Source organism: Bidens hawaiensis, unplaced genomic scaffold, assembly GCF_021521415.1.
Source record: "Bidens hawaiensis isolate Kalapana, Puna unplaced genomic scaffold, B.hawaiensis_p1.1 tig00021328_1, whole genome shotgun sequence".
In the NCBI taxonomy this organism is placed as follows: Eukaryota; Viridiplantae; Streptophyta; class Magnoliopsida; order Asterales; family Asteraceae; genus Bidens; species Bidens hawaiensis.
Genome location: NW_027493298.1, coordinates 11,448 through 83,536, shown reverse-complemented (window position 1 = coordinate 83,536; position 72,089 = coordinate 11,448). Strand labels below are relative to the sequence as shown.

General features: G+C 35.2%; 5 protein-coding genes, 1 non-coding gene and 1 pseudogene across 7 annotated transcripts; 1 reads left to right on the top strand and 6 right to left on the bottom strand.

The window, feature by feature from the left end:
* Nucleotides 1–1,519: 1,519 nt before the first annotated feature.
* LOC143563184 (telomere repeat-binding protein 3-like) lies at nt 1,520–6,869 on the bottom strand. The gene is made up of 8 exons (XM_077050786.1): nt 6,771–6,869; nt 6,004–6,144; nt 5,240–5,924; nt 4,931–5,151; nt 4,617–4,849; nt 2,477–2,734; nt 2,325–2,388; nt 1,520–1,849 (listed from the first exon to the last, which is right to left on the bottom strand). Exons 2-8 carry the CDS (start codon nt 6,085–6,087, stop codon nt 1,685–1,687), a joined length of 1,710 nt encoding a protein of 569 aa, XP_076906901.1. The 5' UTR covers nt 6,088–6,144; nt 6,771–6,869; the 3' UTR covers nt 1,520–1,684.
* Nucleotides 6,870–31,294: 24,425 nt separating this feature from the next.
* LOC143563156 (expansin-A6-like) lies at nt 31,295–32,704 on the top strand. Its single transcript, XM_077050762.1, has 3 exons — nt 31,295–31,484; nt 31,575–31,893; nt 32,088–32,704. Exons 1-3 carry the CDS (start codon nt 31,319–31,321, stop codon nt 32,395–32,397), a joined length of 795 nt encoding a protein of 264 aa, XP_076906877.1. The 5' UTR covers nt 31,295–31,318; the 3' UTR covers nt 32,398–32,704.
* Nucleotides 32,705–42,257: 9,553 nt separating this feature from the next.
* Nucleotides 42,258–42,348, bottom strand: TRNAK-UUU (transfer RNA lysine (anticodon UUU)). The gene has a single exon. It is a non-coding gene; the product is annotated as a tRNA-Lys (tRNA).
* Nucleotides 42,349–44,451: 2,103 nt separating this feature from the next.
* LOC143563183 (receptor-like cytoplasmic kinase 176) lies at nt 44,452–46,084 on the bottom strand. Its single transcript, XM_077050785.1, has 5 exons — nt 45,671–46,084; nt 45,174–45,454; nt 44,961–45,096; nt 44,726–44,868; nt 44,452–44,635 (listed from the first exon to the last, which is right to left on the bottom strand). Exons 1-5 carry the CDS (start codon nt 45,720–45,722, stop codon nt 44,504–44,506), a joined length of 744 nt encoding a protein of 247 aa, XP_076906900.1. The 5' UTR covers nt 45,723–46,084; the 3' UTR covers nt 44,452–44,503.
* A 15,105-nt stretch (nt 46,085–61,189) lies between these two features.
* LOC143563181 (cytochrome P450 76C1-like) lies at nt 61,190–63,392 on the bottom strand (annotated as a pseudogene). Its single transcript, XR_013140616.1, has 2 exons — nt 62,362–63,392; nt 61,190–61,918 (listed from the first exon to the last, which is right to left on the bottom strand). The product of XR_013140616.1 is annotated as a cytochrome P450 76C1-like (transcript).
* Nucleotides 63,393–65,151: 1,759 nt separating this feature from the next.
* LOC143563182 (actin-like) lies at nt 65,152–66,951 on the bottom strand. Its single transcript, XM_077050784.1, has 3 exons — nt 66,702–66,951; nt 65,618–66,625; nt 65,152–65,408 (listed from the first exon to the last, which is right to left on the bottom strand). Exons 1-3 carry the CDS (start codon nt 66,756–66,758, stop codon nt 65,343–65,345), a joined length of 1,131 nt encoding a protein of 376 aa, XP_076906899.1. The 5' UTR covers nt 66,759–66,951; the 3' UTR covers nt 65,152–65,342.
* Nucleotides 66,952–70,559: 3,608 nt separating this feature from the next.
* Nucleotides 70,560–71,009, bottom strand: LOC143563175 (uncharacterized). Its single transcript, XM_077050779.1, has one exon. The coding sequence runs from the start codon at nt 71,007–71,009 to the stop codon at nt 70,560–70,562; it is 450 nt and encodes a 149-aa protein (XP_076906894.1).
* Nucleotides 71,010–72,089: the final 1,080 nt, after the last annotated feature.

Genomic DNA, 72,089 nt, shown 5'->3' with positions numbered 1-72,089 from the left:
ATATTAATTTTAGTATATCCCTACTTTATAGGATTTTTATAGTAAATATTTGGTGAGATTAATTTTTAATTTAATTAGATGTTATAACTCGTTTAAGAAATATCTGGGTTTGATAAGACCCATACCCGTGAATTCGGGTCAAATGCATAAGAAGCCTCCATTTAAAGATCAAGCAAATTTGGTGACTCCAAAAAAAGAGGGAGCGACCATATCATGACGTATGATTTTTATGGTTTTGTTTATATAGTATAGATAGATATGTGTTCTTAGTTAGTGCTTTGTGTCTCATTTTGTATTAAAAGTTGTCCTTTTCTATTATAGCATTTTTAGAATTTCTTCTTCTTGATATTTTTTACAGTACAAAAATACTACTGCATGAGCATGTGATAGTAGTATTTATTTGGGAGGGTGTGACAGTTATCTAATAGAGTGTTTGAACATCATTTTATATTGAATTGAACATCAAACATTTTAGACTGTTGAATTTTATTTTAAAATTGTGTTTTTAGATTCAAATTTATATATTAAGTTATCTTACAAAAAATTTACTTAAAGCAATGTGGTTGGTGTATCGGATAACGATCATAACGTTGATATTCTTAGTTTCTTATATGTTCTTAGTGATACATAAGACATGATGTATTTGTTTGTTGTTCAACTAGGTGTTGTCATATAATTGGTGTTATACCGGGAGCACTAAATAGTTAGCGTTCTAGTCTACGACGAATTTATATATGTATCAACATGATCATCACAAATAACAATACAAGTAATAACTATATTAATTTGTACTAGCTTTTATCCCTCGTATTACGAAGTTGTTTTACATTATTTGTTTATAATGTTTATATACTTTTTTGGATTTTAATTTTACTCATTGTAAGGAAATTAATAATTTACTTATTATTTAATGATGAAAAAGTTTCACAAATAAATGAGATATTATAACCGGTTTAAAAGCTATTTGCGTTTGGTGAGATCCATGACCCGTTTATTTTTTTTACTGTAAAACTGTTTCTTAATTATAAATAATATCTTTTTAAAAAATGTATCAATTTTTAGTATATCTCTATTTTATAGGATTTTCATATCAAATATTTGATGAGATTAATTTTTTATTTAATCAGATGTTATAACCAGTTTAAAGGCTATCTAGATTTAGTGCGACCTATACCCGTGAATTCGGATCAAATGCATGATAAACCTCCATTTACAAATAAAACAATCTGGTAGCTTGAAAAAATATATGAAGCTTTTAAAGGTTCCGTTTATATATATTTAAGATTAGTATATAGTTGAAAAACTAAATAAATAAGTTTAAGTTCTAATTTTCTTCTTAAAAGTTGATCGCATATTAACAACAATGTATACATATTACGTAAATAAATCATTATCAATGGTTGCAATTATTTAATACCCATTCCATTAAAGTTGTATAAACCCTCATCCTATTATTCCTATCATCCAAAATATGATAGTTTTAATAATATAAACCAAAAACAACTCTCCACAAGAATCATGCATCAAACTTAAATGAAATGAAAAACATTAAAAGATAACATTATTCCAGCCCTGAATAATTTACAAACCCACCAAGTTAATCACAATTACTAAAACATTAACATGTTACATCACCTTAAAACAAACATTTCTACCTAGTATTTTTCGACATCATCATTATAATTTACATCTGCATCTCCGAGGTCTTCTGATGCTTCTTCGCATGTTGATGCTGAGACCAGTAGGCGTGTGCAGCCAGCACTCGGTCCAGAAGATCCTGGGGCACCGCCTCTCCCCTTCTTTGTTGGGGCGCAATGCTTGCTGTGTGAACAAGCGTTTTCCATTTATCCTGAAATTAAAATTTTATTCATAATTAAGTGTGGATTATAAAGCTACGTGGGATAAACGAATTCAAGATTCTCAAGAATATTATGCTATCCTACACAATTTATTATGAATGACTCGATTTGGGTTATATATTATTTAAAACAGGTTAAACAGGTAAGTGAAAAAATTACTTAAAAAGCTGAAGTCCATGTTTTAATGTATATAATGTCCAAATCAACTTATTCAAAAGATGAAAATTTGAATTCGAATAATAAAAAACCGTTTGTTAATAAAAGTTGAAAGTTAAGTTGAAATTTTAATTCAAATAATAAAAGACAGTTTATTAAAAAAAATTGAAAGTTAAGATTAAATTTTAGTTCCTATAGCAAAACATTGCTTATTAACAAAATTAAAACTTTTGGTCAATAAAATGTTTCAGGTCAACCCAACCCATTACTGATTACACAACCGGCCAGTAGTATGTTGTTATCTTTTACCTTCAAGTCAACATAAGTGCGATGGTCAGCATCACCAAACGCTCGCATTTTAACATCACGCCATCTGCATAATATTATCACAAAGAACCGTTAGAACATAAGAATCAATACTTACCATACAATAAGCATTCCGATCATAATAATATTCACACCTTCCAGCTCCAAGCGTTTCAACTGCTTCAACAAGCGCCTCTACTTCGGATACAGAAAACGGTCTCCTAATTCTCCTTTGTGAAAACTCATATCTTTTAGTCGGGTTTTCACTCAAAGGGACTACGGCAAGTGCCTCAGCATCCATTGCCGGAGCAAGAACAAAAGCTTTGGAATCTTCTTTTGTACCTTCAGCTTCAAAAGTTGTACATGCTTCATTCTTCTCGGCACGGTTTTCAATATCAGAAATAGAAGGATCCCTAACAGTAAGACAAGTAATTAATTAAAATTCCATTCTTCTCTAGATTTTAAATTCAAATTAGGCACTCAAAATGGTTGAACTAGGGGTGTTCTTCGGGTTATTTATTCGGGTTTCGGTTTGTTCGGGTCGGGTTGTTCGGGTTTGAGCTCAAAACAAATTGACCCAAGAACCGACCCAAATAAGTTCGGTTTGTTCGGGTTTCGGGTTAAACGGGTCGGGTTAATTCGGGTCGGGTTTCGGGTTTAACAAATTAAAAAAATTATCCACCTTTAACAATATAAAAAAACCATATTCTAAGCCGTTATATGATGTATATATGTGTATATATGTGTGAACCCTCGGGTGGGCAAAAGTGAAATTGCACTAATTTTGACGTTATTTTACTAATCTCGTGAAAATAACGTTAAAAGTGACGGACGGTTAATCAGGCATCATGTAGTGGCGTTGATAGCCGAAAGACAAGGGTACATGCACCGATCAGCCGGTGTCCCGATGATTGAGTGCTATGTGCCTTATGTCCAAGGCTTGATGCAAAACTACTATCGAGCCGGGGGTCTCACCGAAAGCAGCCTCTCTATCCTTATAGGGTAGAGGTAAGGCTGTCTACATCTTACCCTCCTCAGACCCTACCATAGCTTTGCTATTGGTAGGATATACTGAGTACGATGATGACGATGATGATGATGATATTCTAAGCCGTTATAAAACCGTAATATACAACCATATTTAATAATAACTTATAATATTTAGCAAAACATGAAATTTATCATACAAGCATGCATTAGACGAGATGGAGTGTTGTAGCATGTGGATCAATACTTGTGTAGATTGAAAAAACATGCCAATACATATTGGTTTAAATACTATACTATTTAAGTTTTTGAATTGAAGATACATTCTCAACATGCTTTATGGTAATTAATACATGGGATCTAATGTGATAGATCCAATATTAATTGGAGTATTGAGAACAGCCGAACAAGAATACATATGGTCACTACGTTACTTCACCGCTAAACTACCCTATAAAAATAAGGATACATACATCGATGTATCATACTTCGGGTTATTCGGGTCAACCCGAATAAGGGTATTTCAACCCAAATACCAACCCGAATATTTTATCTCGGGTTCGGGTTAAGAGTTTAATCGGTTCGGGTGAACTCGGATAGGGTTATCGGAGTCTCGGGCCGCTTCGATTCGGGTTCCTTATTTGGGTACGGATAAAAAACACACCCCTAGGTTGAACCACCCATGTTGACACTGTTACAAAAAGGTCAACATTTTGACTAGGCCTGTAAACGAACTTAATGAACACGAACAGAACACATTCATGTTCATTCATTAAATTTAACCAAACAAACGATCAAAAACGAACATTTAAATGAACAGGGTTTCCATGTTCATGTTCGTTCATTAAAAAAATGAGTGTGTTCATGTTCGTTTATGTTCATTTGTTAATAGTATAAACGAATGGTCACAAACGTAAACGAACAAACATAACTGAACATATATGAAAGAAAGATATAAATGAGCAAACAGCAATTAAAAGGAAGCATGTACATAAATCTTTTGGGCCTAAACATTTATTAAGACTAGACTAAATTGTAAGGTGCCTAAGTTTTTGAACTTATACAAACATAAATAATGAAAATATATGAACGAACGTGAATGAGATTTCACAAACATAAATAAATAAACGAGACATGTGTTCATGTTCATTCGTTTAACTAAATGAACAAAACATTTTGTTATTGTTCGTTTGTTTTTTAAATAAGCAAACTTCCTGCCAAACGGTTCACGAACAGTTCACTGAACGTTCGGTTTGTTTACAGGCCTAATTTTGATGTAGTAACATAAAAATAAGTAGTGAGTTGTACCTAAAAAGTTGTTGTTGCATGGTGCATGATGGAGTTTCTTGTTGAACAAGAAACGAAGAACCTTCATACAAACTCGGCTCCAACATAAATCCTAAACTTTCAAGGTTACAATTTGGCGAAATCCCAGATTGTTGGAGTGTCCGGTTATCATCTCTAACTCTATTACCTTCAACAAGTACCCCTACATGTAATTGACCATGTAAAATAGCGGTGACAGCCTCCATCACACTCCTCTGTGAAACATAATTACCAAATCAGTTTAACCAAACATCAAACGCGTATAAGTCATAATTCCAGTTATTTAAAAGTTACACCTTCAGTAACCCAACAGTTGCGGTTTCAGGCACCTCAACATACAAGTCGGGCACTTTAAACGACTTTATGCTAAACTTCACTAGATTAGATACCCTCTCATTGCGCGCCTTCTTAATACATGAATTTCTTGGCCTTTGATGAAACAACGTCTTCTTTCTTTTACATACAACATCTGCTTGAAATCGTTTTCTTTTATGGTAAAAAGATATAACTCTACCACCTTAAAAGATCAATAAAATGTATTACAAACATATAACTTCAATTCCATACATATGTATTTATAGTGTTTACTAAATTACTCCACTTACTACTGTTTTCATAATCTTTGAGCTTTCGGGCGACTTTCCAGTATCTAGAAGGCCCCATTTTCCTCATTCTTTTGCATACAGCACGCGATCGTGACCCAAACACGCTTAGTCTGGTGTTACTGCGGTTAATGTTAATATACCTAGAATACTTTTCATCATCATCACTAATATTAATATTCACATTCCCCCTATACGTTGGATCTTTACAAAAGGATAGATGTACACTGTTAGATGACTTGTTTGGCACACGGGTATTCACACATGGCTCCAAACGATCATTCAAAGTCCTTACTGAAGTCAACCCTACACTTTGTATATCTACGGCTTTACCAAAGTCAACATTACATACGTTACCAGATTTGTCTTCAATGGCTTCCATTATCAAACTAGAGTTGACTTTTGTTTTAAAGTCAGTGTTTGTAACCATAGAAGCATGATTCGAACCAGAATCGTTCTCGGAATGTTTTAAAAGAGGGGGTTTGACTTTAGTGGTTTTGACTTTGACTTCAAGTAGGTCATTTTTTACTTCGTTAAGACTGCTAATTTGTCCCTTTTCTTTTGGATCAGTACTAGAAGTAGAGCTTTCACTCTCCTGTTCCTGTAATAACTTGTCGGCTGCATCTGCTAATAACTCAAAACCACAAATTTCACCGTCTTCGGTTGATTTATCACGTGAAATCCTCCTCTAAAGAAACAAATAACACGCATTAATAACAAATTAACATTTTTTTAAAATGAAAAGGAATTCAAGTTTGTACTTATACCCTTAAGGATCTAGGAGCTTTAGGTATGACAGACTTCAGTAAATCATGAAATCCTCCATCGCGCGGTCTCTTATTCGCCACCATATCTTAAGCATGCATACTAAATCCGAGATCATCAACCGAATGAACCAGTAACCGTTCCTGTTATGTTATTAAATAAAAGTTTCAGTCTTTCAGAACCAAGTAACCATATGATTACTTGAAAAGAAATGTTGTACGGATCCGATCATGAATTCGTAAGCAACAAACATATATAATATTACCATTAATGAACTATGCATATGATGTCTATTTAAAAGGAGGAAAAAGTTACTAATTAAAGGCAGACACTAATGTGACATGAAGTATCCTAAAAGTGGTGATCTGATATTGAACTATAATTTATAAAATGAAACTTGCTAAACCAGAAGCTAAATCACATGATCTGGAACAATTACTACAAAATTAAAAGAATTTAATAACCAAGCTACATGAATTAATAATATCTGAAACAATATACTCAATGGAAACAAAAGTTCATAATTATACTCAATTAAATTAATTAAATAGTAAATTATTAACAGCACGATTACATCGCACAAATTAAACGTGATCGGACAATAATTGTGCAAATTATACGAGTTCGATCCGATCTCGGAACGAAAACGGGAGGTTTAGCTTAAACCTCACGAAGATCGGAACAAAACACCGATTTGCAAGCGAAAAAAAATGAATAATAATAATAATAATAATAAAAATAATAATAATCGAGATCGGAGTCAAATTACCGGTGCGAAACAAATCGTATGTAACACGAAACCGAATAGATGATTAATTTGAAGGCGAGTAGAACCTGAAGAGAGAATAATTGTGATGTAAAATTGAAAACTATGTGCAGAAAATGTAGAAGAATTTGATATGGATTTGGATGGGAATGTAGTTAAACCCCAGTAGTAGTTGTATGTATATTTTAGGGATGTGGCTTTGTAGTCGTCATCCATAGATTCCCAGGAAGAGTCTGTTTTTAGTCAAAAGGGTAAAAAGGTAAATTTCACGGATTTGGATTGGAACCAAAATGGGAACAACAAAATCTTATCCGACACCCTTAACCGAACCAAAACCGTCATAACTTACTTAACCGATAACTGATATAACTGGCAGGTCGGCTTGATTAATACTTGAAAACAAGTGCCCCCCCCCCTCACACCACACATGTCTATACGGATCGTATAGGCCTATACAGGCCGTATAGGGTACAAATGACTGACATAGTACAAAAAATAAATAGTTTTTTGCAGCCTATACGACTGTATAGACCTATACGAGCCGTAGAGGTATTAAATGGCTCGTATTGCTCCCTGACAAACCATAAACCTATACGGTCGTATAGGGCTATATGACTGTATAGAAAATATAAAAAATTCAAATTGTCTTTTGATGACTGTTAATCGCTGCTGGAAAACGAATATACGACCCGCATAGTGATATACAACCTGTATAAACTATTGTGTATGGACGTACAAACAAATATTATGTATATATACAGATTCAATTATTTATGTAAAACCTTTAGTTTGTTTGGTTGGAGGTTAAAACGATAAATATTTTACAAAAAACAATTTATAAAAAATGTTCGTATACTTGCTAAAACAACAATTACTTGATAAAAATGCTTGTAATATATTAATTATTAAAGAAATTGCCTGTAATATTTATAAATAATGTCTCATACATTGCTTATAGGCCTATACTTTTCGTATTTGGCCTTTGCAAATGAGAATGGCAAAATAATTGTCATATCAATATCACAATATGTGTTTTTTGCAACATCTGCACGACTGCACATAATGTGAATTTATTTAGGGGACTTCAGCCCATGTATAAGTCAAAAAGATAGTTGCACTACAGCCCAGTTGTAGATCACTAAAGCCCATGTTCTGCGGGCCATATTTTGTAACAATTAGCTTGAACATAATTATATTGATACTTTCTAAACATAATAAGAGAAGTAAAGAGTTTGAGAGAATCAAAATGTTAAATTTTTTAATTTGGTTTATGCTTATTTCACGAATTCTAGATGAAGTTTGTTTTTTGAGATTATTATATTCATGTAAGACCATGTATAGCCATAAAGCTTCACTACCAGGGGTTATGCGTCACGTGGCGCCCAGTCAGAGTTATGGTTTTGTACAAAAACAGGCTGTAGTCATAACTCACCACATCCAGGGGTTATGCGCCACGTGGCGTCCAGTCACTTTTACACTTTATTTTTTTTTTTAATTTTTAATAAGAATAATCAAATAACAATAATATTTTATTAAATAAATATTACAAGAAAATAAAAAAAAACTATTCGTCATTGTTGTTGTCGTCGTCGTCTTCGCCCTCTTCATCGTGTTCGCCCTCGTCCTCGTCGTCCTCATCGTCTTCGCCATCGTCGTCGTTGTCTTCATCATCGTCTTCATTGTTGCCCTCGTTTTGATCATTGTTTTCACCTGGCAGAGGCCGATACATCCAAAGATGTTGGACCAAATCCTCCTTTAGTGCGTTATGTATCTCTCTTGACCGCACGGAATCCGAATTTTCGAGTCGTTGCTCCATACTTGCCGGAGTCCGTGGTGGATCCGGGTCCGGTATGAAAGTTGGACATATTGCTCTTCCCTCGTCCTCGATGATCATGTTATGCATTATGATACACGCATACATAGCACATCTCATTCTTTCTAAATACCACAGACGACAAGGATTTTTAACATAATGCCATCGTTGTTAAAGAACACCAAAACACCTCTCGATATCCTTTCTCGCAGACTCTTTCACTTTCTTAAAATACTGTCTTTTTTCATCCATCGGTTCTCTGAATGTTTTAACAATTATCGCGAACTCTGGATATATTCCATCACCCAGATAGTACCCATGATCGTAGAAGTTATCGTTAGCCCAAAATGAAGCGACGGGAACGGTCCCAGATATGTAACTCTCCATCATAGGAGACTGCTCTAAGACGGTTATGTCATTGTTGGAACCGGGAACACCAAAGAATGCCGACCAAATCCAAAGGTCGTATGAAGCGATCGCTTGAAGGCTGACCGTTGGTCCCTTTTGGTCACCTCGTGTGAATTGACCTCGCCATGCAGTTGGACAATTAGCCCATTCCCAATGCATGCAATCTACACTTCCTATCATGCCAGGGAAACCATGCACCCTTGTATGTGCCTCGTAAAGACGCTGTAGATCGTTAACGTTGGGCTCTCTCAGATAATGTGGTCCATATAGTTTAAATATTCCTATATTTTACAAAATTTTTATAAAATAAATGATCACAGTAAACAAGTGATAAACTATTTAAAAAAAAAACAAAACGTACCGTAACAAAAATACTCCAAGGTGTCCCGAGTTGTTTTTTCGGCCATCTTTAAATACTCGTCGTTGATGCCGGTCGTGTTTCCGTAGGCGAGCACGCGCACGGCTGACGTAACCTTCTGAATAGCCGTGAATCCTAGCGTCCCTCGAGCGTCAGACTTTTGCTTAAAGTAATCAAACTCACGCTCCAAATCATTGGTGATGCGCATAAATAAATTTTTAGACATCCGAAAACGACGCCTAAAGGTCTTCGGGTTCTTGTATCTAGGCGTGTCGCAGAAGTAATCCGCCATCAACTGGTTGTTGGCTTCGGCACAATCTCGTTCGATATATGCTCTTGTTGAAACGGGGGGGTGAAGAGCTAATCGCACCCGTAACGGAACTCATATACTGTGTCGCGAGCATAATCGCACTCATAACCGTCTGTTCCTCCTCCACGTCCTGGGCTTCTTGGTCGGGCCCGAAAAACTGTTTATATATAGATGGAGGATCCATATATAGTGAATTTGGTGTAAAGGAATTATAGAGTTGTAGAGTTGAAAGGAATTTTTATAAATTTGATAAGTTTTAATTGGGAATTAGTTGGTTTAATATATAAAGAAATTAATTTTTTTTTATTTAATCACCAACGGTAACATTCAACGGTCCATTTTTTGATTTTTGTGCCATCACTCGCGTTTTATACACAACGTAGCAAAAAAAAAATCTTATAACGCAGGGGGGCGGTGTACCCCCCGCGTTTTGGTCCTAAACGCTACACAAAACTCACCCACTACGGGTGGTCTAAAGCAGAAGGATTGCGATTGAACTATTTTGACTTAAGTCGAGTTTTAAATTTCTTTATATATTTTAAAGTCAACAAAATAATACTCCATTATAATTAAGTGTATAAATTGCTTCTTAAAAGGTCATCTAATTTGTATCCTAATGTGTACATTATTTAAAAATATCATCTCAAGTATTTTATAGATTCGTCAATGTACTCCTATAACTTTAGGAGTCTCAAAGTAATAATAACTTAATAAGCAATGCTTGACGTAAGCAATTCTTTACCTTCATATTATATTTTCAAAATATAAAGGTTGAGAAAAATTAAAGAGATAGATGGTATATTGATATTCTCCTTTTTTTCATTTTATTATCCATAAAAAATTAAAGGCAGTTGTAACAATAGTGAAAAAAGAGTGAATACCCGTCAACACGGTAACCCGAAACATACTATATCTAGCAAGTATGCGACTTTTGTACTTAATTCTATAGCAATGACTAACCAAAAGTATGTTTACTTCGATTAAAACACAACTTTAAATAAGAAAAAGAACTGAAATAATTATCTGTATCTACATGTATAATGTTATTGTGAGAAACATAACTTTAAATTGTGTTTGTCTATTAGAGGAGTTGTAACTTTTTGGTTCAATCGTTATGTTAATACCATTATCGATTATATTATAATGTGTTGAGCAAAAGTAAATTACTTCTTATGCTACCAAGCATATCATTTCATTAAGGACACACTACCTAGGCGTAGCGCTTCCTTGGAGTTAGTATTTAGAGTGCACATAGCCGCCACCACAACACGATTCACGTATTATGTATAATCGTAGGATGATTCTTGTTTCATGGAGCATCTAAAGAACTATACATTATTTCCTAGAAACCAAGTATGAAATTATACATGAAAAATGCTTGCAAAATGGCATATTCATGTTGGGTTTTGGATATGTTTTGTGTATATAGTGAAAAACGTTTAATAATAATTAATAAAAACAAACTAATATTTGTTATTATAATGTATACCGAAAATGTGTTTATAATAATAATAATAATAAATACAAAAATTATTGGTTTCATATATAGCTAGTTTAGCTATTGGATAAGTGATGGAGAACATCTTTAATTTTATATTTCGATATATTAAACTAGAAAGACGAAAAAGAATATGTAAATAAAATAACACAAATTTGGATAAGGTTGTAACTTTTGCAACAAGTATTTTGTTGTCGCATTGGGTTTGAATAATGAGTTTATTAAAAACATTACTCTATATACGTAGTTTATGACTTTATGAAGTCTAACTTTTTAAATATAATTAGGCTGAGGGGTGCGGAGCGCGAGAAAGGGCGCAAGAGGCGAGACGCTCGCGCCCCGGGGCGCGAGGACCACACCACCGAGGCGCGAGAGGGGCGCGAGAGGGGCGCGAAAGGGGCGCGAGCGCGGAAAAAGAGGCAGGCGCGGGTGGGGTAGCGGCTGGGGGGAGCGTGAAAGAGGTCTGGGAATGCGTGAAAAGAGCCGTTGGGCTCGTTTTTTATTAAAAAAAAAAATTTATTTACTCTATATAATAACATACATTGCAACCAATATCAAACCAAACCAACACCCGATTTTTTCTCTATATTCAACCTATATCAAACCCAAACCAACACCAATATCACATACCAATATCACATACCACACCCAAAACCCAAAATCACCCCATCTTCCAAACCTTTTTTTAAAAACATGGCTGGAAATTGGTACCCAAACCTAGATTCAGATTACAGTTACGAGGATTTATGGTCGGCACCGGACCAAGCGATGTTTTATTCGGGGTCGCAACAACCATCCGGCTTTCAACCATCCAACATACAACCGTCTCCTAACTTTGTAGTTCCGGAGACACAAGAACCAGAAGGTGAAGCTGCGGGACAAAGAAGACGCGTCCACCGGAAAAAACAAATTGCAACGGACGGGTCGGGTTCGGCTTCGACCGGAAGGACGAAACGGAAAATCACTCCGTGGTCATCGGATGAGAAGGAAGCCCTGTGTCGGGCTTGGATAGTCACTTCTGAGGATCGGCGTTGCGGTAATTGTTTTAACGTTTTTAAAAATGATTTTTAATAAAAAAGTTAAATGACTTACAAATTTATTTATGCATTTTGCAGCGGACTACCAAAAGAGCAAGGTCTTTTGGACAAAGGTTAGGGAGACGTTCTATTCGCTCGTTGGGAGTACAGAGCGGACCGCCGATATGATTTCGGGTCGGTGGACCGAAATCAGAAAATTTGTCGACTTGTTTACTAATCTGTTCAACAGGAACGCCGGTCGTATGAGACCAAGTGGCAGTGACGATTTGGCGGTTTATAATTTCACTGTCGAAGAGTGGAGGCAGGAGTGCCTGCGGAGGTATGGGACGGTGAAGACGTGGGACGATGTAAAGGTGTGGGAGAGGTTGAGAAGGTGTTCTAAGTGGGTTGAGCTGGTGGCGCCGGACGTTGATGCGGAAGTAGGGCCGAAACGGACTAAAACTAGTTCGTCTGGAGCGTACAGCACTTCCGCCGGGTCGGATTGCCGGGTTGGATTCGACCTAAACGTTGCGGGGGAGGAAACGTCTTCACCGCCGAGAAGGCGGCCATTGGGAAGGGACGCCAGAGGCAAAAAACCGGCTGAGAGGGAAGCCGTAAACATCAACGATCTTGTTGAATCCCTCAATAAATTCAACAAAACCATGGAGGTGGTCTCTAATGACAAAAAGGAAAAAAAAGAATGAGAGATTTGGAATTCCTTACAAGAGACTTCAGTAACCTAAATCCGGTCGACCAAATGCTGATGGAAAAACAAAAGGAACGTATCCGGAAGAGGTTGATCGAAGAAGACCAAGCCGAAGAATAAGAATAATGTTTTTTTTTAGTACTTTAATTTTTTTTTAGATATTAATGTGTTTTTTTAATTAATGTGTGTTTTTTTAAATAATTTATGAGTTTTTTTAATAATACGTTTTTTTAATACATTTATAAAAAAATAAAAATAAAAACCACTCGCGCCCCCTCTCGCGCCCCTCCACACCATGCCCCGGGGCGCGAGCACCACTACCAACACCCATCTTATCAAGTTTCTCTCTCTGCCACACGTCACAATATTATTGACTGGCGCCCCCACTCGCGCCCCCTCTCGCGCCCCCCACACCCCTCAGCCTTAGTGTGCTTAATAAAATAGAAGACTGTCGATTACATGACGTGAAAGAATATGGTACCATCCGTATAAGAGTGGTTGGCACTTGGCATATTATATTGTCATGAGTCTTACTCAAGCCAAGTACAAGCAAGACCTACTTGGCTACTTCGGTTCGACTAAGCTAGTGAACAACCGTATTCAAGACTAACGTGAGGTCGAAGACTCACTCAAAAATAAACCGAATATAACTAGTTAGATAGCGGTAAAAAGGTATCGAACACAGGGAGTTTGTGGAAATAATGTTACCAAGTAGTTTTGTTATTTATCTAAATTAAACTAAATGCAAAAAGTAAAGTCAAAGATTTGGTTGTTTGGTTTTGATAACAAAAGGAAATAAGCAATAAACGAGTATTAATCAATATGCGAAAATATGCCTTCCCTCGGTTTCAGGTTTCCATGAATGTTACAGTTGATGTTTAAACTGAGTTCGTGTTTATGTAAACGAATGCGATAAATGAAGATCAAGTACTTGGATTATACAACGCAAGGTGATCAATCAAAAACCAAGTAGTTTATCCAACCCTAAATCCCTCCCGATAAATCTCGATTACTTAAAGAACCAAGAACTGACGGTTTAGAACACAAAATCGATAAACTAATAATCTATCAATCAATACATCAACACCATAATAATTTAATCAATAGGATCAAACTAATATCTCAGAAATTTCATAAACATTCAACCAAACAAACATAAGAAACCTTACGATCAGAGGGAAAACACAAAGGAATTTAGCCACACATGTTTCGGTTTATCATCCCTTCGATTATCGTTTGCATAAGAATCAAAATTGAGTTTCTAATGATTACCACACTTGATATTGATTGATTGTCTCTCCAAATCGCCTTTAGGTGTTTCTTAGATGAAAAGATAAGATAATAATGTGAAAAGCCGTCCAAAATATAAGAAAATAGGGCAGTTACAACTTGCAGCGACACCTCCACCGTAAGCTAAGGTGGCCACCGTAGCTTACGGTGGCTTTAAAATTCCTGACGGTGGCTGAAAACTGCCTTACGGCCTATAAATCTCCAACCCCACCGTAGCTTACGGTGGGTACCGTAAGCTACGGTGGTCTTCACCACCAATTTCTTGTTTTCTTGATATTTTCTTCGTTCCAAGTTTGTTTCCGCCACCGTTTTCACCTACGTTCTCGTAATTCCATCATCTAGCTTTTCATACTTGCCATTACACGAGTAAACGTAGTTATCTAATTCAACAAGATAAACCAATTAAACACATGAATATTAACGGACTTAAACCACTTAAGGGTTGTCCCATGGACCACCCGTCACATTCCCACACTTACACGTTGCTTGCCCTTAAGCAACATCTCAAAACAACTTCCGATTACATTCAACTTGTTTCCACCAATCTTACCACAATTCCGGTTTAGTTAAGGTCCCAAGTCATACCCTATTCCCTTATTTTTATTTGTTGCACTAGTTCACTTGATGTTCCATTTAAACCGAAGATTTCTAACCAAACCTAACATGCTTTCGATTTTACCTATACATAACACATTTACACAATAACCTTTTTATTGGTGATCATCCATACATTTCATATTACATCAATCATCCTCACATACGCTTGTACAATCATCAAATCTCCACCTATGTAAATGCTTATTGACATGAATACAAATCAAGAGGTCTTAAAACGGGTTGTAATGGGGCCAAGTGTAAGGGTATGGAAGGGAATATTGAAAGTAGCTCAAGCGATCCGATCCAACCTATTACAAACAATCTAAGAAAATTAAAAATAAAATAAACAACTATAATCATCACTAACTTCTCTTCTTTTTTTTCTTTCTTTTTTTTCAATAAATATATAATACTTTGAACATTGCATACATAAACATTGCAATTCTAATACAAACTTTTTTTTTTGAACTAATATAATACTTGAACATTACATACTAGCATGATAAACATAATGCTTCACATCTCTAACTGATAAATACTAAAACAATTACATAGAAACCTATTAAGTCGGATCGTTTCGCAAAATAACACCGGGGTTGATCAAATAAAAGAATATGCCCAATAAGGTTTTCTAAAGGAACCCAATCCCCCGCCCCTCACATGACCATCCTCATATGTATAATGTATGAGGCCCCAACCCCCCAAAACCCACACTCTCGCTCATCTAGACGAGGCTTAACCTAAGTGCCTCTATCACTTTTGCACTCATGCCAAGCTAAGATCTCGAAGTGCACTAATTGTACAAGTTCTATCGGAGAATATCAACCGTCTCACCAAACAATACTTTCTCAATTCTCAAGTGTAAATGAACGTATGCAAGTTATTACACCGAAAGCATGCTAACCTTGATTAGAAAACTACATAATCTCCTTTTTTTAAAAACAACTAGGCACATGTTATTTAGGGAATTGAGACCATGAAAAGGGACCAAAACTTTACCCCGCCTTCTTACCACTTTCCTATTCTTTTAAACACATTTTTTTTAAATTTTTCTGATTTTTTTTTTATTTTTTTTTAATTTAATTTTTTCTGATTTTTGATTTTTGATTTTTTTTTTAAATTTTTTCTGAACAAACAAAAACAAAGGAAAAATTTTCCTCATCCCCACACTTGGGATACATTGTCCCCAATGGACGGTTTTAAGAAAAATAAAACAAACCACTTGTTAAACACCACCTTCATTCCAACACATTCCCATAATACTTAATCAAAAGTATTTTGTCCACCACCCGTCCACCCAAAATCACATAAAGACACAAAATAATTATACAAAACTATACAAAATGATGTTCACCTGGTAACACGAGATTCCATCAGAAGAAGGGCGGTCGGGCCGCCCCGAAAATTGACGTTATCACATTGTTGAACTCATCAAATCCAAATGCATCTTGATCATCACCACCTTTCTCACCTCGTTGTTGCGAGGTGCTTTGACTTGAACCTTGATTGGGATCCACCCACCTGGAATGATGCAATGGTGGTGTAGGGTATGACACACTACCATCTTACGGTGGCAAAGTGGTGTAATCCACATATGGCGGGTCGGCCAAAACCGGCTGTCCCGCATGCTACGCGTCATGCATCCGTCGCTGACGATCATCAAGGTATTGGCGGTTCATGTTATCCTCAAAGGCATATGCATGGGTGCGGTTCCACAACTCTTGTCGATCATAATTCTGCTTTAATGCCCTTTCCATGCTCGCACCCATGAAGGTTTGTTGATCAAAAATGGTTTGGGAATATTCGGGCCAATTCCCAAATGTGGGCGGTCTTTGTCTTTCTACCACCTCTTGCATTGTTCCTTGATAAGCCTAACTCGAATCATACGGCCTTTGTGCATAGTCAAATGCACTTCCCACATAACCCGATTGCATTCCCGGTTGACTTACATCCCCACTCGGTCCCCCTTGATCCACATTCATATGAGTTACATTTGGATCATCATGATATGCCTCATCACCACTCATCTCATCTTCACTTTCCGAGTCATCTGCTTCACCCGCATTTAATGGTCTTGCATCTTCCTTCAAAACCCTCCATCTATTTCCGTCACTCTTCAACTTGTGGTACCGTTCGGAAGTTGAATATACCCAACCGGAACCCAAATGTGAAATGTCAAATGGCTTGAATTTCTTATAAGAACCCCTATCACCCACTCGAATAGCACCATATTTCTTCAACAATGGCGTTATTAACCGACAATGTGGTATGATCTTCCGGTCCACACTATTCCGGCTTATCCATACGTTACTCATTACCAAAAATCGATATGAAATCATCGGTGAGCCATGTAGCAATGTGTATAATATTTGAACTTCGGGATATCGTAACTCAACCCTATCACCCGACGCGGAATGACGTTATTGATGCTTATTGTTAACATCAATTTTGCTTCCATCTTTAAATTTTTTCGGTACAATTTCCCAACGTATGTCCCGGGAAAAAACAAATCATCCAACATTGTGTTCCACATCGGGTGCTTCTCGGGTGCAAAATACAAATCGTCCAAATCCGGGAACCTATACTGGTTATGCGGTTTACTATCGAATTTTGCCACCCGTCTCAAACTGTCAAACGACATTTCCACTTGAACCCCATTCACAGTACCAATTAACTTGTGCTTTGATGGATGGTTACTTGTAACCTGTCATAAGGTAGCCATCCATTCTTGTATTTCTGAATCGAACAAGTTAGTTGATTCCTTGTCATAACATTTCAGAGCCGCTTCCCAACCCAACTCTCTGAATTTAGCGGTAACCCCAAATGGACCAAATTCTTCTTCTCTTACTTCTTTTTCGCAAATAAACGCATCAGTTCGCTGTCTCAACGCGTTCATTTGATCATGGAAGAGCTCCGCTTGCCATTCTTGAGGTTGATCTGCCAAAGACCCTGATCTCCAAATTGGCTTTTCCCTTATTTGCTCATCTTCCTCCTCACTTTCCGGGTAATCCCTTTGAAGAATTAACCTTCTTCTTTTCGGTTGGTCAGCTGGGTTACTAGAAGACCCAACCGGTTCCTTTCCTTAAACCCATTCTAAACACAACAACAAAACAACAAAAGAGCAAGTTAATCACTTTTCAACCTTGAACATCCCCACACTTGCTTAACATTATGATTGAAGATGTTACTTAAACATATTATTCACTTTTCAAACAATTTCACAAAATTTTGACATTATGTCCACTAAATGACCAATAATATGCCCATAATTATGTTTCAAATCATACTAATCATCTTCAACCATAACCCATTCAAACTCATTATTCAACAATTCAAGCAACTGTGGGTGTAACAACAATTAAGAACAACTTACAATTTCCTTGCAATACACCATCAAGAATGATAATAGATTACATACCTTGTTGTTAGAGATGATGAAGATGAACAAAGCTTCAAAGTATACTAAAACCCACAAAATTTTCGGACTTAATTTTCCAAAATCGACCAGCAAATCGAGAGAATCTCTCAAATACAATGGTATAATTGAAACCCTTGTGAGATTCTAGCCAATTTAGACCCAAAAATCACTTGATTTGGTTGAGATATGAGAAAGTTATGAAGGTATGAGGTAAGAGTTAGGGTTTTAATGTTTTGGGGAAGAAGAAGATGAGTTTGGTGAAATATGTGGTGAAAGAGATGTGTGGTGAATGTTAAATGTGAAATTAAAATATATATTTTTATTTATTTATTTATTTATTTTTATAAAAACCTGGTCCCGCTCGCAGCTCAAGGCTTCACCGTAAGCTACGGTGTCCACCGTAGCCTACGGAGGCCTTGATTCACAAAATCTCACCGTACAACAGTTAGTGGCCAGCATAAGGTCTTTTCTCCCCACCGTAGCCTACGGTAGGTACCGTAGGTTACGGTGGACCTGTATGTTTTATCATTTTTCAATTTTTTTTTATTATTTTTTTATTTTTTTTACACTCACAAAAACCAACAATAATAAAAACAGTAATAAAAACTTATTTACCAAAATTAAAATTAAAATAAAAATTACCCCCTACCCCCCCCCCCCCATGAAAAACCCGAGTTGTCCTCAACACGGTATAAAAATCGTAAAGACTTCCCCACACTTGATTTGGACAACTCCAAAGCGAGGAAGGTAATTTTTAAAACCAATTTTAAATAAAAACTAAATTAACCTAAACTAAAAATATACAACATACCTTGGCCCTTTAATTCGTTTCCTCATCCGGTGAGCGTAACAAGAAACTCACCCGATCTACATTGAGCATATTGATATCCTTTCCTTCCAAGTAAGGTTTAAGTCTTTGACCGTTCACCACTTGTTTCGTTTGCTCTTGGACATCTTCTATCTCCACATCACCAAATTGACCCACTTTTGTGATGACATATGGGACCATCCTTTTGCTCTTTAACTTACCCGGAAACAACTTCAACCTTGAATTGTACAACCACACCTTTTGACCCACTTCAAAAGTTCGTTTTCTCAACTTTGCATCATGAACCTTTTTTAGTTTGTCTTTGTATGCGGAAGCACATTCATACGCTTCATCCCGGATTTCCTCAATCTCATTCAACTTCAACTTTCTCAGTTCGCCCGCTTCCTTATAATCCACGTTAACATTCTTGATCGCCCAAAGTGCCTTATGTGCCAATTCCATTGATAAATGACACCCTTTCCCATAAACTAACCGATAAGGAGTTGTGCCAATAGGAGTTTTGTAAGCGGTCGGATACGCCCACAATGCATCATTCAACTTAGAAGACCAATCCTTCCTATCGACCCGCACCGTCTTCATCAATATTTTTTTGATTTGGCGATTGAACACTTCAACTTGTCCACTTGTTTGTGGATGATAAGGAGTGGCAATTCGGTGATTCACATTGTACCTTTTTAGAAGCTTCCCAAAATTGAAATTCTTGAAATGTGACCCACCATCACTAATAATAACCCGCGGGATACCAAACCGAGCAAAGATGTTTGATTGAACGAATTTGCAAACTACCGAATGATCATTCGTTCTTGTTGCTATCGCTTCTACCCACTTGTACACATAGTCAACCACAACCAAGATATATAAAAATCCATTCGAGTTTGGAAACGGGCCCATAAAGTCAATTCCCCATACATCGAAAATCTCTAATACCAAAATCGGTTGCAATGGCATTTCATCCCGTTTCGAGACACTACCCAACTTTTGACAATTCAAACAATGTCGGGCATACTCACTTGAATCTTTAAAAATGGTGGGCCAATAAAACCCACATTGGAGCACCCGATAACCCGTCTTTTGACCACTAAAATGACCTCCACACGCCGATGCATGTGCATGAGTCAAAACTTCCCACACTTCAGAATCGGGAATACACATCCTTATCATTTGATCCGAACTAATCTTGAACAAATCCGGTTCATCCCAAATATATTGTTTCACTTGGGCCATAGACCGTTGTCTTCTTTTCTTCACCCAATGACTTGGAATTGACCCCGTTGCTAGATAATTCACAAAATGGGCATACCATGGTGTAGTCGATACGGCTAACAGTTGTTCATCGGGAAACCGTTCGTTTATTTCCATCGGGTTATCGACACCCTCCAATGGAATTCGGGATAGGTGATCCGCCATGACATTTTCACACCCCTTTTTATCCCGAACCTCTAGATCAAACTCTTGCAAAAGCAACACCCATCTAATTAACCGTGCTTTTGCATCCTTCTTTTCCATCAAATATCGAACCGCACTATGGTCCGAATAAACAATCACTTTATTCCCCAAATATACGAGCGAAACTTATCCAAAGCATACACCACCGCTAGCAATTCTTTTTCGGTGGTTGTATAATTAGGTTGCGCTTCGAATAAAGTTTTACTCGCATAATAAATTACCACCGGCTTTTTATCAACTCGTTGACCCGATACCGCTCCAATAGTAGTATCACTAGCATCACACATGATCTCGAACGGCTTTGACCAATCCGGTGGTTGTAGAATGGGAGCTTTCACCAACTGTTCCTTCAAAACATCAAAAGCTTGCACACACTCATTAGTAAAATCAAAAGGAGCATCTTTTAATAATAAATTACATAAAGGTTTTGTGATAACACTAAAGCCTTTAATAAATCTCCTATAAAAACCCACATGCCCCAAAAATGACCTTACCCCTTTAATGTTTTTAGGTGGTGGTAAAGATGATATTACCCGGACTTTTGCCTTATCCACTTCCATTCCCCTTTCTGAAATTACGTGACCCAACACGATACCCTCTTGCACCATGAAGTGACTTTTCTCCCAACTTAGAACTAAATTTGTCTCAACACACCTTTTTAAAACTTTTTCTAATTCATTGAGACAATTTTCATAAGTTGGGCCAAAAATGGAAAAGTCATCCATAAATACCTCGAGTGATTCCCCGACCATATCCGAAAAAATACTCATCATACAACGTTGGAATGTGGCCGGGGCATTACACAAACCGAATGGCATTCGCCGAAAAGCAAAAGTGCCATACGGACAAGTGAAAGTGGTCTTGTGTTGGTCATTCGGGTGAATGGCAATTTGGTTATAACCCGAGTACCCATCCAAAAAGCAGTAATACTTTTAACCCTATAATTTTTCAATAATTTGGTAAATAAATGGTAATGGAAAATGATCTTTAGATGTAGCGGCGTTTAATTTACGATAATCAATGCAAACTCGACACCCGGTGACCGGTCGGGTGGCGATTTGTTCACCGCTTTCATCTTTAATTACCTGTATACCTGCTTTTTTCGGTACCACATGTGTAGGACTTACCCATGCGCTATCTAAGATAGGATAGATGATTCCTGCATCCAACCACTTGATTACCTCTTTCTTCACAACTTCTCTCAAATTGGGATTCAACCTTCTTTGAGTCTCTCGGGTTGGTTTTGCCTCCTCATTGGTGATGATGTTGTGCATAACTATAGATGGATTAATGCCTTTTATATCTGCAATTGTCCAACCTATGGCAGCCTTGTTCGCCTTCAACACCTTCAACAATTGTTGTTCTTGGGCCTCTTCCAAATTGGATGCAATAATGACCGATAATGTGTCATTATCCCCCAAAAACGCATACTTCAAGTGGCTTGGCAAATCCTTCAATTCCAACTTTGGTGGACTTTCCAATGACGGTTTAATACCCGAATCTATCACAGCCGGTAGACTTTCAATTTGATGAGTCCATGGTGATCGTCCTTCTTTAACCGCCAACACGTCTTGATTTTTCTCTTCCATCCTCAATGCACAAAGATGTACTTGTTCAGAAAAATCACAAACACATGCTTCCAAAGCATCGTCCTCATAATCGTGCGATTCACACGTGTCAACAATATCTGCCATGAAACACTCATCACCACATAAAGCATTAGATCCGTTAGTGAACACATTTAATCTCATTTTTCTATTTCCTAAAGCCATATCAACTGTGCCCGATCGACAGTCAATAATAGCATGAGCGGTGTTTAAAAACGGTCAACCCAATATAACATTTTGTTGTTGGGTCGAATCAATCGATGAGTAATCTAAGACCAAAAAGTCAACCGGATAGTAAAATTCTTCAACTTTTACTATCACGTCCCGCACAATTCCTCGGGGGAGTTTATGGGACAAATCGGCTAACACAACCGTTGTCTCAACTCGTTTTAAATGACCAAAATCATATTGGTCGTATAAACCCCCCGGAAGAATACTTACCCCGACCCCAAGATCTAGTAACGCTTTAGACATTTGAAAGTCGCCTACTTGAATGTTAATTAAGGGTGTTCCTGGATCTTGAAGCTTAGGAGGAAGATCTCCTTTTAAAACCGCACTTACCCGCTCAGTTAAATCCACTCGTAAAGGCACTTTTTGTTGCCTCTTTTGAGTGCACAATTCTTTCAAAAATGTTGCATAAGCGGGTACTTGCTTTATTGCCTCGAGTAAAGGTAAATTTACCTTTACTTGTTTAAAAACTTCCCCCATCTCTTCTTTTTGAGGACCCTTTCTTGAAATTATATTTTTCTTACCCGGGTCAAGTAAAGCCGAAGGAAATGGAACCACCTTTGGTTCTACTTCCTTATCTTTATCTTTTAAATTTAAAGTTTGACCCGGATTTTGTAACGGTTTTTCAAAAGTGACATGTTTAGTGGGTTTATTAATTTGAATTTCATCATCACTTTCATTACCCGTAATATCCTCAACTTCCCTATCAATCACATCCGATGATAAATCTTTTTTGTATTCTTTACCACTTCTTAAAATACTCACGTGGTTAATAGGAACATTACGAGAAGAGTTATGAGAAGGATTTACCTTTGTGTCGCTTGGCAATTGACATTTATTCTTCTTCAAGTCCGACACTTCAGTTGCAAGTTGACCCATTTGTGTGGTCAACGCTTGGATGGCCTTGTCTCTAACTTCATGCTTTTGCATTCTCACTTCATCAAGTTGATTTCTTCGTTGCATGTCTTGTTACATCAACTTCAACATTCCATAACCTCATTTCCACTCGATGAACTTTGACCCGTTGACCCACCTTGAGCGCCTTGACCGCCACCCCCTTAACCTTGAAATCCTTGATTATTCCCTCCATGATAATTACCTTGGTTATTCTATTGTTGACGAGGGACATAATTACTTTGACTTCCTTGAAAATTCGGGTTAGATTGAGTGGCCAGATTTCCATAACGAAAATTCGGGTGATTTCTTAACCCGGGGTGGTAGGTGTTGGAGTTCATGTTGTAATTTCTACCACCTCCCCCTTGAAGTGCATTTACCTCTTCTACCGGCGCTTGACCTACCGTACATACCTCCGTTGCATGACCCAATTCGTTACAATTTGTATGAACATTGATGACTTGGTTAGTGGTTTGTACATTTCCTTCTTCCACGGCTTGCACTTGCGGTCTACCAATTACCGGTCTCGCTCTTCTACCGGTTTGAGCCTTTCTTTTTGAAGTAACCGCCATTTGTTCCAAATACGCCCAATCGTCTTGTTCATAATTGGTACCAAATGTACCATTAGTGATCGACCGCAAATCCCGTTCATCCTCCATACTCAAACCCTCATGAAACGCAATCAACAACTCCCATAAAGCAATACCGTGATGAGGACAATTCTTGATCATCATATTGAATCTCTCAAATGCTTCATGGAAAATTTCCCCCGATTTTCGTTGGAAGGTTCTCAGACTTCTTCTCGCATCATTGGTCTTTTGGGCCGTGTAAAACTCTTCTAAAAATCTTTGTTGCATCTCGGCCCAAGTATAAACAGACGTGGAAGGCAAAGTGTAAAACCATCTCTTTGTCTTGTCTTCCAATGAAAACTGAAACAAAACCAACTTCACATCATCCGATGTAAAACCTTAACCCCCAATTGTGTTGCAAATGGAGTCATATGCCTCCAAGTGAAAGTAAGGTTCCTCCGTTGCTAGACCTTTATACTTCGGGAGACTTTGAAGGGAATTGGTTCTTACTTCAAATGTCCTCCCTTGATTATTGAGAGGGATAACCACCGGTGTAACAACGTGAAAATTTCGAGCTCAAAGTATCAACTTTCCAAAGTCTAGGAACTAAAATTGCCAAAATCTAAACTTGAGGGTTAAAAATAAAAAAAATAGTTTTTCTGACCCATCGCGCTACGCGATGAGTCAGAAGAAACTCCCATCGCGGATGTCTGACAACGAGACACGTGGTGCGCCACGTGTCCATACGTGGCACAACGGTCGCCACGTGTCCCGACACGTGGCCACACGTGGCGCAACGTCCGCCACGTGTCAACACATGGCACAACGTCTGCCACGTGGCAGACCTAGGGTGTGACTCACCTGGGCTACATCGCGGTACGCGATGGGTACCAAGAAGCCCATCGCGTACAGCGATGGGACATTAAATTTCGTCTATAAATAGCGGCCAAGGGATGCTCATTTTCACTCATCCAAACACAGTTCTCACCTCTCTCTACTCTCTCACTAGAAATCCAATAATCATATAAACGATTTCCTCGATAAGCGTGCCTCGAATATCACGTTTGTGTAATCGACGTTTCCTTTAGAAGTTGTGCCACCCTCCACTCACATACCAAGAAGGTGTTGTTGAAATGGCAATGAGTCTCGATACGCGTGTCAACAAGTATTGAAGTTTGGTGTATTCTTTTGACGATCGAGAAGTAAAGCAGCGTCGGAGTGCTGCTCAAGTCCCTAGGATTTCTAAACGCCAACGAGGTTAGGCGTAATAATGAATTCAATATAATTGAATATTATATTCAAGGCTTAAGCCTTAAGTCGAGGTTATACTCGATGCCTCGATAAAAGAAAAGAAAACATAACAAAGAAATGAATGAAATATTGAATGTTGAATATGTGATAACATATATATGTGTGTAAGTATATATGTATATATTCTTTGTTATGAAAATATTATTTAAAGAATAAAGAGTATTCTTAAATAATAAAGAAAAAGATTACGTTTCTTAGAGAAGAAACGTCGGGTTTTGAATATAAACTAAAGGTTTATAATTTACTTTTTAACAAGAGGTTTTTAAGTAAATAAGAATTGAACTAAAGGTTCAATCGAGGATTTAGATATAAGACTAAAGGTCTTAAGCCGGATCGTGTATCCGACTAACAAATATTTATACTCGTAACTATAGGTTCGAGATAAAGAAAGAGAAAGACTCTTGGACGGTGAGTGAAGCCGATTCTAAAGAGATAAGGTGAATACGCCCCCAAACTTTTAAACTTGTTTTCAAAAGAGTCAACTTGTTATATGAAATTGTTTACAAGGAACTATGTGTTCCTAAAACCGTTATAACTATGGGTATAAACCTAGCCCTCGGGCTGTGGTATACATATGTCTGGATCCTTACATAGGTGGTACTATGCGATGTATGGGCATGATCGCACCACCCTTGGTCGTAGGACGCTCTCCTGCAGGGAGTACGACCGTTGTGTCTATTTACGGGTACTTAATGAAGTCGAACGATGCGGTGTTTGTGAGGTGACCTAGTGTAGAGGCTCTAGTTTATAATGTGTTATTTGACTTTGTTATTCCTAAGCCACGTTGGGCCGAGGCAGGCGTAGTCTAGAGGGGTAATAAAGTAAAAGAGTTATTTTGCGTCAGCGTGTTCACCAGCATTCGTTGCTGACGTATTTTCTTACATTTTGCAGGTGAACAAGTTTAGCACTTGGAGTGTCGAAGTGCTACTAATGTCCGATGGCTCGGATTATTTTGTAATAACTTAATATGGTGGTTTGTAATCATAAACACATAAATATTTTGTAATAACTTAAACGGGTATTTTATAATCTCGTCTTTTGATTATATATATAGAGTTACACTTTCGATCCTTAAAGTTTTATAAGTCTTCCGCAACTAAATGCAACTCTGATTTATTTACAATTACGATACCAACTATTGAGTCACGCTCCTAGGCCCTAGACGGGGGTGTGACAACCGGAGCTGAATTATTAGTAATTATGGGTCGGAAATGGGCTTCAATCCCCCCTTAACATCTCTATTGCATGCCTTCTTGGTACCCCCCCTATTGGTACTCTTGGTTTACCCATTTGCCTATAAACAGGCATTCGCTGCGCAAATTGTTGTTGAAACTGTGGTTGGGGTATTTGCGGTTGGAATTGTTGATCTTGAGGTTGCCCTTGCGGTTGTTGAACAATCGGTGGCGGTTGAACTTGATTCACGACAACCGGTGGTTGTTGTTGAACTTGTTGAACTGGTGGTTGAGCTTGTTGTATAATTGGCGGTTGTTGAATGGGTTGTTGGACAACAACCGGCGGTGGTTGTTGTCGATTAAGCTCTTGCACTTGTTGCGGTTGTTGCCATTGACCATAACCAAACGTTCCCGGATTTACCATTTTTCCTCCATCACCTCCCATGTAGCGACCTTCCACTTCATACCCCTCAAATTCACTATCAAACTCATATCCGTATCCGTCACCTTGTGATCTTGAATGTTGCATGAAAGGTTGGGGTTGATATTGGTAACTTGATTGTGATGGTTGAAAGGTTGGTGGTTGATATTGTTGAGATGACGATGCACCAAATGTAGGAAAAAGGTTGGTAATAGGTGGCAATGTGGATGATGTTGCATAGGTAAATTGGGCATTGATGGGTTCGGTTGTGGTTTGTGGTTGGAGTTCACTTGATGCTGTAGATATATTAGTAGTGATTGGTGGAGGTGGATTTGGTGGAGGTGTAGTCGGGATCGTTTGACCCGAAGTAGGAACTGGTGAATCCATGTTGTTTGATGCGGTTGGAGAACCAAGAAGCTTATTCTCCCTAAGTAGGACTCGGTTTCTTCGAAGTGTTCTGTCAATATCGGGATCAATTACTAGCGGTGATGACCTGTTAGAGCCTCTAGTATGCATACACCTGTAGGTACCTGCACACTAACACAACCAGCGTAAACCCAAAAATAACACAAAAACTACTAAAGCTAACACACGTTGCGCACTACTCCCCGGCAACGACGCCAAAATTTGACGTGAGGTCGAAGACTCACTAAAAAATAAACCGAATACAACTAGTTAGATCGCTAGCGGTAAACGGGTATCGAACACAGGGAGTTTGTGGAAATAATATTACCAAGTATTTTTGTTATTTATCTAAATTAAACTAAATGCAAAAAGTAAAGTCAAAGATTTGGTTGTTTGGTTTTGATAACAAAAAGAAATAAGCAATAAACGAGTATTAATCAATATGCGAAAATATGTCTTCCCTCGGTTTCAGGTTTCTATGAATGTTACAGTTGATGTTTAAACTGAGTTCGTGTTTATGTAAACGAATGCGATAAATGAAGATCAAGTACTTGGATTATACAACGCAAGGTGATCAATCAAAAACCAAGTAGTTTATCCAACCCTAAATCCCTCCCGATAAATCTCGATTACTTAAAGAACCAAGAACTGACAGTTTAGAACAAATAAAACATGTTTTTTTAAATAAATTTAGTTTTGTTTAAATAAAATCTTTTTTTCTTGATAAGATAAAAGAATTTCTTACGTACAAATAAATAAAAATGTTTAATTAGCCTAAGCTTTAGGGTTAATTAACATGTATTAGCGTATATGTAAAGCGTGAAACGAAGCAATTTTCTCCTACACAGAAGTATAGACTGGAAAGGTGTTCGAGGATGTGAAACCTTTGGGTTTTCTTTGTATTTAACGTATGTCTAAATTCTAGTCCTTAAATTGGAAGGATTTATGTAACTTTCTTTTAGTTCGTTTCAATTTGTTTCTATTGGCATCTAGCTCTTGGCTAGTTCGGCCCGCTTTAACGAAAATTAATTTACCGTTTGAAAAAATAAATAAATAATAAAAATTAACCTAAGCTTTACTTAGATACATGATTTAGAGGGAGGCCATGAATCATGATGTCGATGTAATCAACTTGGAGGCCGGTATGGCAAAACCAAATCAAAGAGTTGGTGAATGAAAATGGAAGCAAGATATCTGAATAGAGTTATATAAAAGCCATCTTAATTTGTACGTTCTCATAATCTCATTGAGTATGCTTTACATGCAAGTTCTTGTGATTTTCAATGCTAATAAAGTCAATTACATTCTCACTTCAACATTATATATAGTTATTTGCCTATTACCTAAAGTCCTTATATTTTATTTATTTAAATTATACAAGTTTGTAACTATTTATCAAATGATCACATATTTCTTTTAATATCAAATATCAACAACACGTGTTGGTCTGAGACAAACAAAAACAAATCTATGAGCTCATAGCACAATTATATAATCGTCTTACGTTCGCATTCAAAAAAATACGTAAAACTGAATAGTAGGTTACATAGTTCTCAATGTATAATGTATATTTGATTCTGAAATGCAGTTTGCTCTATATCTACATTATGCTATCATTCAATTTTTTTCATTTTGATGATTGAACATATTTTAATAAAATGCCATTAAAACAGATATCATATATCAACCAACCAAAATATAAAACACCAATAAAGATAAGTTTGCATTAAAAGAGTCTTTCCAACTTCACATGCATCTTGAAAATTTGCTTGTCCAATACACTTGGATATCAAAACTAGACAAGATGTTTTCCTTTACAATAAAGAAACACATTAAAAGCTTTACAAATCTCTTCACTCTCCTTTTAAGTATATTTTCATTCCTTCTATTGCATCAATAATTCAACCTACACATTTGCTCTAGTTGATCATATTAAAAACTAAATGGCAGTTATAAGATTTAGGTATCATATCATATCAAATTGATTGGTTTGATAACCAATTGATTTGGCAAATTTTGTTCAATTAGTTTATATATATAATGCACTTTTTATCTCTAAAGGCTAAAAGAGTAGTCTTTAGTTGTGGAAAATTTTTACTTATTTTTAATAAAAAAAAATAAGAAAACCCTCTAAGACAATACATATATATTAAATAATCACAACTTGTTCTTACATCAATATGAGAACATACAAAACATAAATCAAATTAAACCCTAATTGTTACCAATAAGATCGCCTGAATCCGTAACATACTTGTCAAGATGTGTCGGCCGTAACCACAATGGTGGGTGTTTTAGGTCGCTAATGCACCTTTGTTTAGGCGTTATAGACCTTTTGACGTGGCTCAATATGCATTTAGGTGATTGAGTATCTTTATACGTAGGCTACGTCTGATAGTCGCTTTTCTTACTACGCGTATATGATTTGGGAATCAAACTTTAAATAATTGTCAATTATGCGTCATTTCTCTTTTTGCAAGTGTGATTTATGCATTGCCTTGTTCATTTGCATTTAGATGATTGAGTATCTTTATACGTAGGCTACGCTTGACAGTCGCTTTTCTTACTACACATATATGATTCAAGCCTTAAATCGAACCTAATAACACACACAAAAAGAACTTACAAAAATTAACTTAAATCAGAAATATTGCAACATGTCACTGGATAACGACATTGATCATAACATATAACCAGGAAATGAAAATCATGTTATCATGTTGTAAGATCCAATCTTGGATAACATTTGAAAGCTGTATTTTTTTCAACCATATAATACAAATAATATTATTTTATGAAGGTTATAACACTTATAGACAAGCATATGAAGGATAAGGGTAATAATAGCCACTGGACAAAGATAGCAAAGGAAATTGACACCTTTTTTTATATATATTTTCTTTTGGCCCCAAAAGCAAATTTTATGACATAAATAATTTAACCTACTAATATATTTAGTACTTTCTCACAAAAAAATAATGTAGTTACATACTTAAATTGCAGTTGTATGAATGTCAATAAGAAGAATTTCGAATTTCAAGAGATAATAATCATATTTACTATGAATCTATATAGGTAATTCTATAGATATAATACAAGAAGAGGCCGCTATTTGCAAGATTTCATTTGTCATTTACACAAGTCATATATGTCTTGTATAGATCAAGCTCCTCCATCAAGTCTACAAAGTTATCACACAAATCGTATCTTGGATTGATACGAGTCATATGCCTATACAACAATATTGGATAACATTGTAGAGGATCATGAATACTCTTAGGAAAGGTCGAAATAATTTTGTTGTTCTTTCAATATAAAGGTGGTGAGTTCAAATCTTTGCAAATACAAGATTATGAAAATGTCGAAATAATTTTGTTGTCAAACAAATAATTAAGTATTGATGATTAGGGATGCATCGGCACAATACCGGTACCGATACAGAAAATCTCGATCCTGAAAATAACATTTTCTTGGTACCGGTACTAGTACTAAAATTTTCAGTAAAATTCATGAAATACCAGTACCGTAGTAAATTGAAAATCAAAACTTTGGTACCGAGTCGGTACTGGTTTTTCTAATACCCGAAACTAGGTTTTTCAAATGTCCAATTTATACCCGAAAAATACCCTAAAAAGTGCAACCTCTTTAAAAATCAAATTTAAACCCAAAAAGTACCCCGAAAAAACCCAAAAAAGGTTTTTTTTAAATACCCGGAAAAAACCCAAAAATATGTTTTTTTATAATACACGGAAATATGGTATTAAAATATCCAGTTTTATAATACACAGTTCTATAACTGACCGGAACCCGATACATAGAGTATGTTTTTTAAAGGCAATACCTGAACCTACACCTGGCCCGGGTATTGTAAATACCCGATTTTTCAATACCCGATCATAACTGTAACCAGGTGTTTGAAAAATCATATTTTTGCACCTCTATTGCACCTTCCAAATTGAATTTGATGAGTTCAAATCTTAACAAATACAAGTTATTGCACCTTCCAATTAAATTTCTTGTTCAATATATAAGTACATATTAATGATTTCTTTAAAATGGGTATCTTACAAATAATGATGAATATTCATAAACATTAAATAAATATTAATAATCACATTGCTGTAAACAGTTACACACTCACACCCAATCCCAAAATATTCCCAAATTACCCCTCTCTTTCCCAATAAATAACTCCTTCACATTCTTCTTCCTCTTCACTCCCACTCTTCTCTTCACCTCTTTTTACTCTTCAACAATGAAGGTCAACCCAACCACTCTATGCTACATTCTACTCTTAATCATAACCATAACCACCACACTAACCTCAGTCAACGCCCGTATCCCCGGAGTCTACACCGGCGGCCAGTGGCAAACCGCCCACGCCACCTTCTACGGCGGCAGTGATGCTTCTGGCACCATGGGTGCGTATTCATCACCACTTTTAATTATTAGGAATAAATAAAATTATTAACATTTTTCTTTTTTTTAATTCTAATGGGAAATGTTTTCAGGTGGGGCGTGTGGCTATGGAAACTTATATAGCCAAGGCTACGGTGTAAACACGGCCGCATTAAGTACCGCGTTGTTTAACGACGGGCTTAGCTGCGGCGCGTGTTTTGAAATAAAGTGTACGGATGACCCACAATGGTGTCACCCGGGCAGCCCGTCTATTTTTATAACGGCTACTAATTTTTGCCCGCCTAATTTCGCTCAACCTAGTGATAATGGCGGGTGGTGTAACCCGCCTCGCCCGCATTTTGATCTTGCCATGCCAATGTTTCTTAAGATTGCGGAGTATCGTGCGGGAATTGTGCCCGTTTCTTATAGGCGGTTAGTTCTGTCATAAAATTAAATTTAAATAATTTTAATTACATTTCAGTAAAATTAAAATTTCATTAATAGCAAAACTATTTAAAAAAAAAGTATAATGTTACAATATTATAACTATTTTTAAATAAAAAGTAAAAGCATATTTTTATTACAATATTGACATATGATAAATTCTTTAATATTTTTTTGTGTAGAGTACCATGCCGAAAACAAGGAGGGATCCGGTTCACAATAAATGGTTTCCGTTACTTCAATTTAATATTAATTAGCAATGTTGCGGGTGCTGGAGATATCACCCAGGCATGGGTGAAAGGTTCTGGCACCCAGTGGATGGCTCTAAGCCGAAACTGGGGTCAAAACTGGCAGTCAAATGCTGTTTTGATAGGACAGGCACTTTCGTTCCGTGTCCGAGGGAGTGATGGTCGGAGTTCTACTTCCAAGAATATTGTGCCCGCAAATTGGCGTTTTGGGCAGACTTTTACCGGGAAGAATTTCCGGGTTTGAAAGATGGATTCGGGTTAAGAACCGACCCGGTTTGGAATATGGATGGTGGGTTGGTTTATGATTTATTATTATCTATAGGGAATTGGTTTTTGTTGACTTTTAATTGTTTGAAAGTGGTTTATGGTTGTAATGGAAGCTGAAGTGGCAATGGTTGTTATGCCTACGAGCCCGCAGCTTGTGTTTGATCTATTATAAATATACATTTAAAAAAAATGTATGGGTTTGTAATTAATATATCTTTATTTTATTTTAATCATGAGAAAATGTTATTAGAAAACTTATCGGATTTAAACATTATACTGCTAATCAACAAAATTACGATATAATATGAGCGGAAGCAAAAATATTTGAAAACGAGAGATCTATTAAATGACAATTAGATGCTTAATGTTGTACCATGATAGCAATTATTCACTTACCCTAATCAATAAGCTATGATAAGATATTAGTAAAAGCAAGTTTCAATAATTAAACGTCTATTAACATTGCACTTCTCTTTAAAGATTAATAAAACATTTTTTTATAATCGGACCCATATGGTAAATTAAAAATGATACTCGTCTCTTTAGCACACGCATCTCGTACATAAGTAGTATTATCTGAGATCAATATTCTCTCTCATCCTCTATAAATTGAGGCACTTTTCCATCTCAATCATTTCTCACAAGACGCGCACAAACTTCCCATTAACGATCCCATGGTCACATACCGCAATAACTTTCTTTATGTCAAAGTGTCATGTATGTGTTGTCACTTGTCACCCTCACTTCCACGTCTCCATATGTCCCTCTGAAAAACCACCCGTAGAATTTTGTTTTAACTACAAAACAATATAGTATTAGAGTCATCATAACTAGATTTTCATCCTTAAGTCGTATTTTAAGTTCAAAGGGTATGTAGCCTAACAGTATCAAACAATTTACCTTTAAAATTAAGTTAGTGGTGTATGATTTTATGGTTAAAAGAAAATCATATTTCAATATCAAAACAAAGAGCACCCATGCCCAATCTTCAGTATGCACATGCTATAAATCAATCACCAGCAAAAATAATAATATTTTGTTTTCTTTTAAAAATCTAACACATACCCACTCTATCTTAACTCCTAAGCTGATAACACAAGAGGATAATATAAAAAAAGTCAAATAATAGAAGTACCATGCAGATGTGTCAACAATGGTCACATGGCAAATGCAAGCATTGTGCAGATACACCCATTGAACCAATAAGATACAAAGCAGCTGCCATTCTTCCAGGATAAACAAAGGATCCTCTGTTCTCAATCATTCAACAAATCTTTTTTTCTGTGTCTAGTAATCACATCAATTGACCACATCTAACACCAATCCAAAATTAAACCCATCACCATTTTGACTTATTCCATGTGTATAATGTCACCAAAGACCATACATTATTGAGTATTGACCCACAAAATGGCTCACTTCAATTATGACTTGTAATATATATTTTAAAAAAAATTACAAAAAGAACTATTTGGGTTAAAAGAGTTGTGTTCGTGTCAACCTGCGAATAAGCAAGTTGTGTTTTGGGGTTGTGTGTTTTACACGTTTTTCAAGTTTGTGGTGGATGAACATAACTTAGAATTTTGTCCCTATTTACTTATGAATGATTGAGTTTAGTTATCTTAAATCTTAAATATATATAAACGAAACCTCCTTACATTATCTCAAACTACCAAATTGTTTTGTTTGTAAATGAATGGATCTCATGCATTTGACCCGAATTCATGGGTATAGGTTTTACCAAACTCAGATAGCATTTAAACGGGTTATAACATCTTATTAAATTAAAAAATAACCTCATCAAATATTTGATATGAAAATCTTATAAAATAGGGATATACTAAAAATTAGTATCTGATTTTTTTATAAAAAAATATTTATAATTAAGAAACAATTTTATAGTAAAAAAAATAAGTGGGTTATGAGTCTTACAAAACCCAAATAACTTTTAAACTGTGTAATAACATCTCACCTTTCATCATCAAATCTTAAGTATATTATTAATTTTCTTATAATAAATAAAATTAAAAAAATAATAATATAAATATTAGATACAAATAATGTAAAACAACCCCATAGTACAGGGATAAAAAAGTATATATATCTAACTTTTTTACTATAAAGTATATATTAGATACAAATAATGTAAAACACCCCGGTTCCACCGCAAGCAAAGTTCACTCCGCCTCGCAACTTATCCCGCGCATATTTTCTGAACGCATACGGCAATGGAGACTTGATTCCCATAAACTTGGCTGCAAAAAATTATCTTTTTTGGTGGTTAATACGTGTTGCACGCCAGGTGTTCGACGAAATTACGACTTACGTTCGGATAAGTTAAAGGTTGTTTACTTGCATTTGGGTGCTTAAGGGGGTATTTTGAGTTGGAGTTCTACCCAATTTTCTTTATTTTGGAGTTATACCTTCCTCCTCTTATGCCTTAGCGGTTGTTTTGGGGTGTTAGATGGGGGGTGAGCAACCCGTAGTTGCTCCCCTCCTTTGAGTGTGAGGGGTTTGGTCTTTGATTCTTGCTCTAACTCATCTCGAGTCGAGGTCTTTAGGGATCCGTTGTCTTTTGTGATTTGTTTGTTTTCTGTTCTCGTGTGTACATGGCTACCATAAAAAGAATTCGAAACGTAAATACAGGAGGGCTTGGCCCTAGCTCCACTAACGGTTTAAGGCCATGCCCCTTTAAGCATTTCCACGAGTGTAAGGATGGTAGACCTGGGTCCTCGGGGTTTTTCCGCCTACTTGAGCACATGCAAAGTACCCATTTCAAAACGGATACTCGGAAGAACCTTTTAAAAGATGCTATCTCCAAGGATTTGGACCTTTTTATAGATGTTGGGGAAGCCCTACGGGCGGGAGATAAATGGTTATGTGGGAGGTGCATGACGTTGCATGCCCTTAGCAGGGGGTGCAAGCATGCTGATGGTGTCTATTCTTTTTCTGTGGATTCTGGAGATGCTGGAGAATTCATCGTTGGGATCCAGAAACCTAATCGTGTGTCTGTGGATAGGGACCCAGGTCCATCTGTAGGAGTGGTTGGGGATGTATCCCTTTTGGAACGGGTTTTCTCCCTTCCCATTCAAACGGTTAAGAGCATCCCCCCAAGTTTTCGTTTGGCGTTTGCTCAGACTTTGGCATGCGCTTTACGCAAGGTAGTGGATTCACCAGGCTCGATTGAGAATTGGGTCAAATTACTATTGTTGTCGCGCTGTACTTTAAGGGTGGTGAAACCTTACACTAGGCAGGATCGCAGGCCAGGGAATCGAAAGTCTTTGCAATGTAGTAGCATTCAGCAAGCACTTGCGGTGTGGAAAGATGGATCTGGTTTTGCTGACTTGATTCTTTCTCTCTTTTATAACCAAGGGGGGAAGCACTTTTTCTAAAAGAGAGGTGGGAGGGGAGGAGGGTTCTGGAAATAGCCTCAATATTAAACAATGTCTCAAGAAAGTTAGGAATGGTCATTTCACAACTGCAGTCAAGGTATTATGCTCAAGTGGGGTTGCCCCTCTCGGAGATTCAACCATGAAATCCCTCATTGATAAACACCCAGTGGTGTTGCCTCCGTCCTTGCCTTCTAGCTCTGTCGCTCTGCCTACTCTCTCTGTGGATGGGGACTGTGTGCTTAGATGTATCCGATCATTTCCTAAAGGGACATCGTGCGGGAGAGACGGGATGCGGGCGCAACACTTGTTGGACGCTCTTAGTGGTGAGGGATCAGTGACTTCCATGGGTCTGCTCTCAGCCATCACTGAAGTCGTCAACTTATGGCTAGGGGGTCTGTTCCCCAAGGTGCTCGTTGAGTTTATTGCTTCGGCCCCCCTTACCCCTTTATTAAAGCCGGATAATGGAATTCGGCCCATTGTTGTGGGGGCTATCTGGCGTAGGTTGGTTTCTAAAGTGGCTATGAAGATGGTTGGGAAGGAAATGACTCAGTATTTAGGGGACTTTCAGTTTGGGGTAGGGACCCCTAATGGGGCAGAGGCGGTGCTTCACAGCGCGAACCGGTTTCTTAACTCCTTTCACGCGGACGGTTCTTTAGCTATGCTTATCGTGGACTTCTCCAACTCCTTTAATATGGTCGACCGCACAGCCCTTCTCCGAGAGGTTCATCATCATTGCCTGTCTATCTATCTATGGGTCCAGTTCCTTTATGCCCAGCCGGCTAGGTTGTACGTTTGTGATGACTATATAGGGGATACTATTGGGGTTCAGCAGGGAGACCCCCTTGGGCCCCTCCTCTTTACCTTAGCATTACACCCTCTTGTTCTCCGGGTACAAAATGAATGTAACCTCCCATTTCATGCTTGGTACTTGGATGATGGGACTATTATTGGTGGTGCCAACGAAGTCGCTAAAGCCCTAGACATTATCAGCTCGGAAGGGCCATTATTGGGGCTTCAACTTAATATTAAGGAAACCGAGGTTTTTTGGCTAGCGTGTAATGGAGTGAAAGTTAAAGATGAGCTTTTCCCTAGTGGGATTGGTAGACCAGAGAGAGGGGTAAAGCTCCTTGGAGGGGATGTTAGTCGAGATCCCTACTTTATTAAGGAGTTGGCGAGGCGGAGAGCATCTCGTGTGGTTGATCTTATAAAACTCTTACCTTGCCTTAGGGATCCCCATATTGAACTCCTCCTACTTAGGTCTTGCATGGGGGTTGCTAAGTTGCTTTTTGGGTTACGAACATGCCACCCCCATATGATGGATGATGCGGTATCCTGTTTTGATAAGGGGCTTCGAGAAGCCATCGAAGACATAGTTGTATGTGGAGGCCCGTTCTTTGGTGATCTTCAGTGCGACTTTCATCTTTACCGATGCGCTTGGGGGGTTTAGGCCTTCTTTCGGCTCATGATGTTGGGGTTTACGCTTTTGTAGCGTCGAGGGCTCAGTCTTGGAAGCTACAGAATCACAACTTAAGGAATAGCGGAGTTGTCGACCTGGACTCAGACTACGTGCAGGCCCTGGAACGCCTAAATGGCGCTCTCCCAGACTTTGACATTGGCGGTTTCTCTAATAAGGACACCGCCCCACCAAAGCCTCAAAAAACTTTGGCGAATGCCCTTTTTGGCAAAATTGCTCAGAGCCTGGGAGAAGTTTTTGGATTGTCCCCCTGAAAGAAGGCGGTTATTGAATGCTTACAAGGTCCTCATGCCCAAGATTTTCTGACCGTTATCCCGATTGATGGCTTGGGCCAAAGCATGTCTGCGGTCGAGTATAGGGTCATTCTTAAGTACCGTTTGATGGTCCCAATGTACCTAGAAGACGAAACATGTCCGATCTGCCGTAAGGCTTGCCTGGATAAATTCGGAGAGCATGCGGTTCATTGCAAGGAGATGCTTGGGTTCAAATGCCGACATGATTGGGTGCGGAACGTTCTTTGGGACATCTTAAGGCGAGCTGGGATATCAGCTAAAAGGAAGCCCCCGTAAACTTCCTTACAAACCCCACGGAAGGGAGATCCACTCTACGACCGGTAGATTTGCTCGTCTTTGGTTGGGCCGGGGGAAAACACGCTTGTGTTGACCTCACAGGGGTATCTCCTTTAGCTGGTTTGAAGGATAATGGGTTTGTAGCTGGGCAAACAATGAAAAAGGGCTGAAACGAAGAAGGTGGAGAAACATGCTAAAGCCTGCGAAGAGAACCAACATATTTTTGTCTCTTTGGCTTTTGATACCTTTGGCTCCTTGGCACCGGAAGCTATCCGTTTCCTAACCAGGGTCCAACGGGTTGTGCATAGCAATGTGTCGACTCCAAAGGGGCAGGGGTATGTCTTTAGCAGATTAGGGTTTGCAATTCAGAAAGGGGTGGTGACGCAACTTGTTGCCCGCCTACCTACTATGTTGATGTAATATCTATGTTTCTTAATAAATATATAAAAAAAATATATCTAACTTGTCATATGCATAAAATTAAAAGCTTTATTTAATGCAGCAACTCAAACACTTTCCTCCCTATAATGACACATTTTATTTTTACAATATAGGACTTGAACCTCGTCCATTGGAATGGCAAGTCCTTCTTGGTATCGACAGGCTAAAGATGCTTTTGGTATATTATCAAAAGTTAAACTTAAGATTTAAGGCATGTCAAATGAGTCAAAATACTAGAGTGTATCTTTAAAGAGTTCAATAAAGTTTCAATTTATTACCTATTACCTAACCACCCATTTTACAACATCTAGTTGCAAGCCTACAACTTTCTACAAGTGTGAATTATACTTTACCAAGCTACTTAGATCGGACAGCTTACACCACAAAACTTGAATAATAAATACTCCTTTTGGCCTATAAATATTGCAACTTTATTGATTTGGCACATTGTTTAAGAAAAAGGATTTGATGATCTATCATATATGTAACAACATACCACTTAATAAAAAGGAAAGAGAAAACCATGTGGACCTAAAATAATTTACTAACAATTTATTCTTATCTACTTTGTTATATTATATAAACTATGACTAAAAAAAATTGTGTACTACAAAAGTAATCCAACTTTTTTAATTGAGCAATTTAGGAGGTTTTAATTCATTTCAATACACGCTCGAATACTTTCTAGAATGCTGACTTTTTTTTTTATCTAACAACGGTGTATTTAAGCTCTTCATAGATCATGTATATATTTATGTTTCAGATGGAGTTATACCCGTCCATTGTTAGTTTGACGGGCGAGGATGGCCCAAATCGTTTTAGGGGGAACCGGGTCTCCTTAATGAGAGTTTAGGAGAAACACGGGTGTCATTGGACCAGAAGGTCTTTGGCCTGTTGACTCATATTACATGTTTTCATTTTAGTTTAATCGATTCTAAGTTTGATTATATGATTTTTTTTATAGGATAAATGATCCATTTTCGATTCTAAGTACTTACTGACCCACTTGTTACACTATATTAAATACATTGCATCTACAATTCTAGTAGTTAATTCATATTATGAGAAAATAGGGAGAGAATTACTGAAACTCTCAATGTTCATTTACAAAATAATTTATGAAAACATTCAGAACTAATGTGAATCAGTGTTCATACTTTAAAACATAAAAAATGGCACTTTTGGTCATTTTATTAGTTACTTAAATGATCAGAACTGTCAAACATACAAATAAGTGAATTATTTAATTAATGCAACTTCAAATAATAGAAGCACATCCAAACACCATCTCCTCCAGCCAGTTTCCAATTATTAGGCTTCACACAATCAGTTTCAAACCTCACATCCAAACACCCCCACACATATTCCAAAGACAGGAAGATAAAAGATACCTCACATTTATCATGCAATTCTTGCTCCTTCAAAATGCGTCTAGGCCTATAAATGAACCGAACAAATATGAAAAAAAGGTATGTTCGTTCATTTAACTTTAAACAAACACAAACACTTAATAGAACACATATTTTGTGTTCGTGTTCGTTTATTTAAAAAATGAACATGCCCGTGTTCGTTTATATTCATTTTTTAAAATTATAAACAAACAGTTCACGAACATAACTGAGCAAAGATAAACAAATATAGATAAACACAGTGGCGTAGCCACACTTTGAGGTGGGGGGTCCTCCGTCTCCTGTGAAAATTTTTTTTTACTAGTATATATGTGTTAAAATACCGACCTCTGTATAATTTTGACCCTGACCCCTGTGTGATTTCGAGGACGACACAATGACCCTGTTGGGATTTTGAGAACAACCTTATGAAATTTGAGACCGACCCCAATAATTTTTATTTGACATATTTACAAGTTTAATTATATAAATGTATATAAATAATATACCAATTAAAATTGAGTTTCGTAGGAAATAATTAAAATACAAGTTTAAGCTCAAATGCTCAATTAATCTATGCTCAATTTATAAGAACAAGTCTCAAACTCCCAACTTAATCTACATTTAAGCTAATTAAAAAAAAGAAGTATGATGGCAGAAGTAATAGATCATGTAAATTTAATGGATTAAGTGTTAATCTAAAAAAATGTTTCAGCTATACATTATTTTGCTCACTTACTTCATTGCATTGGTGTATTGTTTATTCGTTAATTGAAGTTACCTCTCATATCATTATTACTCATTGCAACCGTATGCGTTGAAATTTGCTTTTCGGCGATGGAGTACGTGAAGTCCAATTTGCGTAATCACATGGGTGATGAGAGTTTAAACGATGATTTTATTTATTTCATTAAAAAACAACCTGCTTATAAATGTCAAACTAGATGATGTTTTGGTTAGATTTCAGAAAATGAAAGCCCGCGTATAACAAAGCTAGATATACTGTTCAATAATTATGCATTTATAATAAAGTTTCTCGTACTTTTCTTTTGTTATATAATTCTTTGTTTGATTATCATTTTTTTCTATATATATGACCGACGCAATTCGACCCGACCTGATGGTCAAACCGGACCAAAAAAAATTTTATATAGCGATGGTTAATTATGTATAAATAAAAAAAATTTCCGACCCCTGTGAGAAAATTTCCTGGGTCCTCCACTGAATAAACATATATGAAAAATGTAAATGAACATGCTTAATTAAATGAACAAATATAAAACTATAAAGTAGTTAACTCTTTAAAATAATATTTAATTATTTTCTATTAACATGTAAACGAGCATAAATGAACATAAATTAACGAAGATAAACAAACATAAATCACAAACACAAACAAATATTCATGAATATAAATGAACGAACGAGACATGTGTTTATGTTCGCTCGTTTATTAAATAAGCAATCATAAATGAACTTCCCGTCGAACGATTTACGTACAGTTCACCGAACGTTCGTTTTATTTCCAGGCCTAAGTAGGTCTATTCCCTTAATGCATTCATAGAATTTAGGAAAAAAATAATAATCATAATCTAACAAGAATTTCTGATTATGTTACAGATAATTGCAATATTGTTTTTTTCAAAGTAATCAATATGTATATCTAATACCATTAATATGGACCTTATGCTATAATCAGTAAATCACTATCAACCCTATTTTTGCCATCTGTATGATATTGATTACAATAAGGAAATCAACCAACATATGAACATGTCACCATATCATACAATATCACTTTATCCATAAGGACCATGTTGCCTTTTGTTGACGCATGTTCTATATTGATCTAAATATAAACTCCCAATAAAAAGATAAAAATATTGTGTTGGACCTTAATAAGCTCTTGTGAACAAACCCACTAGTGTTTACTCCGTGACCCGTTATAAATAGGAGGTTAACCTTCCAAAATTATAAAACACTAACTTGAAATCAACGAGCTCATCAGTGCAATGAGCTAACATGAGTCTAACCCTATACTATACTATATTTATAAATAAATAAAACATTCATCAAAATTATTGAGCCCGTCGCTACAATGAACTAACACGAGTATGACTCAATACGATATTTAACACTATTACTATTATATAATTGAACATACATTCAAATCTTAGAGTTCGATAATACAACGAGGTAACAATGTAACATGAGTCTTAATAAGCTGTATTATACTGTCAAATAATAAAACGCACATTACATTAAAATCCTAGAGCTACAATGAGTTAACACAAGTATAATTCAATACCATATTTTACACTGTAAATAATAAAACATACAAGCTATCACTTTCAACTGTCTCTTTTAAACTATTAAAAGTAATAGTTGCAAAGGTCACTTATTTACGTGAATCCTTAAAATTAATAATATTTTAATGAGTCATATTTATTCAACCATCACTTTCACATGTCTTCTTCTTAATGTTATTATAAGAGTAGTCAAAAAGTGACTTTTTTACGGGCATTTTATTCTTATTAAAAAAATAAAAAAAAGTTCTATTTGGAAAAACATTTCGCCATCCGTGGGACTCGAACCCACCGACAACCTCGAACCCACGACCACGTGGTTAAAAGCCACGCGCTCTACCAACTGAGCTAGAACGGCGTGTTGAGTATTTTATTTTCATGATTTATATGTTAAATATTTATAAAATACATACATAGAAATTTCAAAGACATACTACTAACACGTGTTTGGGATTCCTTATTTTATCTTCTTATAACTTTTTATTAAGTTAATAAGTTATAAAAATATAAATTATTAACTTTTCTCTTTCACATTTAAAGCAATTCTAAACACCTTATTCTTTTTAAAAAATTAATAAGTTATAAATTTGTGAAAATAAGCAATGCCAAACACTCGCTCAGGCCCGTCTCAAAGAATTTAAATACATCGGCCGAGCCAAAATAAAAAGACCCATATGCCTTAACGAAAATTTTTTATTCGCTAATGTACATGGATAAAACTTTTATCGAACGATTTATTATAAGCAGAAACCATTATAAGAATGTAATTATCTCATAAACCATTGCAAATAACCTTATTTTTAACACCAAAAAACATATATATGTAATATGTATAAAAAAGTTTGTGCCCCCCAAAACTTATGTGCCCCGCCGATGGTGCGGCTCGCACACCCTCCGACTCCGAGCTTCCCATGCACTCGCTAAGTATTATAACATGGTAAATAAGATTCTGCCTGTGTAAATTTTTTTTTTTTTAATAATATTCATTTACCAGTTAATTGTAATTTTTTATGACTTATCACATAGGCTCCCTAAATTATATAGAAAAACTAAACACGTAGTTGTTTTTAACTGTTATTATTTAGCATGTTGGTATAAATTTTACTTAAAACAGAGTAATTTCTTAAAGTATTTTTTAGTTTCATAAACTATAGCAAGCACGAGTAGGGTAATAGTATCATAACTAACCGAACTGATACCGACTGAACAACTTCCGTACCGATATCGATGTTCATTTTTATAGTTTTCTAGCAATGTAAAACTCGTGTCGATGGCCTTTTGGATTTCGAATTTAATTTTTTGGTTACAAGACGTTTTTTTTGTGTGTTATTAAACCATTTTAAGTCAACTTTTTTTTTCTTTATACCAATAAATTAGAGGCAGTGTAATAAACTAACAATATTAATCAACTGAACTACCTTGGCATTACAAAATGAACCTCATTCTAACAATACAAAACCCCCTCCAATTGGATTCCAATATCACAACTGTACAACCATAACCACTACCCTAGCCCGAACCTGAGCCTGACATCGAACCCGCAGGTCTGGGATAGCAAGCGGGCCTTGGTGACCGAACGGGTTCTCTTCTAGAAGCATCAGCAGTTTTCTGCAAATCTTGAATCTGCTCTAACGCTTTGACCACCTGATCAGCAGTGGGCCAGTGCTTGGGGTCCTTCAATAGGCACTTGGTTGCAAGCATTGCAGCTCGCATGGCTGCATTTGGTGAGTACTGACCAGCTAGCCGTGGGTCCATGATTTGAAGAATCCTTCGTTTGCTGGCCAAGTAAGGTTTTGCATACTCGACTAGTATTTGCTCACCAGTTGGACGGTTCTTGTCTATGCACCGCCTACCAGTTAATATTTCTAGCAGGAGTACACCAAAACTGTATATGTCGCTCCGTGTGGTTAAGTGACATGTTGTCAATAAATGCACCAAAAGGTTAAATTGGTAATTTTCCACCAGTCAAACTGTTTGCTCGGACCATAAGAAAATATTATAACTGTGAAAGAAGTTTCAATTTAATACACAAATTATAATAGCGCATTAAACTAGTAGGATCATATTTATTAATAGTATAAAGGATTTATGACTTTATCTGGTTGAATTGGTGAACCGGCGAGTCAAACTTTTATAATAAACCGGTTGAGCAGGTCAACCCTAACACGACATGATTATTTTGGTATCATGTATACGTGTTTCTGGTCATGTCGGAAATTGCCTCCCCTAATCTTTCCCCATTAATTATTGGCAAAAAATTATAAATAATATCCTCAATAATAATAATAATAATAATAATAATATCCTCAACCCTAACACAACCTTTTATATTAAACCTATATCCTCAATGCAAAAAATAATAATAATAATAATAAATAAATAATATAAACTCGATATCATATTAAAATAAGATGACTCTAACATAACCACAAGTTGAAATCTCACTTTCTTCAAAACGGTTAAAACTTATAAGCACATAGCCCACTTGTAAATATGCAAAATTTTAATAACTTTTAGTTACCTGTTGCCATATATTCAGGAGCTGCATATCCATAGGTACCCATAACTCTAGTAGACACATAACTTTTCCCATCCACCGGTCCATCCTTCGCCAACCCGAAATCCGAAAGTTTTGCATTATAATTCTACAAGTTAACAGCATTAAAAATACATAAATAACCAAGTAACACAAAATCATATAAAAAGACATCAATTTGACAAAAAAAAAAACATACAGAATCAATCAAGATATTTGAACTCTTAAAATCCCGATAAATCACTTTTGCTTCCGGGCTATGAAGGTAAGCGAGTCCCTTTGCAGCACCAAGAGCAACCTTAATTCTAAGACTCCAAGAAAGCGGTTGAAAGTGTGTACTTCCTGTTATAACAAATTAATATTAATAAGATTTAATATTTTGAAATTGTGGGAAAAATGAAGTGGAAAACAACTAAACAAGGATAAAAACTCACTTCTAAATAGATGGTTTTCTAAGCTGCCTCGAGGCATAAACTCGTAAACTAACATCCTGTGATCATCTTCTAAGCAGTAACCAATTAACTTCACAAGATTCGGATGACTTAGCTGCCCTAAATAATTAATCTCAGTCTGCAACAATAATCAAATTAAAACCTACTTTAATTAATCAAAATTAAATAAAAAACACAAAGAAAATTAATACTTACCAGCCACTCTTGATGCCCTTGAAGACCTTCTTGATTCAATCTTTTAACAGCAATGACGGTCCCAGTACCGGGCTTTGCAGCTTGAAGTGTTTGTTCATCAATCCACCCTTTGAAAACCGACCCGAAACCGCCTTCTCCAAGAACACTATCGGGTCGAAAGTTTCTCGTTGCCAATTTGAGAACATTGAAGCTAAAGGGCTTCAAATCGCCCGATTGCAAGATCTCGGTTTGACTCCGAGGGCTTCGAGGACTCGGTGGTACCGAAGCAGATGTAACCTTACCTGTTAAACAAGTAAACAACTCAAAAAGATCAAATTTTTCATCAATTCATTAATAATAACTTAATAAGCAAAAAAGCAGCTATCTTTATAAATCTTTATAAAGGGTTTAGATTAATCAAATATAATTAGTTAATTACTCATAAACATTAAAGACACAGCAATCAAAATCAAGAACATATGATGTTTAATAATTAATATGATTATATGAATACTTACCATCTAAACGTGAGCTATCAATATTCAATCCAACACTATAACAACAACCCATATTAAATCAATTCAAAAGACACCAATTAATTGGAATAAAAAGGGGTTTTTTTGGTGTGAAGTTTCACTGAGGCATTTAATCGAACAGTTGGTGCGTGTGATGAAAAAACAAGATACAGAGTAATATGTATGAGGGTGTTAAATAATTTGGCTTGGTTCACGAGAAGCTTTGTGGAAAGAAGCCACAGAGACGAGAGGCTTGACTTGAATCCATTAATTCTGACTTGCAACTTGCCATGCCCATTTTCTACACCACCTTCTTCGTCAATTATTATATTAATCAATCTATCGCTTTTGTCTTTATTGATTGGGATATCCGCAGATTGTGACCGGATTAAAAGTGGGTGTTTTTAATAAATTGTAAGAAAATTAATAACAAGAGGGGGTAACATGGATGGTGCGGGCATTTCATTATTCATCGGATGGTTAAATTTATTTGAAATATCTAAAAAAAATTATTTAACTGTCAACAAACATAGAATCCTCAGGTATTTTGTACGAAGTGACCAAATGGTTAAAGATCACCGTAAGCTGGCCCAACCCAGCAATACGGAGAGCCGTTAAGCGCCTCCAAATTATCTCAAGTTCTGGGGATAACCCACCTGCTCGAAGGCCCACTGGTGAGAAAACCCAGTTGTCCTCATGATCGAACTGGATATCACAAAAATCCCACTCTTCATTCATTGAGCCACCTATGTTTCGCAAAAGTATTGTAAGTTAGAATTAAATTTGGGTCTCCATTGAGAAACTAGCTTATATATGAAGCTATCCAAATTTTGTAAATAAAATAAAATGTAAAAAAATATTATTTTCAAACCCCCTATTCGAATCCGAATTTTCGGACAATTCGGATATTTCAGATATGAATTCGGATTTCTTTTAAACACCCATAATTATTATGGTTTTTAAACATAATGTACTTTTTAAACAAAATTTAAAAATTTAGCCATTAAAATAAATATATTTATTATGAAAAATAATTATATAAATTGTTAATAACGTGGAAATGTAAGAATATAGAATATGAACAAAATAGTTTGATTGTTGATGTGTCATATGGTTAGGTTTACAAGTGTTTAAATTTATGGTTACTCGTGATGCTCTAACCTTCCTTTCTCCCTATGTATCCCCATCTTTCGCATTGAGAAGACTTCTCTCCCTCTCTTATAATAATCTAGTACTTGCCAAATTCAAATACATATGTATTCGGTCATATACGATGATAGTGACTTGATTATCGGGTGGTCCCTAGGTCTAAGTCTCAATGCCCCTTTTAACGGGTTCATGTTACAACACTACGTCAAGTTTGAAAAGAGCTAGATCTAATCCATATGAGTATGAGACTCCATCCCTACAATTGATGTAACAACGAATAGCTTCGAGAAAAAAGAAGAATGTTATAAAAGAGAGCTAGGATCTTAGACTTTTGTGATAAGGCTATACAAAAGTAAGCATTAAGAATAGCTCGATATGAAGTTAATATTGTTATATGTTGGAACATTTTACCTTTTTTTGTTATAATATAAGAGAGAGAGAGAGATGAAAAATGTTTTATACCAATAGAAAATAAGGTAAGTTTTATTTTGGTACTTAAATAATAACATTAGCGGTACATTTATAAGGCTTTAAGTTATTATTATTATTATTATTATTATTATTATTATTATTATTATTTAACAACTAATACTATACTCAAAATCCATTTAACTCATGTTTATTATTTATTAAATGGTATTATTATATTCAATAATTGTTAATCCGTATCTGCTTTTTGCTAACACCGAACACAACCTTAAAAACTTGCTTCTGAAATCATATGTTGTCCATTTGTGAGACTCAAATCCATACTAATTCAGTGAGAATAAACACCAGATGCTATTATGTCTTATCGACGATTCCATATCTAATTGATTGCTTGTATCTAATTTAGCTAAATAACAATGCATGTACTATTTTATTTTATCGTATATAAAGATTTGATATTTATATGTGTCATTTGTGATTTTATGTGAAGCAAATGAAGTGTGATGTCTTGGTCACAAAGTTATCAATGAGAATCTTGAACAATATAGATAAGACAAGTATAATTTTCTTTGGCACATGGGTTCTTGGTCGTTACGAATTGTAAAGGTGAACATATGTCAAGCATCGTGAGTCACATTCACACTACATACTATTAAACGTTTTTTCATTACTTTCATTTCAGATAAACCTTTTATAATTCAAATCATAATATTAAATTATGATTACTTGCTACCCAAGATCTAAAATATCGACATTACCTCATACACACCCTTTAGGCCTTTAATTAGGGTATTCGTTTTTTACAATTATTTTATTATAAAAGTATACTTGGCTAATAAAATCAAAGGTTTTTAACTTGTCTTCATTAAGGTTAGAGTTAATGGCTATTTTCGTCCCTGTGGTTTGCTACTTTCGCCAATTCAGTTCAAAATTTGTAATTTTGTCAATTTAGTTCTCATAGTTTTAGATATTAGCCAATTACGTCACATCCGTCTAACGGCATCCAGCTATGCCGTTAGTTTAAGGGTATTTTTGTCTTTCTCCTTTTAATTTTGAGTTATTGGTCATATTAGTCCCTGTGATTTGATACTTTTGCCAATTCAGTCCAAAGTTTGAAAATTTGTCAATTTAATGTTCAGTTTAATTCAGTTTTTTTATTTTTTTTGTTTATAACCCTGAAGAGTATAATTCAAGCCCAAAACCATCGAGCAACCTCAAATACTAGTATGCATTTACTCTGTTGACAACAGTAATCATACCCCCCCCCCCTTATATTTAGTTTCTAGACATTTCTTAAAATCTTCTTCATGGTGGAATTCAATGGTAAAGTGGTCAAGGTAATTCCCTGAAACCGAATTGTACGAAAAAACTAAAAATCGATTTGTTGATTAATGTATAATAGTTGATTACGACCCAGATTTTCGTTATGATATGTTAATCTCTAAACCCTAAATATTATGCATTCATCAAAGAAACGATTTTTAGTTTTTTCCGTACAATTCGGTTTCACGGAATTGCTTTGACCACTTTACCATTTCTTTCCACCATGGGGAAGAGTTTAGGAACCGTCTAGAAACTAAATACGAGAGGAGGGGGTATGATTACCGTTGTCGACAGAGTAAATGCAGACCTGTTTTGGGCTTGGATAATGCTCTCTAGGGTTATAGACAAAAAAAACTGACTTAAATTGACAAAATTTCAAACTTTGGACTGAATTGGCAAAAGTATCAAACCACAGGGACGAAAATGACCAATAACTCAAAATAAAAAGGAGAAAGACAACAAAACCCTTAAACTAACGGCATAGCTGGATGCCGTTAGACGGATAGAACGTAATTGGTTAATATTTAAAACTATGATGACTAAATTGACAAAAATACAAATTTTGGACTGAAGTGGCGAAAGTAGCAAACCACAGGGACGAAAATGGCTATTAACTCTTAAGGTTATCAGGCCAGGCCCCCGTCTGGGATGGGAAGGTAGGGAAGTCGATCATCTCGATCATCCCAAAAGTCCGAAAATTTTATAATTATATATTATATTAAGTTATATTTTTTGCACAATATATATATTTATATTTTGTTTGTGGAATTTACAATTATTATCGTATCAACTACTTTTTTTTATATATGAGCTATCATATATATATATATATTACTTAAGGCCCGAAATAATACTCACATTCGACTCAAATTTTTTTAGCGATTCTCAAATACAACTCTATTACAGGCTCACACCTTTTGGCCAAAATCACTGCGCCTTAAAGCTTCGTCTGTACTAGTGAGTATAACTTATTGCAATTTCTACATGTATAGATACTGGGGAACGTGTATAAAACGTACTAATACCAAACAAAACACAAGTTATTTTTAACATATTAGGCGTTGGATCAAATGTATGGAAATTTAAACTATAACATCTTTATGTATGTCTTTATAGGTCCGTTCATTGTGTCCATTTTTATTTTACTTGATACATGCATAGATTTTCAAATCATTAAAAGCTTGTTCTACACAACTTATCTATTCAATTATATTACTCCATGTTTAAGTGTTTCTACTCATTTTCTGATCATTCCTGGCACGACATACACAACAAATACAATTAGATTTTGGGTTGACTAGTATAATACGTTTATACACAGGACAACACAAGCAGGGCCGTCTTTGAGGTATGGCAGGGTAGTCAATGGCAATAGGCCCGACACCCCGCTAGGTCCGAATTTTTTTTTCCAAATATATATATATATATATATATATATATATATTATATATGTTTAAGTTCATTTCAGAAGTGATTTTTATATCGAGAAGTGAATTAGACCAATCATAAATTTTCTTTTTATTTTTGTATTATTTAAATGCATGAGTATTTTAGTAAAATGTCAGTTATATTTATTTTGGTAACTAATCACACATAAGTTACAATCCATTAATTTTATTATTTTATCTTTTATTACATTGACTTAACCCAGATAATATAAATTGAAATAGTTTCCTCAACCTAAATCAGCATCAATATTCAATTTCAAATAACTCGAGACCAGGTAGGGGATTCAATTTCAAGATTCAAATTTAAAATCTGTTTAGAGTTTCAATTTCAAGAATCAGAATATGAGTTCAATCATTTGTAATATTCATTATAATAATGCCATTGATATTATTAGAATGAATTTGTTTTATTATTGTTATAGATTCCTTATAATTTTCAGATGCCATTATACCATCAAAAGTAGTTATATGATCGAACCTAGGTTTGAATTATTTTTGTTTCATAAAACCGCTATAAAGAACTTGTATTGTCATTGATCTTACACAATTTAACAAAATCATTAAACAATAAAAGTTATCTAGTACAAATGAGTTCAATTTTTTTCCAAATCATACAAACGGGCCAAAATGAGTTAATAAAACATTATATTGTTTATCTTAAACAAAACATGACGCCTGATAATCAGGTCAAAACCAATAAACAGACTAGTAATTTTATGCCTACTCCTTTATCGACAAAGCAATCATCTTGAATTGATAAGCTCAGAAATATATGATTCTTTTGCATTTATGTCTGAACCGAGCCTCTATCTTTTACGCGGTAACCTTTGATCGTCAAAATTATGTTATTCCGTTTCTACAATAAAACAAACCAAAGTTTAATAAAACATTAAACACTAATGTAACTAGTTTTTATATTAGAAATATTATAACCAAACACAATAAAAAAATATATAAAATACCTACATATCATCATACTAATTAACAAAGATTACATTTCACATGGTACAATAGTACAAATATACATGTACTTAAATCCAACACTTAAAATTTGAAAAACAATTTCATTTTTGTTTTTATAATATAGATATTACTCACATTTAATTCATTAACTATTTATAAAATTCAAATAGTGAACAAAACAAACTTTGGTGTCAGCCTAACCCAATTTGACATTTACTTAAATCAAAATTTGAAATGTTATCGAATCTTTTCAATTTTGTTATCTCTTGGTTGTGACTCATCATCGTAAGAAATATAAGTACACCTACACATTCTACACTTGTTTATAATACCATCTACACCAATCATCATAGGAACTTTGAGATTTTAAAATGGTTATGTAGGGATATTCCTACACATACACATATAAATCATTACACTAATCAGATAATTAATCAGGCTACACATATGCAACTAATATATCCTTACACAACCAATAATATCTTTACATATGCAAATTAACTCCTAGACAACCTATACATAACATAATTTGGGCTCAAATTAATACCTACGCAACTTACACAATTTGCAGATATGCCTTTCCAAGCTACACATAACACAATGTACGTATACTTAAATTAATACCTACACAGCCTACATGATTTGCAAATTTGCAAATAATACCACATACGCAGATCATCATATTACTCATAATGTACTGCGTAGAAACTTTGAGATTTCTTTATCAGTTGTGTAGGGATATTCCTACACATACACATACAAATCATTACACTAACTAGACGATTAATCATGCTAAATATATGCAGCTAATGCATCCCTACACAACCATTGATATCCCTACATATATGAAACTTTATTCCTAAACAACATACATATAACATAATTTGGGGCTCAAATTAATACCTACACAACTTACACAATTTGCAGATATACCTTTCACAACCTACACATAACATAATTTGGGCTCATATTAATACTTATACAACTTACACAATTTGCAAATATACCTTTCACAACCTATACAAACCATAATGTATAATCAAATTGAAACCTACACAGCCTACACAATTAACAAATAATCCCTACACATCACAATTCGATATGCTAAGTATACAGAATTTAAATCCTATACCAAACAATTGCTTTAGTAACCAAACATCTAATTACTAACCCAAAGCATATAGTTTCGTTAGTAAATTTTTTTTACATTTCTTTCTCAATGAACACCAGCGCAACAGTTATACACGCAAACATTCTAAAGATGCAAAAATAATTCATCTAATATCTACAAATAACAACCATCAAGTAACCACCACACAAACAAAGAACAACATTACCAAATGCGTACATTGTTTGTATAAAGCTACCATCAAACATAATAATCGACAAAAAACATCAACCAGAAAAAACATAATAATAATAATAATAATAATAATAATAATAATAATCCATCATCTACAACATTGTGTAGGGTACTCCACAAATCTACTAACAAATATACTGCCACATTATAAAATTAAGTGAACCAATTAATAAAACCCTAAATTACTTCAAAAATTTCATGCCTTCAAAATACCATACAAAAATAATAAATGTATTTACAGAAGTTTGAAATCAAAGATAACGTTCAAGATTGATTGAAAAGAAAAACAGAAAGAAGCCGACTAACCTTTATTCTCGAGAAGCCTTTGTAACTCTAATATTGGAAACGCCCACGTTCTATTGAAAATTACTCGAAGAAAAACTATGATGAAGGGACCTTTCTTATACGTAAGCAAACTGAATCATCTCATAAGAATTGGAGATTTTGTGTTTTTTTTTTTTGCTTTGAAATTGATTCTGACGGTTGGAATGAAGAGAGATGATTAAGCAAAAAATCTGGAAACTAATTAAGATATAAACGTTTCCATTATTTAATACTACATATATTAGACTATTTTACCCTTTTTATATAAAAAAATGTTGTAATAGTATCTTGGTATTTACAAAAATGCCATTTTCAATTTAAACCATTGATTACATAGGATCTATGGTTGAGATCTACTTCTCGCACTTCTCGCTATAATATTACTTCTCGCATGATCGGTCCTCTATATTTATCAAAAACATGTGTATAGTCAATGTTTCAACAGAATTACATAACCACTAGCTTGGTCTAATGGTAAAGGGGGTGTGACATCTAACAAAAGGTTGTGGGTTCTAGTATTATTTGAGACATTTTTAAACTTATTTTTATACAAAAGTTTTTTACACAACTTAAATCATAATCAAATAAGCCCATTTATAATTAAATTATTTAAACCCAACAAAATATTTCTTTTACTTAAGGCCCAAAAAAAAGTTCGTCTTTGGCCCAAAAAAAGTTTCGTCTTTTCGAAGCCGGCCCTGAACACAAGCACTGTATATATTCAATAAACAGGTTGCTCGAGCACAATCGATCTGTTTGATTAAAAGATTGACACATCCGATATGTACCTAACAAATTTTGGGCCGGGTATAGGTCAAGCTTTTATAATCAAGTATGAGGATGAGAATAAAATTGTCTAAACTTGTTTAAAACCGACTCGTTGTCATCCTATAAAAGTAAAATAATGAAAATATGTGAATTTAATCTAAAAAATTAAGATAACAGATGAATTGATGAGGCAATTGATACAGAGGAAAGAGTGCATGCATCCAAAAGTCCATAATGCAAAAGATAATTTATTTTTGCATTCATAAATTTGTCTCTTTATGTTTCAACCAACTAATGCATTTTGCATATGATTCCCCGAACTTTGTCAGCACTGATTTTTGTTAATTATTGATGAATTATTAGGTCTGGAGCGATATATGGTCTCCTCCTTGATGGTAGTCTTGAACGGGTAATGTTTGGAGTGTCAGCATCACAATCAGTGTGTATGGCTGATGTCTCGTCTCAAGAAAGCTCATTCGAGTATCGGGGTAGTTTCAAACGTTGTTCAAAAAATAAGATAAAATAAAATATGAATAGTCATGCGAAAACACAAGAAAATTTATGCATTTTATATTTGTTTTTTCTTAATTTATTTAAAGTTGATTATTCTTAATCTTAGGAATTGTAACCTTTTTAAGTCATCCAAAGTCTTTAAGAACCAGAAGACAGTAAACATAAAATTTCTTAAGTCCATTTGTTTTGTGCATTGTTTTAAAAGTCATATCATATGACTCTTCATGGCTTATCATTTGAACTGGTGTTAAAAATCAGATTACATTATAATTAATAATAAAAAAAAACTATATGATAAACAAGAAAAGTGCAAAAACAATAAATCATAAACAGGTTGAAAATCAATTGCTTAACATAAAATAAGTTTACAAGAAAAAAACAATATGTTCAAGCAATTCAACTGGAAACCGAACTACTAGACTGATGAGGTGGTCGATCCCAGTATGTTTGAGGGTATTACGAGTCATGAACACGAGTAGACCCTTGTTTGGTTCGGTTCAACTCGTTGTCATCCTTATTTGTTTGCAATCCACCTTTTATCAACTTTTCTTTTAAAATTAGAATAATTTATGAATTCTACTCAACATGAGATTTTATTGGAATTCGCTTAAATTCCATCTCCATGTCTTGTCAACAAATCACGTAATGTTATGAGATTTAAATTTCAATTTCTTAAATTCTCATTAATTCTATGAAACGAACGTTGTTGTGTTAAGATATCCAATTCATATTAGTTTTGACAACTAGAGAGATGTACTCTTTATTTGGTATTTTTTTGGCAATGATCCCGGGACTTGTAGCTATCAGTTATAAATTATAATCTTAAAACTTTCCACCTTTTCCCATGTATAGAGTATGGTTCCTACATCCACTACGTTTGGATCTTATCCATGTCCATGTCTTATCTCTATAAGTCCAATAGATACAACATTTAATATTAAAGTTCTACTTTTTTTTAATTAAAAAAATCAGTTCTCTCTATTGTATTACATAAATATCACTTAACTTGATAGTTTATAAATCGAAATGTAACTAAACATAGAAATTCTATTGGTACCTTTCATTGAGTTGTGGCGCAGCTTATTGCCTGCTTACCTGCCACTTCATTGTAAATCGTTTGGATATTTCTATAATATTTATTAAATTCAGCTAAAAATAAAAAAGTATACAAGATATTTTTTTCTTATGGGATAAAGAAAATGGTTTTGTTTGTGAATTCGTGTTCAATAAGGTCACTTAAAATAAATTTCAAGTCTTCCAACAGAACTTGTTTGTTTCCCATGTACAACAACCTTAGCAATAGTAGTGTCGGGGAAGTCTATAGCACCCAAAAGGTGTACCTTGAAGATGAAGTTACATGAAGGATTAAAAATTGTTTGGAGAGAATTGAACTATATTGTGTTGTTTTGGTGTGTTTGCAACTAACGAACACCTTAGTGTTTATAGATAAAAAAAATGCCCGAACATGTCCACTAAACTAAAACAGAAAATAAATGTGCAATAAACGTTTTCAATACAATTTGCCGCCCATTTAAAAAAAATAAATCTTTTAAATCAACGATTGTAACTGAAGACAATTCTATTCCAGCCATCGGCGATTGAAATACATACTATTGAATCTTATGAGTGAAGAAAACACAATCGAGTAAACTATTATTGAAGCTTCAAAAACTCTGTTTGCAAATCAAGTGGCTTTAGATTTTTTTTATTATGAATTAACTTTTGGGTTATTGTTTATTATGACATCATGTGCTTTTAGGTTATTTTTTGAGTTGAATTGCATTTATATGAAATTATAGAGTAAACTATAAAATCCGGTACAACCTAGTTAAACCGACTGTACCATGTTTTAGCCTAATTTGATACAAGTAAAAGACTGTGTTTTAAAACATTTCTTGTAAGTTACAATGAGGTATTTGCTCATTTTCGGGTCATGTAAATGGGTAGTGCGATGCCAAAGCCCAAGCAGACCCACTAAAACCCAATAACATGCGTCTTTTTATAAACCGATACTTACTAGTATTTTTTTTTATTTGGGCTATGGGCTCATTATGACATTATCTACAAATCCATTTGAGGGGGACCAAGTCCTAATCCAAAATCGTGAGTGTTCTTGAATTTTCACAACCCACGACCTAGAGCCTAGAGGTGTAAAAAAGAACCGGTTACACCCAAACCGACAATTCCAGGAGCAGTTCCCCTTAAGAGCTACCAAACCGGTTCTAAACCTGACCGAACCGACCTAGACCAGGCCGAAAAATCTTGCATCTAAACTGTTTTATAAACCAAACCGGTTTGAATCAAACCGACTTTGACCCGGCATGGACCAAACCGGTTCATTTTATAAACCGGTTCGGTTTAGATTTAAAACCGGTTCTGTACACCTCTACAACGACCAACGTTTCCAATTTACAACTTTTTGACCTTATATATATGAACATTTTGAATAATCTGCATATTTATACAATTTTTAAATATTCATCTGATAATTTCACAAAAGAATTCAATTACAATATGGAGTTAGATAAAAGAATAATTAGTTATGTATTAATAAATCAAGTTTCGTGGAGGTTATTATAATTCTAACAAATATATTTCAAACTTGCGGCCTCACAGGCTCACAGAGATATCGTACCAAATATTTGATAGAATATCCACATTGGTACCACTATCATTGATACACATACACTATTACATTTCTGTAGAAGAATTGTGGAGTCTACTCCGTTATAATACATGACATAAGAGCACATTAATTTAACTTTTTTTAAAGTAAACTGTTAATGGTTATAGTATAAAACTTAATTCATGGGGTTAATAGTAGGGGCGAAATTTGTTGACACGGCCCGATTCCGACACGAAAAAGAAAAGGTTTTGAATAAACTACCACGATCCATTTAAAAAAAGGGTTGGGCTCGTGTTCACCCGTATAAAAACAGGTTAGCATGCTAGCCCACTTAACTAATTAAAAAGAACTTTGGTAGTTATACCTTTATTTATGTTTTTTATGTTTTCCACTTTTTCGAAGACACTTGTAATTTTCGATTCACTTTCAAGATTTTGTATGAGTTTTAAAAAAAGCATTCATAATACTCGCGTACTCTAGTAACAATATATTATATAAATTTTATTTATAAATTTCACACACACACATATATATATATATATATATATATATATATATATATATATATTCATTTTAAACCAATTTTTGTCCACGAATTTTAAATAATCATAACATTTTGCATGTTAATATTTTTATTTTAAAAGAACTACATAATAAGACGGATATTTTATTCTTTTTAAGTTGAGCATGATGCTGCTATTGTTTATTTTTTTAATTCCAAAAATTAAAAATCTAACATGTACGTAATTAGTGGTGCTTGTGTTTTCCGTCGCGTTGTCACCTATCTAGTACAAGCTATAGTGCTATACAAAAAAAATTTTACTTTGACAAGTGCTTGGTACTTTGGCAAGAGTATCTTCAACAACAAACATATTTCCGTGTTCAAAATCTTCGAGGAGATCAGGAGTAACTTGTTTATCTGGATTAAAAAAAAACAAAATGAAACTCCAATCCTTAGATTGGTCCCCCCTGATGTTCTTTTAATTTTATAGTTTTATCATGTATCATGTATGTGTCTTTGTCTCTAGCTTCTTACTGGTTAATGTTTCAATATAAAATAACATTTTCAAATATGGAAAAAAAGAAAAAGAATGAAAAAGCTAAATAAATGATGATATATTGATAATTTGATATGCATCTCACGACTAGCATCACATAAAAACAAAAATGTTAGCACAAGCATTTTGTCCATTAATTGAAAAAACCACAAAATAATTTATTATTCGTTGTTAAAAACGTTCTATTATTATAAATCTTATTAAATATTTGATAGGTGATTGATTATAGCCTACGTGCAAATTACTATTTAACCACTACTCGTGATTCGCATGATGAAATAATAAAATGCAACTTGTGGGTGACATAAAGATGTATTTTTCTAGTTCACATTTACGTTAGAAATATATTTCGAGTCCACTATTTCAATAAACGGACTTGCCCCCTCATAAAAAGTTAGTTGAACTCCGCTACTTGAGAAAAATATCACTAGAGTCTAGATGTACTCCAAAATCTATTGTTCACCTATAGACACTCTTAATTATTTCCACTAAATAAATAAATTCTTTACTCCAAAATCTAAATTTGTTTCCTTTATAATCTCATTTGTATGTTAAGTACCTCTTGCGATTGAATTGCAAGGATTGTCCTAGTATTAAAAGCTTAGTACAACCTTCGAGATTGTGTATCCGCCAACCGTGCATGCCTATTAGGTTAGTAAGGTTATTTTACGGTACTTTTGGGCACTAGTGCACACAACTTTATTACTACTTACTCTCATGCATCAGCTATTCATGGTCATATCGATGCTGATTGATTTCGTTGCCATGATGATAAACGCTCGACTCCTTATAACCATTAATTTTCTCTTGGTTCTAACCTTGTTACTTATAGTTCCAATAAACCACTCATTTTTGCTTGCTCCTATACTAATGCCAAGTATCGTGTGATTGCTCATGTTGCTGCGATGAATATATGGATCTACGTCTACGTACGATTCATTCACCCACTCTTTAAGCGCATCATGTATCTTGAGATATTGATCTACATTTTATTTGTGACATGATTTTGTCGGTTCTCGTCAGGCCTATTATGTTGTTACAAAAATTAGCTTGCAGATGTTCTCATTAAAGGATTTTCTTTACACTTGTTTACTTATCTTATATCCAAGTTCACATTGATGCCATTGTTCACTTGCGGGGAAATGTTTGTGATATTGTTAATTTGTTATCGTTTGTTATTTTAAGACTAAGTTTTGATTTTAGATTATTAAGTAATGACTTTATCAGATTTTCAATTCTGATCTTATCACATGTTAATATATACATACACACACTATATTATAATAATACATTTGAGAATGACATGTTATGATTTTTTTTAATTTTAAGAGTTTTATAAGTTTATATATATATATATACTAGTTTGATCCCCTGGGTTACGGGAGTTTATTTAAAGTTATGTTTTTAATTGTTTTGTTATTTTATAATGATTATTTTATTTTTTTAACGTAGTTTTGTTTTAACTTAATACATATATATTAGTTTGTTATTATATTTTTTAACGTCTGGGTTTTATAAGTTGAGATGTTTAGGTTTTTATATTTTTAACGAACAAACATAAACGAACACGAGCATGTTGATTTTTTTAAATGTACAAACATGAACATAAATATTTGTCTAATGAAAAAAGAGGCGTTGATGTAGTTGACGATGGTGGGTAGTATTGAAAGTTAACTGACGATGGAGATGATAGACCAGCAACGAAGAATATGTAAAGCAGATAAACTAAATTAGGGTTTGATAATGAAAGTGTTTATCAATAAATGATTTCGTATAACCCATTTGATGGCTATTAGAGTTTGGTCAGACACATAACCCGTGAAAATTATTCTTTGATAATTAAGTGGTTATTTCACAAATAAATGAGATGTTATAACCCGTTTAAGGGTTATCCGGGTTTGGTGAGACCCATAACCCATGAAAATTATTGTTTGCTTATGAAATAGTTTTACAAATAAATGAGATGTTATACCCCATTTAAAGACTATCCGGGTTTGGTAAGACCCATACCCGCGAATTCGGGTCAAATGTATGAGAAGCCTCCATTTATAAATCAAGCAATTTGATGGCTCTAGAGAATGGGGGAGCAACCTGAGAGCGACACATAGGATTTTATGGTAGAAAATTATATAGATAGTTAGATATATATATATATATATATTGATAGATAGATAGATTTTTTTTTGAACGGCCAACTAAGTAACGCCGGGTATCCCGTACGCGGCGCCCATTGGCTAAAGGTAGCCCGAGCCGGCCACTAGTCCGGACGGACGGAGCCCCTAGCGGTCCACCTGTTGAGGGATTCACCGGATAAAACCCGACCCCTACGCCCGCCAAACGGCACGACAGCGAGAAGCCGGTAAAACCGGGTGAGATCAGGACTCGAACCCTAGCAAGCCAGGGTCATCCCTCATATCTCCCATATAAGTTGGTGGTAATGAGTTTTGATCCCCCTACATTTCACTTTTAAAGTAAGTGCTCTATCATTGAGCTACAATCAACTTATATATTAATAGATAGATAGACAAATATACAACATACAATCAACTTATATATTAATAGATAGATAGACAAATATACAACAAACACTCGAGTAATAATATTTGTTTAATGAGTAAAATTGTATTTTGTTTAACTACTAATAATTAATATAGACTATTTAATAATGTACATTTAGTTCACTACATTAAGTAATGTATATTTAATTCATACATTATTTAAATAATGTAACCCCTATTAGTTATTATATAATTAACAATAATACTTAAATACAATCAATACGCCCTGCTTGCGGTGCGCGCATATAATGTATATATGTATGAACCCTCGGGTGGGCAAAAATAAAATTGCACTAATTTTGACATTATTTTACTAATCTCATGAAAATAACGTTAAAAGTGGCGAAAGGTTAATCATGCATTATGTGGTGGCGTTGATAGCCGAAAGACAAGGGCACATGCACCAATCAGCCGGTGTCCCGATGATTGAGTGAAATGTGCCTTATGTCAAAGGCTTGATGCAAAACTACTATCGAGCCGGGGGTCTCACCGGAAGCAGCCTCTCTATCCCTAAGTGATAGAGGTAAGGCTGTCTACATCTTACCCTCCTCAGACCCTACCATAGCATTGTCATTGATGGGATATACTGAGTACGATGATGATGATGATGATGACTCAAATACAATCAATGTTTATAGTTAGTCGGGTTAGATGTTGGGTCAGGTATAACTCTTGCGAATGATGTAACACATGTAGAAAAGAAAAAAAAATCTTAAAAATATGTTGCTCAAAAGTAACACATATGTTACTTGAATGTAACATAATGTAGCTCGTATGAGTTAAATGTATGTAACTTTTTGAGCTACAACTTTTTATGTTACATATATGTAACTTCGTGAACTACATATTAAAAAAATTAAATTAAATTTTTTTTCACATTTGTTACCTAATAAATAAACGAAACAAAATCTTTTTTGAAAAGATTTATCATTTGGTAGTAGTTTTTATTTTCTTGTAACTTTGAAGTAAAATTACACACATACACGCACGCGCACACATATTCTTTGTAATCAATGTTAGACAAAGAAAATACAACACACATAATACGTTTACATTCATTATTTAATTGTTTTCACAATCAACATAAGAAAGAAATTCTACAAGAGTATCACATATAAAGGCTCGCATTCGACAACCTTTGAGATGGGATAGCGATTAGTGGTTTTCTTTTCTTTAATACAATGCCAAATATTTCATTAAAGTCATGATCTTCACCTTTGGGTAAACTCCAATCAAACGAATGCAAGAGTGAAGCCAAGATAAACATTAGCATTTTCTCAGCTAATGGAATCCCTGCACACAATCTTCTACCTGACCCGAACGGGAAATACACCGACTTCACCCCCCTGTAATCCCATTCGTCTATCAAGAACCTCTCGGAATTGAATTCCAAGGGATTGTCCCAGTACCAAGGATCCCGATGTATTGACCAAACATTTAAAAGTATAGTACAACCCATTGGAATTGTATAATCACCTACTATGCATGCTTTACTTGGTGATCGTGGAAGTAAGAAAGGGACTACAGGATACATGCGTAATGTTTCCTTAATTATTGCTTCTAGGTATCTTAGTTTTGGGAGATGAGATTCTTCAACTATGTTGTCTAGTCCTACAACTTCTACTAATTCTTTTTGAACCCTTTTCATTACTTTATGATTGTGTATAATACTTGTCATTGCCCATTCTCCGGTTGTTGCCGTTGTTTCTGTTCCTCCGATCATAATATCCTAATAAAATAAGGTAAGTAGAGTCAAGATTAAGAAATAAGATAAACAACAGGGATTCAAGAAATACAAATTGCAAATGCACAAATTCTACTGTAGACTTGGTTCATCTTTTATGTATAATCTAATTTTTTTAACAACTAATTTTTATTTTTCATCTTTTTTGTCTCTTGTGTGACTTGAACCCTAGTCTTTGCTAGGTAACATCAACACCAGTATAATTAGTATTAAATTTATCGTTTCTTATTATATTTATTTGTGTAAATTATTATATCTCTGTTTTTAAAATTACTATACTTGTTGATGTCTTAGTGTTGTTATTAGTTGGTTGGTTTTATCATTATCATTTTTAATTATACTTTACACAATTATAAACTATTCGCTTATATCGTTTTTTCTTCATTTCAATTCTTTTAAAAAAACAAAATATGAAGAACGAATCATACCAGGAGAATTGCCTTCATTTGGGTCATGCTAAGCGAAACACCATCTTTTTCATCCCTGTGATCTAGTAACACTTGTACAAAATCTTTCTTTCCTTCATACTCTACTTCTTCTTGTGACTTTTTGAAGTTGGATTCGATTCGATTTTCAATTATGCTAGTGAAAAGTGCATCCAACTTGTTAACTTGCATCTTCATGTCCCGCTCAACACCTTGTAGATCGAATCGAGCAAGTCTAGGGAAGAAATCAGACAAATTAGCTCGTCCAAAAATCTTAATAACGTCAGAAGTCACCGTATTTATCTCAACTCCAAGATTGCTAGTTTTCAACCCTTCATTTGAGCTGTTTTCCCAAATTGTTCTTGTTAGGACATTTGTCTCAGTAGAAAAGGCAATATCATGAATATTAACCGCGGTACCAATTCTATCAAAAACATTCTTGACTGTTTTTCTAACCTCGTCCCTTCGAAAATAACTAGTTGCTTTAAGATTCTTGTTGCTTAGAACCTCATGGACGAATATCTTACGAAGCTTACGCCAATTAGGGTTATTTTTGGAAAAAGCTATATCTTGGCCTCCATAAGTTAACACTAAAGCCGCGGTTGGTTGGTCACGATTAGAAAAGGTCTCATCTTGGTCACGAACCACAACTTTTGCCAACTCTGTGAGTATATCACGACGTGAAGCCTGCTTCCTAGCTTGAACTTGAAGATAGGGCCGTAGGTGTGAGCCATGTTGGTGAGCTGCGTGTGCAAGTCCGGAGTAATAAATGGAAGGTACCCGACAACCGGGAATGAACGAGGACCTGGTGGCAATGATGGTGCACCATTTGAGGAGTTTGAAAGTATGAACTTGTACCTTATATAGTATTGCCAAGATTAGTAGTGAAATGGTGACAACTAATACAAGTGGCTCGTTGATGCTATAGATGTTTTGGCACTCTTTAAGCCACCATGACACAATATTATTTAGCTGTTTCATTTTGTAGGTTATAGAATGTGAATAAGTATCTTCAACTATATATTACAAAGCTTGCATGTCATGTCAACACGTTTAATGTGTTATTCTGCACTAAAAAAAATGTGTTATTCTGCACTAAATTTCTTTTTAAATGCGTTCACGAGGTCAAACACGTGACCTTTATTTCTGCTTACAATTTTATTTTAATATAATAACACATCATTTAATAAATAAAAAATCTAAAAGTAAAATTCATTAAAGAAACCAAACAAAAGAAAATTCAAAACACGAGTTAGACCCGAGCACCAATAGCAGTAAATCTTCATAATTCGTTACATCAACTTCATATAAGATAATATTTTTTCAAAAAAAAAAACCTTCATTTTCTCCCACAATAAAATTCCAGAAATCTTAGATCGTGCATAGTGAATTGAGCTTCTATGGGGGCGTTTGCGCCATATGACAGCTACGTCAACATGGAGGCGTTTGATAAAAAATGGTGTAGTGTATGGAGCCCCAACATTATTATTATTATTATGCAACTCAAACCAACCAATCATACCCTACCAATCTTCCCTTATCCGACGTTTTGCGGGAAGCGCCCCCCCTCCAAAGCATCTAACGTGCCCTAGGGGCGGTGTTTCTCGCTGTTTTAAGGTTTTTTTTGTGTGAGAATTGCCCCACTATAGGTGATCTTGTAAACAACATTTACTCCGAACATGTGTACGTGTCTGTATATGTGTAAACATATTATATATATATTAAAAACTAGCATTTTCATACTCACAAAATCACTATTCATGAAAACTTTCATTTCCAGCCACACGTACACTTCCACCGCCTCATCTCATCAACTCCATTTTCTTCTCAAATACTTGTTATGTTATAAAATTTCAACACATATAAACAAACTAGTGCACCTAACATATAACACAACAGTATGGCATGTAGCAAAATTATCAATAATACTATAATAGTCAATGATGCTACATAATTAGTACTGCTTAAGTGGTCCTTTGTGATGTGTTAAAACGGGCGGGAATCTCGGCAAGAAAAGAGGCTTCTGTGAATTTTTTGTCGGATCCACGTGAAGGAAGGTCTACTCTCCGACCAGCGGACATTCTTGTGTTTGGATGGGCGGGGACCTTACTGGGGTGTCCCCTCTTGTCAGGCTTAGGGACACCGAGTTTGTTGCTAGGCATGCCGTGCTAAAGGCAGAAGCAGGAAAAATTGCTAAGCACGAGAAGGCGTGTGTGGAGAATCAACACGTCTTCATTCCTTTTGCTTTTGACACATTTGGGTCTCTTGCCCCCGATGCTATTGCGTTTCTAAAAAGAGTTCAGTGGGTCGTGCATAGTAACTCATCGACGCCGAAGAACGATAACTTTGTTTTCAGTAGGATCGGTTTTGTCATTCAAAAGGGGTGGCGGCGCAGCTTGTTGCCCGCTTACCTGCCTCTTTATTGTAATTGAAACTATTTTTAATATAATTTAACTCTTTGAAATGTGAAAAGGATTTGGCAACTTTGACTGAAACAATAACAACAAATAAAATGGATTTAAATAAATAATAACAAAAATATTTTTAAACACTTAAATCTTTAAAGTTATCGCTATTCGGTGACATTTTCCGTAGTCAACACGTCTCTAAACTAATTGACATGAAGATCCCTAATGATTTTTAAACAAGAACCAAAGTCGACTAAGTATCAACAGCGATATGTTCTTTAATCACTAAGAGTATTCGAAGGATTTTGTCTGTGTTCGTCGTTTAAAAAAGAAAAAACAAAAGAAACACACACAAACATGAGAGTTTCTACATAGATTCTTAACCAAGAATCAAGAAATCAACAAAACATAGTAAAATATGCTCCAACTTTCTAAAACAATATGAAAATCAAAGAATAGTGGAACGTACAATACATCAATAGTCACAAATCATATATGTAGTTTGTAGATTATAACAGAAAACAATAAAAATATAAGCGTGCAAGCCGACGCGACACCAGATCGAAGGTGCGCAGATTAGAAGCATTTTCTATGCACGATAGAAGGACCAGACTCATCGTACTCAGCCTTCGCGATCCACATCTGCACTCAAAACATAAAAAGTTAAAAACATATTTTCATATTTTTGCTTTCTATTTTTATATGTATAGTTTTATATTAAATATTATTTTATGACGTCATCTGATTATTAAATTCAGTCTAACTAGCCTGACCACTGAGCCAGTTAGACTAGTTAGACTACAGGTGTGTTGTCCAGTCCGGTTTTTAAAACATTGGTTACAAAAGCAAACCTGCTGGAAGGTGCTGAGTGATGCAAGGATGGAACCACCAATCCAAACACTATACTTCCTCTCGGGCGGGGCGACGACCTTGATCTTCATGCTACTCGGGGCCAAAGCGGTAATCTCCTTACTCATACGATCGGCAATACCCGGGAACATAGTCGTACCGCCACTAAGCACAATGTTTCCATACAAGTCCTTCCTAATATCCACATCACACTTCATGATAGAGTTATAAGTAGTCTCATGAATTCCAGCAGCTTCCATTCCAATCATGGAAGGCTGGAATAGAACCTCGGGGCAGCGGAATCTCTCTGCCCCGATGGTTATGACCTGCCCGTCAGGCAGCTCAAAACTCTTCTCAACTGAAGAGCTAGTTTTTGAAGTCTCGAGCTCTTGCTCGAAGTCAAGTGCTATGTAAGCTAGCTTTTCCTTCATGTCACGAACAATTTCTCGTTCGGCTGACGTGGTGAACGAGTACCCACGTTCGGTTAAAATTTTCATTAACGCGTCAGTCAGGTCACGTCCAGCTAAATCCAACCGAAGGATCGCGTGTGGAAGCGCATACCCCTCGTAAATGGGGACGGTGTGGCTCACACCGTCCCCAGAGTCCAACACAATGCCAGTTGTACGACCACTGGCATACAAAGAAAGCACGGCTTGAATAGCGACATACATTGCGGGTGCATTAAACGTTTCAAACATGATTTGAGTCATTTTTTCACGATTAGCCTTTGGGTTCAAAGGCGCCTCGGTGAGAAGAACCGGGTGCTCTTCGGGAGCGACACGAAGCTCGTTGTAGAAAGTGTGATGCCATATCTTCTCCATGTCATCCCAGTTATTGACAATACCGTGTTCAATCGGGTATTTTAGGGTCAATATACCTCTTTTGGATTGGGCCTCGTCGCCAACATATGCGTCCTTTTGGCCCATTCCAACCATCACACCCGTGTGACGAGGACGGCCCACGATACTTGGGAACACGGCCCGTGGTGCATCGTCACCCGCGAATCCAGCCTGTAACATTAGTTTGTTTATATCAAAGTAAAAAAGTTTGTAAAATAATATATTTTGATTATTAATTAGTAATTACCTTAACCATTCCAGTTCCATTATCACACACAAGTGGTTGAATATCCTCGTCTGCCATCTTAGGTTACCTATAGAACCGAATATGCGTACGCGAGTCATGAATCACATAACCGATATCGTGACACACATGATCATTAATACAAATACAAGAAAGAATATGTGAATAAATCCATAATGCCAATATAAACAACACTAATAACCTAAAACATGATGTGGGATTTGTCTAACATGCACAACCTATCTCTAAGAGCTATGCATACTGGGGGTGCGAGTTTCTGACACGTCACGAATTTAACACGGAATTTGTGGGATTGGGTTTGGTATAAACGGGTTCGCGGTATTTTTCGAGTCGAACCCACAAACACATTTAGATAATAGGGTGGGTCCGGGTCATAGATTTTCAGATTCGTGTCAAGTTGGACGAATTTACCTAAAGGAAATTTACATAAAGTTTTATGATTAAAATATAATTGCTTTTTATAAATTTGTTTATTTGTTTTTAAAATGTAAATTTAAATAATTAATATGTGAACATAAAAAACATCTTCGGGTCAAACGATTTATGTTTGCCTCACGACGTCACCCGTGAAACTTCGGGTCAAATTTTCAGATTCGTGTCAAGTTGGACCCTACCAACCCGCTAACACGGCCCATTTAACACACATACTTATACATACACATACAAACATACATATATGTAGATGTAACAGAAATAAGTTTTTTTTAACATGTATTCACTTGGTTCATTTTTAGTAGCATCATATTTAAACACAATTTATATAATTAAATCAATCAAAATCCATAACCAATGCACAGAACCTTAATTATATGATAACATTATTAGCATTGAACATGAAATGAAATAGTAAAATGTACCTACTGTGGAGGAAGCAAATTGGATTGAAATGTAGGGAAGATGAAGAAGAAATGGATTAATGAAGAAATAGCTACAAAAATGGGTTTGAATGAGGGGTTGAGATGGAATTGCGGCAAGAAGTTGTCAATGGTTATTAATTAATTGTCACCATAAAATACAAATTTAAATTTAAATGAAAGAAAGGCTTAATAAACTAAATTGGGCTGGGCCGGGCTGGGTCGGGCCTCTTAGAATGCATCAACTCTAAGCAAGCTGTTCCAAAGTGCCACAGGCCCTCAGTTATTTTTGAACCAACAGTATATATATTGTTCTAAAAGCCATACATATTATATTTATAGTTCCATAATATTAATTTTTTTGAAGCATAGTTTCACCGGTATGGTCTTGATGATCCACATGAGTGATGAAACAATTTAATCACCCTATATTTGGCATTAAAAATATAATTCTTAATATTATGTCATGCTTAGTTTCATTATTATGGTCCGGTCCATGGCGTATGTCCATATTACAATTTTGGTCCTCTATAGAAATTACAAATTTGGTCCTAACTGTTCGCCAAGTTGTAATATATTTGATCATTTTCACCAAAGGACGCCAAAATATGTTAAATCCATGCAAATAGTCATTTCATAATTTTGGTATTGTTTTGGACATTTATTTCTATAGATCTACTTTGTTTGTTGTTTGAAGACTATATACATTATACACTAACAGTTTGATCTTGATAGACATCTGATGCCAGAATGACAGGTCCACTGGTTGCTGGTATATAAGATGCAAGCCGTATCTCATGGCTGGCTCGATACCATAAAAGAACTAACAGAGAGGTGACAAAGAGATGTAGCAGCAACTAGCAAAATGAAATAACTAGAAAATTTACCACCTAACTACTATGAAATAGTAGCTATAATTCAAATATAAATTACTAAAACCTCAGCATATACACATCACAACTCATTTAATTGCTAAGATAGACACTATACTTATCAGATAAATATCGACGTCGTAACGTGACCACAGTAATCTAAAGAACTACACACATAACCAACACAAATTCCTTTAATCTAACCAAAGTTTGTTAGCAATAACGACGTTGTATTTATTTCAAGTTCAAAGCTTAAGATTATTCGATGATCAAGGTGAAACTAATTAGCTTAAGATATATGTAATAAAACAAAGAGCTACTTACTCCAATTTCCATGGACCCACCCCCACCTTTACTTTGCAGTCTGAAGAAATGTTGCCAATAAACTCAGGATGCTATTTTACAAGTGTATAATGTTAAAAGCAGGTGAATCACTTTGATCAAAAGCTACTGAATTAAAAATAAGAAAAAATGTTATGGGCAATATTCTTTTAAGAAAACCAGTACAGAGCAGTATGCAAATGCTTCAGTGTGCTGTATATTATTATACATTTTATTGTAGCATGATTTCTCTGACTTGACCCTTCAAGAAACACCGTTACCTTTACTCATCATTCCCGTGTCCTTTGGTCCATCGAACACTACGGTTTACTAACAAAGTTCCAATCGTTACTTTCACATATGCTCGACAACATAAGGACCACATAGGCACATAGACTCCTAATTCACAACCGGACCATGACCAGCCTTCAGTTCCAACTTCTACGACCGAGCCTGATACACCCTTACTAGATACTGCCCTGAAACACGCTTTAATTTAAAATTTTTATTACCATCAGGTAAGAAATAAAATTATGTGATCACAAAACATAATATTCAACCTCCATAGTATTCTCATAACTAAATAACCCTAAACAACTACAGAAGTTTGTAACAAAATATAGAAACATAAACATTGTAACAAAACAAAGAACTACTAACTCCCATTTCCAGGGCCCACACCACATTCGCTTAGCAGTCTGAAAGAGAATGTTGTCAATAAACTCATGATGCTATTTTGCAAGTGTGTAATGTTAAAAGCAGGTGAATCACTTTCTTTTTAAGTTTTAACAAAACCAATATAGAGCACCAGGCCGGCAATTTATACACAAGACACGAATACATGACACATACCTACACGACTTTAACATGTAAGGTCTTAGTAGGTTTCGTGTATTAAACAGGTAAACACGTTTTTACCTGTTAAGTACATTTTAAGTATATAGTTAGATTTTTATAATTAAATATATATGTAATTATAAGTTATCCTAAACGCTAAATTCCTAAAACATTCTCACTCTCTGTTTCTGATCAGCCGTCACCACTCACCACTCACGAACATTCGCTCTCTGGCTTTTGTTTCACTAAACATGTTGTCAAATATGTGTTTCTAAACAGCTCTTATCGTGTATTATCGTGTTTTATCGTGTATACGAGGTAGTAACAGGTTCGTGTTTGGGATATAGGTACACGATAAGGTTTTGTGTCGTGTACATGTTTACACATTTCGTGTCCGTGTCTCATCGTGTACGGTTATACACGATATGTCAGCCCTAAGAGCACTATCTAAATGCTTCAATATGTAGTACATCATTGTACAACTTTATATAACATGATTAAACTTAGATAATTAGATATCAACTGTGATGCGGTTTCGGAAGCAATGTTTAGAACCTTTTGGTTCCTCTTAGCTTTTGGCTAATAATCATATGAGTTTTTTGATTGTCATTTGACATTTTGATATGCGCGTCTAACAACATCAAACTGTCTTCAAGAAACATTTCTACCTTTACTCATCTCTAAACAATCCAAAAACAGGCTTTGCTATTCAAAAGGGTATAGCGGCCCAGCTTGTTGCTCGCTTACCCATTATCCGGATGTAGCTTGGTTTGTGTTAATATTATTAAAATTTATAATAAAAAAACAATCCAAATTAATGAAGTAATTGGCTTTTTGACTTTTGTTAGATTAAAATTTCCACCAAAACTCATACAAAAAACTACAAACTTTTGCACAAATAACAACACCAAACTTTAATTCAACCATCAACATCAAGTTTTCTTTAAACTTCATCTTCAGCATATCCTATTGAACTCTGAATCACTTGAAGACTGAAACAAAGGACTAAAAATTCTATATGAATAATCCATAGGAGTTATAGGTGGTGAAGCAAGTGGAGTAAAAAACAATGTATCCACATCACTCAAACTCCTTCTTGACCCCATTTTACTCACATCATCAGACTCCATATCTTCCTTTGTTTCTTCTGCAATTGTAAACAAGAATCTTGAACAGTCCACTATGGGCTTGTTCTGATGAGCATATGTTGCTTGTGGTTCATGAACTTGTGGTTCTAATGAAGGCTTTTTACAACAAAACATATGCAAGATTTGTCTTGTTTCTGTGTTGGTTGACTTTTTCTTCCACCATATAAGACAGTAAAGCTCAGCCACAAGTGCTAGTAAAAGACAGCCAAAGACAAGGCTTAAAACAAATCCTATACTACTTGAAGTTGAACTACTCATCTTGAGGTGGTGAATTTACATGTTATGTGATTTAAGGGTTTTGAGAATGTTAGGGTGTAGGTGATGAGTGGTTTTATGGTGGGTGACAGACTCTTGGTTCGAGAGATGCCACCTGAAGAAACACGGCATCACAAAAGAAGGAAGGTGATGTGTAATAAATGGTGTCAGTATCTGCCACTAGAACATGATATCAAGCCAGCTTTCTAAATATCTAAATAAACTTTGGGTACACCTGAAAGCCGACTTAAGTGACATGGACACGAACAAGGGTGTTTAACCGTTTATCGGATCGAATAACAGGTTATTCGGTTTATTCAGTTCGGAGTTTTTGAATTTGAAAATTTTTGGACCCAATTCAAATTCTGATCCGAATAAAGGATATTCTTATCCTATCCGAATTTAATTCGGATCAAATTCAGATAAAAATCCGAAAATAACCTAATAACAAAATTTTCTTATTTTTTTGGTCCCTGAGATTTTTTTTACATGTTTAGAATCACAATAAACATACAAAAACAAAACCAGAAAATAGAAATTAGTCTTGAACATAAATTCAAAGTTCAAACTTCAATTAAAGTCTAAATAAACATATAAAACTGGAAAATACCACTGAAACATGTTATTTTACTTCAATTAAAGTCTAAATAAACGTATAAAACTGGAAAATACCACTGAAACGTGTTATTTTATTCGGATTATACGGATATCCGAATAATAAGAACTCATATTCTTTTTAAATTCCATATTTTATTCTGTTTCATTTCGGATTTCGGTTTTCATAAACACCCCTAGACACGAGGGTTTAAGTAGATGCATCGTTTATAAAAGTTATTACTAATTTTATCAGTCACAATCAAGGATGGTGTAACATCTCAAACAAAATTCCATATGTATTTTGGGTCAAAAATGTCAACATAAAAGTCTAAGGACCCAAAAATATTTTTATAATATGGTAAAGAAGTTAAACAATTGGAAGTATCCTATGTTAAGGAAATGAAAAAAATAAATCCATCTCACATGGAAAAAAGTAGAAAATTGAAATCTTTTACAAGGGTATAAATAGAAGAGATAAATCTATTC

Bases quoted from the DNA above. Each gene is read 5' to 3' on its own strand.
- LOC143563184 (XM_077050786.1), bottom strand. From the start codon at position 6,087: ATGGTGGCGAATAAGAGACCGCGCGATGGAGGATTTCATGATTTACTG. The intron at 5,152-5,239 runs GTAAGTGGAGTA...TGATCTTTTAAG, and splicing joins CAAAGATTATGAAAACAGTA to GTGGTAGAGTTATATCTTTT. The intron at 4,850-4,930 runs GTGTAACTTTTA...TATGTTTCACAG, and splicing joins CAACTGTTGGGTTACTGAAG to AGGAGTGTGATGGAGGCTGT.
- LOC143563156 (XM_077050762.1), top strand. From the start codon at position 31,319: ATGAAGGTCAACCCAACCACTCTATGCTACATTCTACTCTTAATCATA. The intron at 31,485-31,574 runs GTGCGTATTCAT...AAATGTTTTCAG, and splicing joins TGATGCTTCTGGCACCATGG to GTGGGGCGTGTGGCTATGGA. The intron at 31,894-32,087 runs GTTAGTTCTGTC...TTTTTTGTGTAG, and splicing joins GTGCCCGTTTCTTATAGGCG to AGTACCATGCCGAAAACAAG.
- LOC143563183 (XM_077050785.1), bottom strand. From the start codon at position 45,722: ATGGGTTGTTGTTATAGTGTTGGATTGAATATTGATAGCTCACGTTTA. The intron at 45,455-45,670 runs GTAAGTATTCAT...CTTGTTTAACAG, and splicing joins TGATAGCTCACGTTTAGATG to GTAAGGTTACATCTGCTTCG. The intron at 45,097-45,173 runs GTAAGTATTAAT...TTATTGTTGCAG, and splicing joins AAGGGCATCAAGAGTGGCTG to ACTGAGATTAATTATTTAGG.
- LOC143563182 (XM_077050784.1), bottom strand. From the start codon at position 66,758: ATGGCAGACGAGGATATTCAACCACTTGTGTGTGATAATGGAACTGGA. The intron at 66,626-66,701 runs GTAATTACTAAT...CTAATGTTACAG, and splicing joins ATGGAACTGGAATGGTTAAG to GCTGGATTCGCGGGTGACGA. The intron at 65,409-65,617 runs GTTTGCTTTTGT...TTTTGAGTGCAG, and splicing joins CACTCAGCACCTTCCAGCAG to ATGTGGATCGCGAAGGCTGA.
- LOC143563175 (XM_077050779.1), bottom strand. From the start codon at position 71,009: ATGAGTAGTTCAACTTCAAGTAGTATAGGATTTGTTTTAAGCCTTGTC.